Below are 70,024 nucleotides of genomic sequence, written 5' to 3'. Positions count from 1 at the left end.
AGCCACGTAAGCAAGAAGACTATGAAACAATAATTGAAACTATCTCTCCCAATGCATAATTTCATGTGTCGTTTCCTAAGGTCTATATTGCATTTAATTTCAAAACTCATAGAGTGTAGGTATTTGTGTAAAGAGAGTTTTTTCTCTTTTTTCTTAAATTCTATGCCATATCATCATATAATCTTACATGTCATGCTAATTAATGTGCATGAAACTTTTACTCTTTTCGTTCCAAATTATAAGACATCCCAAGAATCTTGGAGAATCAAAATAATCTCAAGTTTGACCAAGATTATAGAGAGAAATATAAAAATTTGTATATCAAATTGATGTCTATGAAAATATAACTAATAAAGAATTTAATGGTACTTAATTTATATAATAAATATTATTATTCTATTATATAAATTTGGTTAAATATAAAAAACTTTAACTCTTCAAAATTATTAAAATGTCTTATAATTTGCAACGGAAGAGTATGAAACTCCACTGGGAATGGCCTAAGAAAATACCTGCAGCCTTTCTGAAAAAGAAAAAGAAAATACCTGCACGCACACAGCAACAACACAACACTCCCGTCACTCCAGCAGGCTAGCACTGTCCCCGCCCACCTCGTTGTCGGCACGCGGCAGTCGGCGGCGAGACGGGGACCGCCTTGACGGCGTCGCCAGCCGCCTCGGAGCGCCACATGCCTCCCGCCCTCGCCGCCACGCTTGCCTCCTGCAACGCCCTCCTCGCGTCGCTCGCGCGCTCCGGCCGCCCCGCGGAGGCGCTCCGCACGCTCCGCGATATGCTCGCTCGGGGCGTCGCGCCGGACCACTTCACCCTGCCCCCGGTCCTCCGCTCCTGCGCGCTCACCGGCGCCGCGGGGTTCGCCGCCTCATCCCACGCGCTCGCCGTGAAGCTCGGCGCGCAGGACAACCTCTTCGTCGCGTCCGCGCTGGTGCTCTGCTACGCGGGCCTGTCGAACCTCGCCGACGCGCGGAGGCTGTTTGACGGAATGCGCGAACGGGACGCCGTGCTGCGGACGTCCATGCTGTCCGCGTACGCCCAGAGAGGGGAGCCAGACGCGGCGCTGCGGTTCTTTGGTGGCATGGTGGCCGCGGGGATGGAGCTGGACGCGGTGGTCATGGTCAGCCTGCTGCTCGCGTGCGGGCAGCTCGGGTGGCGCCGTCATGGGAGGAGTGTGCACGCCTGCTGCGTCCGGAGGTTCCTAGGGATGCCTCTGTCGCTTGGGAACGCGCTTGTGGACATGTATGTCAAGTGCGGGGACTTCACGTTCGCTGAGAGGGTGTTTGCTGGGATGCCTAGGCGGGATGTTATCTCGTGGAGTGCACTGATCCTTGGTCATGGTTTGAATGGGCGTTCTGATGTTGCATTGGGTCTTTTCGATAGAATGGCAACTGAAGGAATCCAACCAAATTCGGTCACCTTTCTTGGGACATTGTCAGCTTGTGCCCATTCAGGCATGGTGGACAGAGCATACTCTATCTTCGAGGGGATGAAACGGTGGGGCATCGAGCCTGAACTGAAGCATTACTCTTGTATGGCCGACACGCTTGGTAGAGCAGGGCGTGTCATTGAGGCCGTGAAGTTGATAGAGGAGATGCCTTTTGAGCCTGACGAGGCAATGCTTGGAGGTGTACTAGCAGCCTGTCGTGTGCATGGAGAAATGGAGGCTGCTGAACGGGTTGCAAAGAGATTGATGGACATGTCTCCTGGGAAGAGTGGCTACTATATGAGCTTGGCAAACATATATTCAGATGTAGGAAGGTATAGTGATGCAGAGAGAATAAGAGGCTTCATGAAAGAAGTTAAAGTCAACAAGCTTCCTGGATATAGTTCAGTTGAATTGGATGTTGATAGATTTCATGTAACAAGCAATGGAGTTAGAAGCACTTAAAGCAGATTCTACTCTCTGGTGCCCTGCCCACAAATGGATAGAGGTGCTTAGCGGATAGAAAGAGTGAATGAGATGTACTGGCAACACAGCATGAGCACATGATAGTTATAGGCTTCATAATGTTGTCAGTTACTGTGTTGTGCTGTCAAAATGTAAAAAAGCCACTTCTTGAGCTGATATGGACAACTTGATAAAAATAAAGCATGATGATCATAAATTGAAATCATGCAATTCTCCCAAAGTCGTTAAGGACGAAAAAGACAGTCCACTATGTGTGGCTGGGGGTTAAAACAGCTTTTGAAACTGACACATGATGATACCCAAGTTTGTTGACACATGAGCAGAAATATTTGGTTAAGGTTGGTCCGGTATTCACAAGAAGTGGATTGGCAATATGGTGGTGGGTTCATTTGCTAATAATTTATTCTCCGTTACTAGTGTTCCTTGTTCTATAGAACAGGAGATGGGAAAATGATAGGCTAATGTGGGCTGTACTGACGATTTCAGTCTTGATGCAGTGCTAATGGATATTGTACTGGGTTTCAACTTTGTCGGTGTATAAAGTTGTTGCAGTGATTCTTGAAAACTGTACATGGACCCCACCACAGGGGAGCGGACCCAGGAGCTGATCGACGCCATCAAGAGCTTCGTCGCCCGCAACTGAGTGTTTCTGCTTGTGAATGTGCGCAATTGAGGTCAACGTATACGCGTCATGGTCACGTCTCCCCTGTGCCAGCAACATTTGGCTTGAGATTCAGCCTTCTCATGCATTTTTATGGATGTCAAAAGTTCAAATAAGCACCCATTGGTTCTATGATCTCTTGTTCTTTAAGAGCCAGCTAATTTTCGGCCGCCCGTACGGGGAAGCACCAGAGATCAATCTTCTGCCATCATTTTTTCAAAATCTTTAACAGCGCAATTTCCTTTTTGGCTTCAGCGTCTCTCCCGTGCCCAATTCCCAATGCCACCCCCCCCCCCCCCCCCAAAAATCACATGCCTTTTTTATGTACTGCTAATACCAAACGTATATAAACAATAAAAATATGTGGCAAATTTATATAAAAGTGATGTAATAAAAATATATATCAATTATACAAACACATATATAATAGTTTTATGTGATGAATATTTTATAAACAAACGCTTACACAAAACTGCAAAAAAAATTGAAGTTAACAAGTTTTAATACAGGTAATTCTGAAAACTCAAGGAGAAATTGGAAGAGAAACTTAGCGATAAATGTTGGAAACAAAAAAAAAATTGCAGTGATTCAGTACTTTGAAAAGAAAAGTGGACAAGAAAACATTCTGTAACAAAGAATCTAGAGATAGATTTTGGGATTAAATTTTAGGGAAAAACAAGGAAACAAGAAATCGAACAAAGTAAATTAGAGAAGATATTTAAGAACATATGTGTTCAAGGCAGAACGTACGTATAACAGAAACGTAAGAAAATAGTTTTTTTAGATTCTACGCAAAAAAAAGTGAATGAAAAATTTATGAACATCACTTTTGTAAAAAAATTCAAATAAAAATAAAAATAAGTAAAAATTGAAAAACATGGACAGTCGCACTGCTGCCCGACCTTGCGCGCCATTGAGGTTGATGGAGCCGCACACTGGCGCGCTACCATGCGGGGAGCCAAGCCGAAGAGGCTGTCGTGGCGTGCTGAGGGGGTGGTAATGGGTCATGGTCCTAGTGGTATTTTCACAGCTCAACATATTTGTTAAATTTTTTAGCTCAAAATTATATAAGATTATAGTCCAACTTTTTTAGGGTCCAGCCCTTAGATTTTCTAAGCTAAAATCTAAGGTCCTTTACCACCTTGAGCCCCACTCATGCATGCCCCCAGCTACCTACCGGCATGGCTGCTAGACGTAGAGAGAAGAGGAAGGGGAAACGGAAGGTGTTGGGGATAAGGATTATGGGTACCTCCAAGAGTAGTCCATTAAGGTTAATCAGGTTAAATAATAATAAGGCCGAACAAAGTGACCAAGGCCCAACATGACAAATTGACGGACTGGAAGGCCCAGTACGAAAGGGACGGCCCACTTCCCTTAGAAGGGCGCTACCTCACCCGATAGCTGACCCCCAGAGGAAGGGGCCCAACACGGCCGACCTCTGCGGAAGAGTTCCGCCTCGCCCGACCATCACGTGAGGTTCCGCCTCGCCCGACCCCAACCAGAGGGCCCGCGCGACCTGAGGACGTGGGCCTCCTGGAAACCAGGAGGTTTGTCGGGTAGAAGCTGGTCACCGGAGTGGTCCCGGGAAGTCAGGAACGTGACCGTCCTCCACTCCTATACGGAGACAGAGTGGGTGACATATCTGCCCGCGTGGATTCAGGCGGAGGCGCGGCCTTGCCACCCGATCAGAGACCATCAACAATGGCCAGGAGGCGTGCGCCACGTCAGGACAAGACAGAGAGCCATGCCCCGCAAATGGAGGACGCGGCAGCCAGGAGGGGGCCCGGCTGGCAGGCGAAAATCCCTCCTCCCACGACGATATGGTAGATTTTGTGTCAGAGCGTACGGACAGGACATCTCCAACAATTCAAGTCAAGATAAGTCAACAGGATCCACCGTTGAGTCAACAAGCAAGGGTCGGAGTCGCCCGATCCCCACACATTCTCTCTCTCTATGTGTGTGTATGTCCTCACCCCTTGGTCTATAAAAGGGGGAGGGCACGCCCTTTGCAGGGCATCCGAACAGACCCACTCGCACCCGCACTCGAACACACACCTTCGACCAGAGACTTGGGACCCTTGTCCTCTCTCTCGCCCTTTTGTAACCCCTACTGCAAATATTTGAGTACAAAAGCACGAGAGCTCAAACTGGATGTAGGGACGTTCCGCCCAAACCAGTATAAAACCTTGTGTCTTTACTTGTACTACCATCCGATCATGTGACGCGCACACAAATTTACAGTCGGTGATCCGAAACACCGACAGAAGGGGAAAGGAATGATAAAATTGGAGCCGGATGAGAAGCTAGAAATGTATTATACATAGAAAGGACTCGACATTGTGTGGGCAGCTGTCATGGGGTCCGCTCATGTGCACCGAAGCGTGTAGGTGTAGACCGCTTGAGCGCTATGCAAATTCAACCATAAAATCAGTTTCACGTGGCAGGGAGAAGATTGATTGGATGATTATATATCATCATCTCCGAGTAGAGAATTTTATGGCAAACATCTGTATATGTGAAAAAAATCTTATGGTTTAGTTTGTACGAAAAATTTCTTCATATGTCAAGCTTGCTTACCAAATTTACCACGTCAAAAATACGTACCATTTAACAAGTTGAACTAGGTTGATATAATTTTGGTGTTCAAAATATTATTAAGCGGTGACTCCATACAAAGACCAGACAGCACACTTAATAGCCTAGTTCATACTTTCAGTTTTCCAAGCAATGATGTGACTGGCACTAACAAAATGTTGACCTAATAAACAAGCATCTTTAGGTCGTATTCGAGTCTACACCATTATTCAGGGGTATATTCTAAAATATCTCTTAAAAATCGAAAAGTTAAATCAAAAGAATAAGCGAGTATGTTTCAGTTGCAAATAAATAACTACAATACTCCATCCTTTTCTTTCGATGTAGAGCGCATTAGGATTACAAAGAAAAATCAAATCCCGCAGGTTGTGAGCCACAATTCGTAAAATAGTATGCATGCTTAACGCGCAGAAGTCATGCAAAACATATATGTATTTTACGTATTTTTTTTTCATACATGGATTTTATTGTAATTGATGATATATTGCCAAACTTTTTTGAAATCCTAATAACTCCTGTAAAAAAGAAACGGATGAAATCTACACCATGCAGTTCACCCATTCCCGTACTTGATTTTAGCTCATTGTGTGATGTGCTTGCTGATGTCTGCGCTCTGCTCATTTTTTTAGATAAAGGAAACCTGCCTCACACACCCAGGGTGGATGGTTACAACCAAAGTTACATAAAAGAGTAGCACTTAGACTACAACCTCCAAATCAGAGACACAAAGTTCAGGACTACTGAGACACATAGATCAGGATTATTGAGACACACTGACGACTTCAGTGACGACCGCAACACTGAACAAAACAGAGCAGCGAGATCAGCTAAACATGGCTACATCTGAATTCTTCTTCTAAGATTCCATCCCGCCATGTGAAAAAAACTCCAAAGCCAATCCCTCCAAGCGTTGACTACTCTTGATCAGTGCAGTCTTCTCTTCCTCTTTAGAAAGTGATGCCCATTCCCTTGTCCAGTAGGTTCCTCTAAAGATGACCTGCAAATAGGAGTTAGGAACTTTTCCATTGAACACGGCATCATTCCTACGGAGCCAAACAGCCCAAAGAGCAGCAGCGCCAACAAGAGCAGTCTGCGCTCTGCGCATGACCGACTCAAGTCAACATGTTCCGGTAGCCAGATGACACGCTCAGTTTATTTGCCAATCTTTATTTCCCAGGAAATAGCTTATTCCTTGACCCCGACTGACCCGAGCCGAGACTAGCTAGCTAGCAACCAAAGTTGCCCCGGTTCATACTCCGAAGGCAATTGCGTCCCCATGTGCTCCGAAGTTGCCGCAGGAGGACGGACCGGATTCCCGGCGGCGAGAGTCAGAGAGCTCCGCGTCACCGAGAGCAGGTCCCGGTCTGGTTCCCTCCCTTCACACAGGTCCACACGCGCGGCACCCGATTTTCCTAGCCTTTTTAGGCTACCTGCCCCCGTCGTCTCGCGGCTCGGCCGCTCCGCCGTCGCGACTAGACCTAGGCATCCTTCGGGCCGGATCGGATTTGGGTCGGGCAAAAAAAACCCGGTGTTTTTTCTAGCGGCCCGTGCCCGACCCGACCCGGTGGCCGGGCCGTAAAATTGAGCCCGCACCCGACCCGACAGCCAGTCGGGTCGGGTCGGGCCGGGCCTATGTAAAATGTCGGGTTTTTTCGGGTTTCGGGTCAAAATTTTTAGCCCGTGCCCGGCCCGTCAGTCATACCGGGTCAAAAATTTTGATCCGAGCCCGCCCATCAAACTCTTCGGGTCGGATCGGGCTATTTTCGGGCGGGTTGGGTCGGGTCTGTCGGGTCGGGCAGCCCATGCCCAGGTCTAGTCGCGACCGGGAGATCTGCTCGGAATCGACCCGCCAAGCGCTGTGAAACTTCCGTTCGATCAGGTCGGTCTCGGGCCACACAAGTCGCACGCAACCGCCAGTCTCCCGAGAGCTCGCGCGCTGCCTATAAAGCCCCGGCTCCCGGCGTCGTTCTGTGCAACTGCAAACCAACCCAACCATCTCGTTCTCACACAATTCCCCGGCGCACTCGGCCTGCCCCCTCAGTGCACGCCGCACCACCTGCAGCAGCGATGGCCCCTGCCAATGTCGAGCAGCAGCAGCGGCAGGTGCGGGCGGCGGCGGGCGGCGGGCGCAAGGTGGTGGACGAGGTGTCCGGGTGGCTGCGCGTGCTGGACGACGGCAGCGTCGACCGCACGTGGACCGGCCCGCCGGAGGCGCTCCCGCTGATGCAGCCCGTGGCGCCGTACGCCGAGCCCCGCGACGGGCACACGCTGCACGACCTCCCCGGGGAGCCCAACCTGCGCGTGTACATCCCCGAGGTGGCGGAGGGCGGCCGCGCGCGCCTGCCCGTCATCCTGCAGCTCCATGGCGGCGGCTTCTGCATCTCCCACCCGTCCTGGCTCATGTACCACCACTTCTACGCGCGCCTCGCGTGCGCCGTCCCCGCCGTGGTCGTCGCCGTCGAGCTCCCGCTCGCGCCCGAGCGCCGCCTGCCCGCGCACATCGACGCGGGCGTCGCCGCGCTCCGCCGGCTCCGCTCGATCGCGCTGGCGTCCGAGGACGGCGGCGGCGCGCTCGACGACCCGGCGGCCGCGCTCCTCCGCGGGGCCGCCGACGTGTCCCGGGTGTTCCTCGTCGGGGACAGCTCGGGCGGCAACCTCGTCCACCTCGTGGCCGCCGAGGCGGGGCGGGGCGGCGCGAGCGAGTGGGCGCCCCTCCGCGTGGCCGGCGGCATCCCGATCCACCCGGGGTTCGTGCGCGCCGCGCGGAGCCGGTCGGAGCTGGAGACGAAGGCGGCCTCGGTGTTCTTCACGCTGGACATGCTGGACAAGTTCCTGGCGCTGGCGCTGCCGGAGGGCGCGACCAAGGACCACCCGTTCACGTGCCCCATGGGCCCGCTGGCGCCGCCGCTGGCGTCCGTGCCGCTGCCGCCGATGCTGGTGGCCGTGGCTGAGGACGACCTCATCCGCGACACCAACCTCGAGTACTGCGACGCGCTGCGCGCCGCGGGCAAGGAGGTGGAGGTGCTGCTCAGCCGCCGCATGAGCCACTCCTTCTACCTCAACAAGTACGCCGTCGACATGGACCCCGCCACCGGGGAGCGGGCGCGGGAGCTCATCGACGCCATCAGGAGCTTCATCGCCCGCCACTGAAAAGCGCAAGGACAGGGATGCGCCCCGCACGTGCCCCGCAGGGCTCTTGCTCTGCTGGTCAAGTTCGACGTTCCATTCCGCATCTCAGCCAGGGCGACCAAGCAAGTCTTGCACGTGCTAGCGTTACGCCCAGGCGGACGTAGTGTCGCTTTCATTGTGCTTGAATTTGTCTGTACTATAAATGTTCCTATCAGTCAATAAGTCTACTTCAACAGCGATATACAGTACCCACTTCATTTCAAATTATAAGTCGTTTTCGTATTTCTATGTGCATCTTATATGCATGTATAGATATACATTGATACACCGTTTGCTCATTATACATTGATACACTGTCAATAATTGTGTGCGGTGTCCAGAGTTAGCCAGTTACCCGATTTCTCTCTACGCAACTTGATTGCCGTTATGCAAGAAAAACTAAAAGGGAACATATCAGCTGCAAATCAATTTTTTTGTGCAAACTATGTAAACTTTAGTCTGGGCCATCAGAACATTCAAGGGGAGGGGCGCAGGGAGTGGAAGAGGAGATTTGCAAAAGTATAATTACCCAATCCAAAGGCGGGTGGTTAAATATAAAATTACTCAATCTCCCATCTGGCCATACCCTTTGAATGTTGATCTGATAGTCCAGATTGAAGTTTGCACGATTTGTATGAAGAGGTTGGTTTACACCTAATCACACCGTTCGGCAGGCTGGAGCTGGAGGCTGTAGCTGGAGTTGTGTGAGAGAAAAACACTGTTGTCTGGCTGGTGGCTGGAGGCTGGAGCTAGAGTTATGTGAGAGGGAAATACTGTAGAAGCTGGAGGCTGTCCACCAGCCAAACGGGGTGAATATATTCTCAAACTAAAAATGAGGCATATCCACCCTTCGACTGCAGCAAGACTCAGTTCGCTGAAGATGCTAAAAAAAATAAAAAAAATCCATGCGAATACTCGGCCAATTCACACCTGCTCGGCGCGCGGACCGCACGGCCGAAAACTTCCCCACGGTGCTAGTTCTGGCCCGCTCTGGAGGAGGCGAGGAGCACGGACCGCGAGCCCACAGCCCACGGCACCCGTGGGCGCGGCGAATCCGCGTGCCCTGCAGACTGCAGTCGCCCAAGAAGCGAACAATTGAGCCCAGAGCCCAGCCTTGTGCTGCATCAGTCAATGTCCTCCTCGTACTGCGATGATTAGCATCTTCTTTGGGTGCTGTTTGTTTTCGGTGATTTTTTTAAGTTCCTATCAAATAAAAAAAACTATTTAGAAGTATTAAATAAAATTTATTTATAACTTTTTTTGACAGATGGGTGTTAATTGGCGAGACGGGTCTAATAAGCCTAATTAATCCATGACTAGGAAATATGCCCGTGCATTGCTACGGGTAAGATTTGATATATTATACAGTCATCCATCAGCAACTTAACATATACACTTAATTAGTAGGATTTTTCATTAGTTAGAATGGCATAGTAAGAAGATATGTAGCATACTTGATAATCCCTTAAAAAGGGCACAAAACACATAGCAGCATAACACATTACCTTATATTGTTGTAAACATATATATATATATATATATATATATATATATATATATATATATATATATATATATATATATATATATTGGAAACTCCAAATAACGTTCACTTCAACTCAAGGTTTAAGTTGACAACATGTAGTTTGTGAAGGACGGGGGCGGAGGCAGCGGAGGGGATAGTGGGGGCGGAGGCGGTGGCTTTTGAGACGGAGGAAGATGGGGCACCGGCATTTGCGAGTGGATCAATTCCACTCGCATGTGCGGTAAATAGAAGCGGCTGTTCCCTTCGCAAGCTCCCCGACTGCCTTACACCACACCAAACGTAGGTGACCTCCAGCGACTCTTAGAGCAAAGCTAATAGAGGCGCTCGCTTGCCGGCGACTCGTGCTCCAGCTCATCGGAGCTGCTGAGCAGTGGTCGGAGGCCCCACGTCTCATTAATCTGACGCTCAGACTTGCGCAAGGAAGGCAACCAATAGGAGCATGGGAGCGACGCCGGCAACTCAAAAAGCAGCGCATACGCCCGCTCTGTGCTTGCTAGCGAGTCGCGAAACGTCCGCTTGGTTCTCTCTCTACCTTTCTCGCTTCTCCACCTCAGATTTGGCTTACGTGGTGCTGCGTTTCGCCGGCTGACTGTGTCCCATTATACCTGCTCTTATCCGTAGATGCAGCCACCAGGTAGCCATCCGCCATTCTCCTAATAAGTAGTAATAACCATTTCCCACACCCCCACCGAACGTTGGGTCACTGGCGCAGGCAGGCAGCCGCGAGGCCGCGGAGGTGCGCAGCGACGCAAGTAGCAGGCCATGGTGGATCGCATCGGCGCACGTGAGCAGCCGGCCGAGGAGACCGGTGGTGGCAGAGCGATCGAATGAGCGGGTTGCTGATGATTTGGTTGCGGCGACGCGAGCTATGTGCCTGCGTGGAATTCAATCACAGCTTAGTCCGTGTTCGTGTGCAGATAGGAAAAGGAGAAATTGACGGGCTGTCTGTTTTTTCCCTATTGTTGAATCACACTTGGATTCAGATAAGCCACGGAGGAACAGACAAATTTGGGAGACGACCCCATCTGTCAACGACACAAGACGGACCAAACCAAAAATTTAGGTGGAAACCTTACTCGCTTTAGTAATAGGTATAGATTTGCTACACTAATACTACAGTAATCATTCGCTAATTATGGATTAGTATATCTCATTAGTTTTGTCTCGTAGTTTAGGCAAAAGGTTCTGCAATTAGTTTTGTAATTAGATTTTATTTAATATTTATAAATACTAAGATTTTTTTTAATGTGACATGGTCTAAAATTTAGCTCTCAAACCAAACAAGCCCTTGATCTTTTTCCGTTCCGTCGTCCTGACAGCGTCAGTAATATCGGCACGCGTGGAGCTCCAAGCGCTGCCCTTTCCTTCTAGGCCCTTTGGCCGGGCTCTCTCCGGCTTCGGCTCCGGCCCCGGCCCCAGCCCCAGCCCTGTAGCGCGGAGCCGGAAGAGCCAACGAAATGCATCTCCGGCTGCTACTTCCGTTGCCCAGGCAAATGTAGCAAGGAGTCGGAGCTCTTTTTTCATTGCTACAGTGAGGCACAGTAGCAATTCTTGTAGCACGAAGCCGGAGCTCTTCCGGACGGAGCCGTCCCAAAGAGGCCCCTAATCACTGTGTGGTGTGCCTGCTGCTTTTACCAGATTGAACACGGGCAACTAAATCTACCATTCTTTCCTTTTCGCAGAGTCAGGCCGAGTCCAGGTCGACAGAACGGCAGATCTTTCCACAGCAAAGTCAGCAACGCTAAAGATTGCTGTATTGGCTGGCATCAGGCTGCTGAACGGCGATGAAGAAGCTATGAGGTGTTTAGTTCATTTTGCAAAATTGTGTAAAGATGTAAAGAGAACATTTGAAGTACTAAATGAATTCTATTTGAAAAACTTTTGCATAGATAGGTTGTAAATCGCGAGACGAATCTAATGATGCTAATTAATCCATATTTAATCAATAATTAACGGATGGTTACTGTAGCATCACTGTTGCAAATCATGGATTAAGTAGGCTCATTAAATTCGTCTCGCGATTTACAGCCCAACCATGTAAAAAGTTTTATAAATAGACTTCATTTAATACTTCAAATTAGTAAGATTCTATTTCACTTTAATGCATTTACGGCTTTTTTGCAAAAACCTCCAAAGATCTAAACACGGCCTATATCTTCCCGTTCTGTACGAAATCGACAAAAGGACCTGTCGGTGCGATGATGAGGCCGCGGCAGCCTTGACGCGCCCTGCAGAGCCATCGGTCACTGAAGCTGCCCGCACGGAACTTATGCCCCGTTTGGTTTGGGGAGCACAAGTAGCACAAAAATTTTAATTAATAATTAGGGATACTAAATAAAGGTAATTTACAAACTAATTCCACAACCCTGTGCTACTTCGCGAGACGAACCAAATGAGGCCTTTAACCGCATGTTCGGAGGATGGTTACTGTAGCATCACTGTAGTCAATCATCGATTAATTACTGTCATTAGATTCGTCGTGAAAAATTACACTCATCCGTGAAAATTTTTTACAAATAAACTTCATTTAGTACTCTATATGTGAGATTTTTTTTTCGAAAATTGTGTACGATAGTTGTGATAGAGAAACCAAACAGACCTTAATCAGCGTGCTCGTCCTTCCCGGTGCGTGGTACATACTCTACGTTTGAGCGCTCCCCCTGTCAGTTCACTGGTGTGCGCTGTTAAGTTCAGAACAGTGATCGCGCCTGTGGTGGGTCTTTTTCATGAATTTCCTGTAGCACTTTTGACCAAAAATTTAGACTAGCAAACGAAGTCTAATTATAAAACCACCTCCACAATTCCGTGTAAATCCTGAGATGAATCTAATGAGGCCTTTGACTGCGCGATTAGAGAATGGTTACTGTAGCATCACTGTAGCAAATCATCAATTAATTACCGCCATTAGATTCATCTCGAAAAGTTACACCCGTCCCTGAAAAGATTTTGCAAATAGACTACATTTAGTACTCCATGCGTACGAGATTCTCTTCTCGAAAAACATGCGCAAAAAATTTTACATGTAACCAAACACGGCCAAAGCCTTTTCCGCGTCGGGTCTAGATCTGGTACCCCTTGGGCTTCAGTTTCGGATGGAATGGAATGGCAAGGTTAGGCTTGCTCTAACGGTGCCCTCTATATGGCCCCCCACCCCCACGTAGGGGAAGTTTTGGGTGGAAATCCGATCCAACGGTTCTCCCCAAAGCTCCCCCTATATAGGGGGAGTTGAAACTCCCTTCATATACAGAATGAGTTTTAACTCCCCCTATATCTCTAATCACACCGTTTCTTCATGATATTAATCTCGTTTGAGCCCCGTAACATGATGATAATGCGTATTATGACAGTACAAATACTTTATGATTTTTTTAAAATTAAAAAATGATAAATAAATAGTTAGTTAATGAGTGATAGTATATAGAGAGAATAGATATGGAGGGAATAGTTGGAGAGAAGGAGTTATAGAGGGAGGAATCTTTTAAAAGAAGGTAGTAAAATATAATAAATAGTACGTTTGGTGGGAGTTGGATGGGGGGAATGGTTGGAGATAGCCTTACATCCGGCGGCTTGAGCTCTGCGGACCCCAAAAGTTGCCGAATGCCGATCCATCGCATCCTGCACTTGGAAGTGTTCAGCCGTGCGTAGGGATGGTACCACAGCCCAGCCTGCGCTGTTGTGCTGTACTGCGTCTGGCGGTGCTGAAGGCGAACAGGAACAGCACCGGCGGCCGGAGCCCTGTTTGTTTTGAAGTATAAGTTGTACAAAAGTTTTGATCAATCATTAAGAGTACTGAATAAAGACAATTTACAAAACTAATTCTACAATCCTGCACTACTTCGCGAGCCGAATTTAATGAGGCATTTGACCGCACAATTAGAGGATAGTTACTGTAGCATTACTGTAGCCAATCATCGATTAATTACTGTCATTAGATTCATTGTGAAAAATTACACTCATTCGTGAAAAAGTTTTGTATATAAATTTCGTTTAGTACTCCATGCATATGAGATTTTTTTTTCGGAAATCATGTGCGATACGTGTGATAGGAAACCAAACAGGCCCCGGAGGTCCTGCACCACCAGCCTGCCAGCAGCCAGCCAGCCTTCCCGGCGAGTCCGTGGCCATGTTTGGTTAAACATCCCATCACAATTTCACAAAAAGACGAATACCCGCATGCAGTACTAAATGAAGTCTATTTACAAAATCTTTTTAGGAATGAGTATAAATTTTCGAGACGAATCTAATGAGCCAAGTTTCATCATGATTAGCTACAGTGATGCTACAGTAACCGCATTCAAATATCCTCTAATCGTGCGGTCAAAGGCCTCATTAGATAGAACAACTGCTACAGTACCATAGTTGTGGAGGTAATTTTGTAATTAGACTTTATTTAATACTCCTAATTAGTGATCAAAGCATCGTTTCTCTCTCATCAAAACATTTTCATATCTAAACCGAACATGGCCCGTGACACGGCGCCCCACTCCGCGCGGAGGCAGACGGCAGCTAGCGGCCGCGGGTCCCCATCGGCGGCGTATATTTTGCTCGGTTTTCCGGACACGGTTGAAAACCTTGATGGCGCCGTCGCGTTACCGTCCGGCGCCGCCGGCCGGTTTTACCCTCTTCCTCTGGCATTCACTGCCCCGACAGACAGCCGGGTCGCTGCCCGCTGCTCGGTGCTCCCGCTCCTCCCGGGTGGTGGGACCCGGTGGTGCCACGGCTGTAAAGACAGTGTTTAGATCCACGAAAAAGAGGGAGAGAAGGTCACATTTTACACTATAGCACTTTTTGTTTGTTTGTGCTAAATATTATCCTATCATGATCTAACTAGGTTCAAAAAAATTCGTCTCGTAACATACATCAAAACTATGCAATTATTTTTTTATTTACCTACATTTAGTACTCTATGCATAAATCATTTGCTATATTTAATATTTCGATGTGATAGAGATGTGATGAAAAATTTGGAAAGTTGGGAGGAGTTTGGGAATCTAAACACACCCAAAGTTCCACATCTCCACGACTCTACTAATATATAGCAGTACAGGATAGCAGGCTGGTGTGTCCATGAACATGTGGTTCTATACTTCCTAGTTCATTCTTATATGCATAGTAGAATGAATAGTATTCAATTAGTAAAATAAATAGTATTCGGCTGGTAGAATAAATAGTGTTGTGTGAAAGAAAATAAGCCAAGACAAGACAAGTCGAGAGAAGCCGATGACAGACCAGTCGAACAGCCCGTAGCCAGCCCATTGTCGCAAGGCCCGCTCTGCTTAGGGCAGTCCCAATGCAGACTCCACTCATAAAGTCTAAGCCTCAAAGACTCCATCACAAGAAACTATACTTCCCAATGCAAAGTGTGTTACTTTAGTTTATATGGCCCACTTGTCTCTCTCACATTCATTCTTGATTTGCGTGAAGACTTGGAGTCTAAATAAGACTTGGAGTCTTGATTTCTCTCCCTCTCTCTTCCATAAATATACTGCCACATCAGCAAAACACAATAAATAGGAGGCTTAGACTCCATGATAGAGTCTGGGTTGGGACTGCCCTTAGCACCACACACCCGGCACCTCACGTAGTGTAGTGAGCATGGCAAGCAGCGAGCTCCCTGCAGGCACGGCCATGGCGTCCGCGGCGGCGGTGGGTGGGAACGGAGGAGATGGAGAGCAGCAGAAGAGGAGGAAGAAGGGAGGCTTTAGGACCATGCCATTCATACTCGGTGAGTAGGCCAGCACCATTCATACTCGGTGAGTAGGTCAGCATGCAACATCTGCCGCCTGCCTGAGGATTTTGAGCAACGATTCTGCGGTTACGTTCTTGGCGCCTCGTCGCCGAGGGTCGATCTAATGTCTTCTCCCCGCCGTTGCAGGGAACGACGTCTGCGACCGGTTCGCCACGGCCGGCTTCGGCGCCAACCTGATCACGTACCTCACGCAGCAGCTGCACCTGCCGCTCGTGGACGCCTCCAACCTGCTCAACAACTTCGGCGGCACCTCCAGCCTCACGCCCATCCTCGGCGCGCTCGCCGCCGACTCCTTCGCCGGCCGCTTCTGGACCATCATCGCTGGCTCCGTCTTCTACCAGCTCGGCATGCTCGGCCTCGTCGTGTCCGCGCTCCTCCCTTCGCTGCGCCCGCCGCCGTGCCCCGCCGCGCCCGGCGGCCCCGCGTGCCGCCGCGCCGCCGGGTGGCAGCTCGGCGTGCTCTACCTCTCCCTGCTCTGCACATCCCTCGGCTCCGGCGGGCTCCGGCCCTGCGTCGTCGCGTTCGGCACCGACCAGTTCGACCAGCCGCCGGAGCAGCAGCAGAAGAAGACGAGCAGCGGCGCCGCCGAGGCGGTGGCGGAGCGGAAGCGGCGCTACTTCAACCTCTACTTCTTCACCATGGGGGTCGCCGCGCTGCTGGCGGTCACGGTGGTGGTGTACATCCAGGACAACGTGGGGTGGGGGTGGGGGTTCGGGATCCCGGCCGTCGCCATGTTCGTCTCCATCGTGGTGTTCCTGGTCGGGTACCCGCTCTACGTCCGGCTCAAGCCCGGGGGCAGCCCGTTCACGCGGCTCGCGCAGGTCGCCGCCGCCGCGTTCAGGAAGCGGAACGTCGCCGCGCCGGAGGACGCCGGCAAGCTGTACCAGGACAGGGAGCTCGACGCGCTCATCTCCACCAACGGCAGGCTGCTGCACACCGACCAGCTCGCGTGAGTCCGTTTCTTTCTTACTTTCTCTGATGGATTTGTCGTGCTCCGTATCTTGCGACGTATTCTCTGCATTCCTTCGGCATAGCGGCCATGTGATGGGTTCCGCATTGACACCTGCTTGCCTGCATGGTACTAGACATGTCGGAAACTTTTTGGGTGGTTACACTATCACTGTACAAAAAGGACAATGCAATAGCAAATTTAAAGTTTTTCTTTGCATTTTTTGCGTACTCTAACTTTTTTTTTGGAAGCTGTCAAGCACTCATCGATCATTAACTGTTCCTATGCGTGAAATCTGCAGGTTCTTGGACAGGGCAGCGATAGTGACGCCGGGCGACATCTCCGCCTCCGGGCAGCCGGACCTGTGGCGGCTGTCGACGGTGCACCGCGTGGAGGAGCTCAAGTCCATCGTCCGCATGCTGCCCATCTGGTCGGCCGGCATCCTGCTCGCTACCGCCGGCTCGCACAACGGCACCTTCACCATCATGCAGGCGCGCAGCATGGACCGCCGCGTCGCCGGGCGCTTCGAGATCCCGGCGGCGAGCATGTCCATCTTCGGGACCGCGGCCACGCTCGTGAGCCTGGCGCTCTACGACCGCGCGCTCGTGCCCCTGGCGCGCCGCGCCACGGGCCTGCCGTCCGGGATCACCTACTTCCAGCGCATGGGCGTCGGGCTGGCCATCTCCATCCTCGGCGTCGCCGCGGCCGCGCTCGTCGAGGCCAAGCGCCGCACCGCCGCGGCCGCCCACGGGCTCTTGGACGACCCGGACGCCACCGTGCCGCTCAGCGTCTTCTGGCTGGTGCCACAGTTCGCCGTCCACGGCGTCGCCGGCGCCTTCTCGTCGGTGGGGCACATGGAGTTCCTGTACGACCAGGCGCCCGAGAGCATGCGCAGCACCGCCGCGGCGCTCTTCTGGCTCGCCGGCTCCATCGGGCACTACCTGGGCACGGCGCTCGTCACGGCGGTGCAGCGCGCCACGCGGGGCCGCGGGGAATGGCTCCAGGACAACATCAACCGGGGCAGGATCGACAGCTACTACTGGCTCGTCACCTGCCTCATGGTGCTCAACCTCGGCTACTACATCGTCTGCTTCCATTTCTACACCATGAAGCCACTGGAAATGGAGGAGGAACAAGATGATCGTGACAAGGAGTGTGAGCTCTCCTCTATCAATAAAAATAGCGCCAGTGCCGGAGGTCTGGTGTGACGTTGATATGCAGTCAATGCAACTAATTGGGGTGGACATATAGTAGTTAATTCTGATTAGACAGCTGTTTGGCTTTGGCTAAAGGATTATACAAGTTGTAAAGAAAATGGTGTTGATGATCCAAGTGGTAGTGAGCGAAAAGCAGCCGTATTAATCAAGTAATTGTTGTGGCTATGTGTAAGGTGACATCCAATGCAAATATCATCATCATGTCTAGAGCCCACGCGAGTAAGTGACGAAGTCCTTTGGTCCAACCAAAATAAGCCCACAGAAGAGCTAGGCCTACTATCTCTTGCCCAACCGAATGGCAGCAAGCAGAGGTAAATGACAGCAAGCCTGGACCATAGTCATGAGAGAATATCCCTATTCACCTACAGGGTCGTGGACCATAGTCATGAGAGCAGGTAACCCTAATCACTTTGATGGCTGGCTTCACCTCTGAATATGCCACAGTGAACATTAGACTGTTTGATGTGTACCAAGATATCATGCACCATGATGGGAGATTCTACACGGTTAGAAAGCATGGAATGGTCCAATCTTGAGATCTGTCTAGGAAAACATAGAGCCAAGAAAGGAAGTGATTAGAGCATTTGGTTATGCCAGCGATGATGCATGTTGTGCTTTCCAGGCACCTGGTATCAACTCCTTGGGAGATCTGCTGCAAGTCCGGGCATTGTGTAGGGTGTGGCTAATTTACGGTCAACCGCACGGAGGGGCTCCGTGCGGTCGATTTTCCGACCGTTTGTTTTTTTTTATTTTAGTAAGTTTTTTGTCGTTTTCTGATTTCAAGAAATTTTTTCTAGAAAAAAATTTTGAGAAAAAAAAGACAGAAAATTTTGACGAGAAAAATTTTAGAGAGAAAAAATTTGAGAAAAAAATTTAAGATGGAAAATCAAAGAAAAAAATTGGAGAGCAGAAATTTTTTTGAAAAAAAAGGAAACAGAGAACCTTCAAGAGAAAAAAAATTTGCAGTGGAAAAATTTTACAAAAATATTTTGCGAGAAAAAAAAACTCAAAACCTGGGAGCTCCGCCTCCCCGCCGCCGCTGGCCCGCCCCGCCACCTCCCCGCCGCCGGAGCCGCCGCGCCGCGCCTCCCCGCCGCATCCAGGGAGGCGGATCCGGTAGCGGCGGGGCCGGAGGAGCCCGCGGCGGCGCCGCAACCGCCGTGTGCTTGCCTCCTCCACCGGATCCGGTTGCAGGATGGTTGGGGAAGACGGCCGCCAGCCGGATTGGGCCGGGAGGAGCGCCCGCGCCGTCAAGGAGGGTGCAGCCCCGCCGGCCGCTGCGAAGAGCTGTTGGACGTCGTGCCTCGCCGCCGCGGAGGCTGCTCCCTGCCGGCCGCCGCTCCCGCGCCTTGCCGCGTGCTGCAGCGGAGGATGCGCCCCGCCGCGCCCTGCCGTGGAGGAAGCACAGCGCCGCTGCGCCACGAGCGACAGGCTCAGCAGCCCAGGCCCCAAGGTGCGCCTCACCCCACGAGCCTCACAGCCCAGATCCAAGCTGCGCCTCACCAAGGATCCCATGGAGATAGATGAGAGAGAGTAGGAGAGAGATGGGGGGAGAAGGAGAGAGATGAGAGGCTGAGACGACGAGAGCCGCATATAAATAATAAGATTTGAGCCCCGTGATGACGCGCGGATCAACCGTAAGTTGCTGAGTCTACGGTCAACCGTAAACTCAGCATCGCGCATTGTGTACACACTGATGATTTCCCTAGGCTAAAACCAGATTGTGTCTACTTCGCAACTCATTTTGTGCAAGATGAATGCCCTTGGTGTTATGGCTGTGTTGACGACCAAAATTGGCATTAGACAATACAGACCGGTCTGACCGGTACGCCCTAGCGGTCTGACCGGTCAGACGCTGTAGTCGGTCCGGCAGCAGCCGACCGGTCTGACCGGTCCAAGTGGAATCCGAGTACAACTAGGGATTTTAATAGATTTAGATCTTGTAATAGGATTTCTTGCGGGATAAGTCCACCCCACCCTATAAATATAAAGGGTCACGGCCGATTAGGGAATCCAATCGATCAAATCAATACAACTTTTATCTTTTCACTTTCTTTTTGCCCTAACTTTTTCCCATCTACTATCTGTTGTTCCTCCTTCGTCTCTACGTCGATTGAGGACGTTCTATGTGCCCTGCCGACCCTAGAACAACCCTGCGTGCGCCTGCCCCGACGGGTCCTTCCCGGGCGACATTCGTTGATTTCGCCGCCGGCCTGCCCGGCGACAACCGGTCTGACCGGTATACCCAACCAGTCTGACCAGTCTGAGCATCGGCGCTACGTCGTGCCGTCGCTCGCTGCGCGTTCAAGCGTTTTCGTGTGTTGGCCCTAGTTCTGCGCCAACATATTTTGGCGACTCCGCTGGGGAAAAGAAGAAATAAATCGGTTGCCATGGCCGGTATTCCTAAACCTGGTGAAGTTGATTCTGCCAATATCCGGAGGCCGAATGTTCAACAACTTTCGGTCGAGCATCAGAAGATTCTTGATGGCGTCCAGAAGAAGATCAGAGAAGATAAAGAGAAGGAGATCCAGAAAATTAGAGAAGAGAAGGAGAAAGAGATCCAGAAGCTGGAAGAAGAAGCCATGAACCAGTACATCTCGCACTTCTCCATCGACCGGCAAGGGAAGGTCACGACGAATGACGCATTCAACGCTTCACATTTTGAGGTAAAATTCGATGAGAACGAACAGCCTATCCTTAATTCCGAAATAGCTAATGCTATAGATGATGCTGTTTCTTCTCATGTGAATAATAAGTTGGAATTTATTGGCCAAAATATGCATAATATGTTTGATGACCGCTTTAGCCGAATTGAAATACATCTTGGTATGAAATCTGTCGGTAATAATGCATCTACATATAATACTGATAAGACAATGTATGGTTCGGCAATTCCAACTAATAATGCTATTGTGACTAATTCGGCTAATCAGCGAAGCCGAATTAATTATTATGCATCACCTAACATCAATGTGCCATATGGGGCATCAAGTTCGTTGCGACATTCTACACCGCTAAACTTTGCTCAACCTATTAATACACCGATTACTAATCGGCTTAACGCCGATGATGTTGGATCAGGTAGTATTAAAGATGAGGTGATTAAGATATTTCGGCAAACTTTTGGTATAGAGCCTAAAGACAAATGCCGATTTTATCAAAGACCATGCCCTGAGAATTACGATTATGTTGCATATCCTCAAGGGTTTAAAATTTCTGAATTTGTTAAATTCACTGGTGATGATAGTAGAACTACATTGGAGCATATTGGTCAATTTATTATACAATGTGGTGAAGCTAGCACTAATGACATTTACAAATTGAGATTGTTTCCTTTATCTCTATCGGGTGCTGCATTTACTTGGTTTATTTCATTGCCACCCAATTCAGTTTTTACTTTTGCGATCTAGAGCAGAAATTCCTTGATTATTTCTTTACTGGTGAAACTGAATTGAGATCATCACATCTTTCATCGGTTAAACAAAAAATACATGAAGATGTTTCTGAGTATATTAGAAGATTTAAAGATACTAGAAACCGATGCTATAGTTTGACAATTTCTGATAGAGATTTGGCTGATCTAGCTTTTCCTGGTTTACTTGATTTTCATAAAGTAAAGCTAGAGGGACAAGAATTTCTAGATGTTAGTCAAGTACTACAAAAAGCTCTGGCCAATGAAAGCCGAGCTAAAGAAGCTAGAGATTCTCAAAAGTCCAACAAAAAACCTAATCGTCCTGTTTATGTGCTTGGGTGTGATTCCAATTGTTCGGTCGATGAAGGTAAAGATGTTTATACCGCTGAATTTGTTTGGCCCTCCAATGATAAACCTTGCGTGTGCAGTTCTCTTAAGCCGATTCACAAAGATCGGCAGGAAAGATTTACTTTTGATGTATCCAAATGCGAGAGAATATTTGATGAATTGTATAAGAACGGATACATCAAGATGTCGCATGTCATACCGCCGCTTGAAGAATTAAAGCGGCGAGCTTATTGCAAATTTCATAATACTTTCTCTCATGCGACTAATGATTGTAATGTGCTTCGGAGATAGATTCAATCGACTGTTAATGAAGGCCGAATAATTGTTCCACAAATAAAAATGGATCAGAATCCTTTTCCTGCACATACATATGTGCTTGAGTTGAGTAATCCCAAAGTGTTAATTCGGCCGAATCAAGCCGAGTCAACAAGAGGGGAAAATGTTATTATCGGTAAAGAGAGATTTGAGCCCTCGGAATCTCACCAGGAAGCTCCAGCGAAGAAGATCCCTGAAGATTTATTGAAGGATTCAACGATCGAGGGGTAAGAACAGGAAAAGAGCGCCAGGTCTGCTCAGACTGGTCTGACCGGTCAGGAAACCGGTCTGACCGGTCACTCTGGGAGTTCTGGAAAAAATTCCAGAAATAATAAGGAAAAAGAAAGGCCGAGTTTTAAAGAACTCTTGGCCAAATATGAAAAGAAAGGAGTCATCCAAAAGCAGAAGGGACGACCAGATAAGGTTAAGGATACAAAGCCATCATCGTCTCAAGTGCAATTGAGTTTGAGCCAAGGTAATTTATTTAATGGGCCGATTGCTCCTTGGTATTTTTGGTATCCTTATTATATGTCTTTGGATTATAGTAGGATGCACATGCAGTCATATTATATTCATTATCCTCCTATATATCTAAATTTTGCTTCGCAAAGACCGATTAGCGATAATCTGGTCAAAAGGGACACTGATTGCAGCAAGGAGTGTGAGAAGAACATAAAACAAGATTCAAAAAAATCTACAGCCGAGGTGGTGTACCTCAGGTTTGTCTCACACTCAAAAGAGGAGGTTGCAAAGGATGCACAAGAAAGAGTCCATGGAACAGCAAGCGGAGGTTGTACCAGCAAAGTCGGCGACCATGAAGCCGGTATGGAGGCCCAAGCAAGTTATTTCGTCGTCAGCTTGAAGAAGAAGTAAGATATGGCCGATAAATTATTATCATCCTTAGCACAAAAAATGGCCGATGTATTCATCGCCCTTAGACAATTTTGGTCCAGAAGAGTGCTCTTTGGCACGCAAGCTTTGCCAAAGAATAGGGAGGCATATGTTGACGACCAAAATTGGCATTAGACAATATAGACCGGTCTGACCGGTACGCCCTAGCTGTCTGACCGGTCAGATGCTGTAGTCGGTCCGGCTGCAGCCGACCGGTCTGACCGGTAGGGCCGACCGGTCTGACCGGTCCAAGTGGAATCCGAGTACAACTAGGGATTTTAATAGATTTAGATCTTGTAAAAAGATTCCTTGCGGGATAAGTCCACCCCACCCTATAAATATAAATGGTCACAGTCGATTAGGGAATCCAATCGATCAAATCAATACAACTTTTATCTTTTTACTTTCTTTTTGCCCTAGCTTTTTCCCATCTACTATCTGCTGTTCCTCCTTCGTCTCTACGTCGATTGAGAGCGTTCTAGGTGGTCTGCCGACCCTAGAACAACCCTGTGTGCGCCTGCCCCGACGGGTCCTTCCCGGGCGACGTTCGTTGGTTTCGCCGCCGGCCTGCCCGGCGACAACCGGTCTGACCGGTATACCCAACCGGTCTGACCGGTCTGAGCATCGGCGCTGCGTCGTGCCGTCGCTCGCTACGCGTTCAAGCGTTTTTGTGTGTTGGCCCTAGTTTTGCGCCAACAGGCTGGAGTGGTGTGAAGATCTATAACCTAAGAACAACACGGCTGAGGATGTGTTTCCTTATTTCCATGACAACTTAATTATTGCATCCTCCCCTACCTACAGTATGGATCATCCCCTACCTATAAAAACATAGGGTTTTCTAAACCATTTTGTAATGCCGTAATACCAATTATAATGTGCTGTCTTATTAGCAATCCTCAATTGTTGACGTAAAACCAATTACTACTTGTGGTGCTGACACAGAACAAACAGCATAAAGTGGCTTCCTTGTAACAAAGAAAACAAAGGTGGGATGGTTAAGACTGGAAGAATGGAATACGATCTACCGAGAACTTTACATCATACACATTCTTATATTATACTTGATACAAAGGTCATGCTTTTGTAGATTTGATCCGGACCAAGGTTGATTAATATGCTTCACAACCTTATTGCATCCTCACTTAAGTCCTAACTTGAGAGTTATTTTGTTAAAACTCAACCAAAAAATTGTTCGAAACTTTCTGACTGTTCCCTGAACTCTTGTAGTCATCATCTGTAATTAATTTGCTCTATTATGTCACATTTCTTCAAGATAGTCAAATCTTCAACATAGTCAAACAAGTCATAAAAGGTTCCCTGAAACCTTTTATGACTTGTTTTGGCCATTCAGATTCTGCTTTTGATTTCAGTTGTGCAATATGAGTAGGGAAAATTTTGGTTTAGAATGATCATATGAGGTAACTCCTTTATAGGTTGTATTTTTTGTCGCGTCTTATGTATCACTAGTTATCAACCTCGTGCTCCCGTACGAACTAATTAGAATTAATATAAAAATAAGACTTATAGCTAATAATTATAATTAAGTATTCTAACACATACTCTAAAATGCATATTTACCATTATCTGGTTCCAATAGATTTAATTTTGCATCACACGTCTATATTTGTTTGATATATATTTAATTAAACCATTTGTTTCTGAATTGGTACTCTTATCTCTTCCATCATATATGAATATAAGGTGACACGTATCATGGGTAATATTTTTATATAAATAATAACATAAATAATATTAGTAATAATGATAGAAATAGTAATTTAGAATTATATATTGCTGCACTTTAATATTTTGTTATAATTATATAATTTATATTCAAATTTAGGTGTTACTTTAACTTTTAATAATGATATAATTGGATAGTTTATATGCAAATTTATGGGGTTATTTGCTTTATTTTTATAACAGCATAGATGGATAATTTACACAAAGATTAGGGGGTTTATTTAGATTTTTTTTATAATGGCAAATGTGTGTAGTTTAGATACATGTTTAGATGGTTACTTTAGTCTATTTTCATAATGGCAGATGTGAGTAATTTATTAAGAAAGATAACAGATTCAATGACTATTATAATTAGAGTTGTCGAATTGATGGCCGAATATTGCTATTTTTTATGAGAATTTCTAGATTCCATTATTTTTAAGAGTGTCCACCTATCCTAGGTGACTTCATGTGAAAGCTTAAAAGCAGCCTTCAATTAGTAATAGTAAAATGGGTTAGTGCATGCAGATGGTGGTCACATAATTCTATGCACTACACAGATCATGAACATCCTACATTCGTACCAACTGGTGTAAAGGTGGCTGCGAGCCTGCGAATAGCACAATTTCAAGGGTAAAAGAAAGAGCTTAAGATTTGGTTGTTGTGTTCATCTACACTTACTAAAATATTATGTCAGAGCAGAACCAGAAGATCTCTAGCATATCTTGCCGTTCAACAAGTTACCTATCGTATAAAAAATGACGTGACTGCTACCAAAACGAAGAATAACCCAATAAATTTCTGCTACAGAATGTGGATGTAAAAAAATTCTTTGGATGACATGACCTTTTTTTCGCTTCTTTTATATCAGTGGCTATAAGTTCTTATCTGTGGTAGTGGTTGCTTTTGAACTTTAGTATCAGTGGCTATAAGTTGATTTCTGCTCTTGTCGAATGTCGAAGGCATCTTCATCAACAATGTCAGTCTTGCTGTTAGGAGCCAATCCCGCATGCACTACGTTTCTACTACAATCTTACAATTGATACTTCAAAGTTCCCGGATAAGAATTTCAACATTTAGGGTTGATATTCTTCAGGTTAGAGTTTGGAAAAGTTCACAGTTCTGAATTATATATTTTAGGAAAAACTGGGGGGCAAGAAGTGGTTTTACTGGGATGCGATAGTAGTATCTGTTAGCTGACAAAGCAAGAAATTGATGGACACCTATGATATTTAGGACAGGTAAATTAGTTCAAATGTCATACATCTAAGAACATATATATTGGTGTCGTATAATGACAGATGTAGCATCTTCTTCTAGATGATCCAATCTCACGCACTCTATTACGTGTAAATGATAAAATAATCATTAAAAAATAGCAGACCAGGACACATGCATGGGTTGTCTGTGCGACTGTGCAAAGCTCACCATGGTTCCGACTCCGAGTGATAGTGTCTGCGAGGTGCGAGCTCCACTCATAAAAAGTGAACGGTGATCCAGACACAATACGTGTACTATACTAGTATAATTCAATGGCCTCGATTCTCTTGGCTGCATGATCACGATCATGATCGTCACACTTGCTTGTATCTTCCTGTGACACTACATATATGTTCACGAGTCACAGTTCCAGCTGACAAGCTCGAAGACACTAATTCCTTTATAACTTGAGTAATTGTCCTATAATATCCTCCTTAATTAATTACATTACACCATCCCATTGGCTCCGCCGCCGCCATTTCTCTGGAGAGACGGGAGCTCGCACTCCTTGTCATGGTCGCCGTGTTCTTCCGCCACCTCCAGCGGCTTCATGGTGTAGAAATGGAAGCAGACGAGGAAGTAGCCGAAGTTGAGCAGCATGATGCAGGTGACGAGCCAGTAGTAGTTGTCGAGCCTGCCCCGGTTGATGTTGTCCTGCAGCCACTCGCCGCGGCCGCGCGTGGCGCGCTGCACCACCGTGACGAGCACCGTGCCCATGTAGTTGCCGATGGCGCTGGCGAGCCAGAAGAGCGCGACGGCGCTGCTGCGCATGCTCTCGGGCGCCTGGTCGTACAGGAACTCCATGAGCGCCACCGATGAGAAGGCGTCGCCGATGCCGTGGACGGCGAACTGCGGCACCAGCCAGAAGACGCTGAGCGGGACGACCGCGGTAGGTTCGTCGAGGAGGCCGTGCCGGGCGGCGGCGCCGCGGCGCTTGGTCTCGACGAGCGCGGCGGAGGCGACGCTGAGGATGGAGATGGCCAGCCCGATGCCCATGCGCTGGAAGTAGGTGATCCCGGACGGCAGGCCCGTGACGCGGCGCGCCAGGGGCACGAAGACCCGGTCGTAGAAGGCCAGGGTCAGCAGCATGGCGGCGGTGGAGAAGATGGACAGGGTCGCCGGCGGGAACTGGAAGTGGGGCCCCATGTGGCGCTCCATGGTGCGCGCCTGCGCGATGGTGAAGGTGTAGTTGTGCGAGCCGGCGGTGGCGAGCATGATGCCGGCGGACCAGATGGGCAGCAGGCGGACGATGGACTTGAGCTCCTCCACGCGGTGCACCGTCGACAGCCGCCACGGCTTCGGCTGCCCGGAGGGGGCCATGTCGCCTGGCGTCACGATCGCTGCCCGGTCGAAGAACCTGAATAATCATACTGAGCAGTGAGCGTAGAGAAGAATCATCTAGAGTACAAATTAAGAAATGTGAAAAGCAGGTAATTTGAAAGCCGTGCACTGCATTCCCTTTTAGAACTGATACTGTAACCACCACAAAAAGATAGTAGCCGACAGGTCGATCACCATTCAGGCACGCCGGCATATCAGCTTAAAACACATCACGTGCCCGCTATCTTATTACAGTACAGCCCAATTATGGGTGACGACGAGTGCACATCAGAAACATACGCGCGGAGCACGGCAGATCAAGGGAGCGGCCTGGAGACACTTACGTGAGCTGGTTGGTGTGCAGCAGCCTGCCGTTGGTGGAGATGGGCGCGTCGAGCTCCTTGTCCTGGTACAGCATGCCGGGGTCCTCCGGCACGGCGGCGCTCCGCTTCCTGAACGCGGCGGCGACGACCTGCGCGAGCCGCGTGAACGGGCTGCCCTCGGGCTTGAGCAGCACGTAGATGGGGTACCCGACGAGGAAGACCAGGATGGAGACGAGCATGCCGATGGCCGGGATCCCGAAGCCCCAGCCCCAGCCCACATTGTCCTGGATGTACACCACCACCGTGAAGGCCAGCAGCATGGCGAGCCCCATGGTGAAGAAGTAGAGGTTGAAGTAGCGGCGCTTCCGCTCCGCCGCCGCCTTGGCGGCCTCGCCGCCGTCCCGCTGCTCCTGGTCGAACTGGTCGGCGCCGAACGCCACGACGCAGGGGCGGATCCCGCCGGAGCCCAGCGAGGTGCAGAGGAGGGAGAGGTACAGCACCGCGAGCTGCCACCCGGAGGCGCGCTGGCACGGGGTGGCCGGCGGGGAGCACGGCGGCGGGCGCAGCGTGGGGAGGAGCGCGGACACGACGAGGCCGACCATGCCGACCTGGTAGATCGCGGAGCCGGCGATGATGGTCCAGAAGCGGCCGATGAAGGCGTCGGCGGCGAGCGCGCCCAGGATGGGCGTCAGCGCCGACGTGCCGCCGAAGTTGGTCAGCGTGTTGGACGCCTCCACCAGCGGCAGGTGCAGCTGCTGCGTCAGGTACGTGATCAGGTTGGCGTTGAAGCCGGCCATGGCGAACCGGTCGCAGACCTCGCTCGCTGCAATGATAGGCAAGCCATGAACAATGAGACCACCAGAAAAAAAAATCACCAAGCCAAGAACTAATTAATAGCCAATGTTTAAGGTGTAAAACAGAATTCGATCAGTGAGGAGAAAATTAAAAACGAACAGAGCGCCCACTCCAGGTTATTACAAGGAAAGTGAAAACGAATCATAACTATAAAAGTTGAAACAATTGAAATTCTTTCTCACCAAGATTAGGCCCACCGTACTTCTCACGGAGGTTCCACTTGTTAGGCCAAAGGTTTGACGAAAAAGGGTGTAGACCCACGAAATTGACAGAAGGAAAATGTTTCCACCAAAATCCTAATACTTTTTACACCAAGCATTCATCCACCCACCTTTTGTACCTGTATATTACTTTTCTTTGTCACACACTCTACTTTCCTTTTCATGTACTCACCCATAATTCGCGTCGTTATTTATTTTGGAAGGATAATAATTGACATCATTTTTTTATGAAAGGAAAAAAATGTGTATTATTTTTGGAATAAAAAAACATTATTGCTCGATGGAAAGAAAATTAAATACGTAGTGATAAAGAAACAAACTAAGACAAACATACTGGCACCGGCGATGCCCATGCCCTGGGTCTAGAATTCCAAGAACAGGGACCGGACGTCGTACGCCTTCGCGCAACGAAATCATATTAAATTGTGAGCCCTGCTACTAAGCAGAGCTAGTATTCTTCGCTAGACATGTACAGCCTTCTTTGGACTGAATCGCCGACCAATGCAAAATGTAAATAAACAGCATCCGTTTATCCTGGTTGATTTCTCAACCAATTGTGCGGAACTCAACTCACCTAGTATGAGCGGCATGGTCCTGAAGCCTCCCTTCTTCCTCCTCCTACCCTGCTCATCTCCATCTGCATTCCTCTCCACTGCTGCTGGCGTTGCGGCCGCCATGGCAGCAGGCAAGCTGCACAGAGCTGGCCGCCAGAGAACAAGCCCGTTACTACTGTGGCGGGTGAGTGAGAGTGGCGAGGCGCCGGTAGTGCTCAAGCGGCGCCGAGGCCTTGCGAATTGCGATGGACTGTGACCTTCACATGCCCCCTACATGGGATGCGAGGATGGTGCCACATATATATAGACACGCCGAGGCAGGAGACAAAGGTCCGAGCGGTGCCCACGGGGCAAGGGAGGCGATGCGTTTTGTACAATTTTTTTTCTTTTTCTAGGAACAGGTGTAACGTCCCGTCTCTCCGAGACCAGACCCGCTTACATCTGTCTGTTTTCTAGGACATAGACTGTCCTCACAGACCAACACTAGTCTTTTCTGCATACTTTGTCCTCACTTGTGCGTATCCGAGAAGAGCTTCATGGTCGGTCACACCCTCACAGACCAACACTAGTCTTTTCTGCACACTTTGTCCTCACTCGTGCGTATCCGAGAAGAGTTTCTCGATCGGTCACCTATCTCCAAATTTCTCCGGGCCAAGCACGCTTAACCTCGGAGTTCTTTGGAGACCGGCTTCCGGAAAAAAAAAATTATAACTTATTGATATGAGTATTCTATTAAGCTTTGGATCGGGTGTCACACCAGCCGCACGATTCGTTGGGTGAGATTTATATTTGAGCCGAGAGGGATCACCCAAGCAGGAAATCAACTGTATGTGTGGCCCGGTCAGTGTTTCCGCACCCAGTGAGGCCTTTTGTTGCCATTTTAAATGGTGATGGGACGATGCTTCCATTGCGAGGGGCTAATCGTCACCATTACTTATTCGAGTAACAAGTAATTGTTATTTCGACTTACGTGCCTAGCACGTTGAGCTTTGCATGTCCGTCTCTCTTTTAACATTTCAAACATATTTTTGAGAATGATACAAAGAATTTGATAATTTTGGTATATGCTGCATATGTAGAACTAACTGGAACCTGGGAAAAAAATAAACTAGAACCTGAATTTTTCACAAACTAAAAAATATAGAGTAAAAAATCTCTGGTTGGAGAAAAAGGAAAAAAAACTAATTAACTGGAACCTAAATTTTTCACAAACTAGGTGAATCTCTGCATATTTGAATAGAATACCTAGCAGCAAAAATATATTCACCCCTGCTAGTCCAAATCCACCTGAATACATCAAGATAGAAATCAGGTTTTGCTTGTGATTCAACCATTACAATGCCATACATACAGTCTACTAAACAAAAATTACATTATAAAAAGTAACTTTTACTCAAAATTTATAGTATAAAAAGTAAAGTATTAGTTTATTCTCCAGCTTGGACCAATGCATATATTCAAAATTTATATAGTATAAATTCATCAAAACATAAAGAAATAAAGGGATACACTACACATGAGTGAATATTGGCACTGAAACATATGGATCCTCTGAAATGTACAGACTAACTTATTTACAATACTGCAAATGCATACAAGTATACTTAATAATGAGGCTAATAAAAAAGCTATTAGAAAACATGTCACTTAAGGAATAACTTGGTTTTCCTAGAACAAAATGCTAGAGCACGATATTTGACTGCAAGTGATGGAAGTAGGAAACTTCCACTGGTGAAGATCTGCATGAAATGAAACATTTTAGGTGATGACAGATACAACAGTAAACTTGAATCAATGACATGAAGGATATGACTCCAAGTGAATTGAGTAAAAGAAATTCCCATAAGTATGTATAAATTCCAATGGAATCAAAGCTTACAAAATTGCATGTTAACTAAAGGAAATAAGACAAACTAATACAAATAAAAAGGTATAGATTTACTATGATGAATGTAATAAAACACCGGTACCAAATAATCAAACACCAAGGTCTTATCCATTTGTCCTATTTGGTTAGATTATCAAAGTAAAAAAAAAATACTCCACTGCAGTGGAACATCGAGTGGGTGGGGGGAGAAGTGAAAAAGGCAGAAGTGGTGACCCCCACAGCTGTCATCGATGCTGAGCCACCGTTCACAGGAAAATAAAAGGGATCCAACAACCAAGGCTGGGGATCCGATAGTGCAAAATGGGCAAAACAAAAAGACTTGGTGCGGGCCCTATAACTGATACTAATACACGTTGCCACCATCGATTGATACAGAACAAGATTTCAATCGATTGACACCGAGTAAATCTCATTATTAAAAGCTAAACTAGAAAACTTTAAATACTTGCTTCTAAATGATCCACCTAAAGCATCGTAACTGTAACGACCCAGGTTTTTAAATAGCCAATTTAGGGTAATTAGAACCAAATCATGCATCATGTGCTTGAATTGATTGAAAAAGGATCTTTTTGTAATTATGAAAGGTTATATGTGTAATTATGATTTTATGCAAGGTCCTTTCTGCTGTTGTGTTGAATAGGTTGTGTAATTATAGTTTTAGTGGAGGGTGTTTGTGCAAAATTTCAGTGCATTTAATGCATGGTAGTCATTTTTGCTTGTAAGTCTACATTTGAAGTGATTTTGCATTGAAAAAGACAAAATTCCTAGAATTTAAAATCCCTCTTGTGTTTTCAAATTTAGCTCTCTATCCTTTGGTCAAATAAATTTTTGCACAACATCAAAGTTGTAGCTCTTGAAAAATTGAACAACTTTCATGTTGGGCACTTTTCCATTTGAGCTTTGGTTTAAAAGTTATCACTGTTTTACAGTGGGGTCCCTGGAACTTTTGGTAATTGCAAAACGACCCTTTTCTTCCACCTCCACCCCCCTGCTTTGCTTCTCGCCGCCGGCCACCGACAGCGCCGCCCGCCGACGCCTTCCCGGCTTTCCCGGCCATTACTCCGCCGTGCGCTGGCGCCCACGCGTCGCGGACGACCACCTCCCCCTCCTGTTGCCTCGCGCTGGCCCTCTCCTTCCCGTGCCACGCGCCCCGCCGCGCCCAGAACCTCCCCGACGGCCGCCACCGCGACGTCGCCGTGGAGCGCCCCCTGCAGAGCCCGCCGCTCTCTTCTAGCGAGCGCCCGAGCAATAGAGGAACCCCAGAGACCCATCCCCCTCGCTCTCTTGCTCTCTCCTCGCTCCCACACCGCAGAACACCGCCGCCGCCCCGCTTGAACCCCGGCGAGCTCCACCCTGCCGCGGAGCCGCCACTGCAAGCCCGCTCCACCCCTACATCGCCCACCATTAGCCGCGCCTCACCCTTGCGCAACTCCCAGACCGTTTCCCCTCGCCCGAACCTCACCGGAGCACCCTCGCCGTCGCTCGCCTCCGCCGCCAACCCGCCCTGCTCCGCCGAGCCGCCGCTTCCGAGCCTCTCCCCGCGACCCTAAGCCACCCAGAGGTGCGCCTTGCACCCGTGAAGCTCGCGCACCCCTCCACTCTCGCCGCCGGTGAGCCCCTCGCCGGGAAACGGCCGGTCAAACCTCGCCTCCCCTCTCTGACCCGACCCAAGGACCGCGTGCTTGAATTTGAGAAAGCCCAGGGGGTTATCTGCGATGTCAGTGACTCATTGCAATAGTGCCTTAGGGACTGGTTTGCAATGTTTTTCAGTGATCTTTGAAATTCAATATCAATTCGTAGAAAATTCGTAAATTAGCAAATCTTGATGTTTTGGAATCCTCTTGAAGATCTCTATGCAGTAGAACCATAATATGTTAGGCTTTAGTTGCAAGTTTTTGCTGTAGATTTTGTTTTGTGTTACTAGGTGTATAACTACTAGTTCTTTAATCTTTTTCTTATGTGATACTTGAAAGCTGATATTGCTCTGAAATTTTGGTGGTAGTTTATTCTTGTTACACTAGCTTTGCTATAAAAATTTCATGATCAGTTCTTTGTTGTAGCTATTTATTTGATTTAATCCTTGTTTAGTATACTTTATTTATGATAAATAATTTCTGTTCTTGTTAAATCCTGAATATATTCCTGAGTGTTCATCTAGAGTATCTTAACTTGTCCAGGAAGTTTGAGCATCAGTTAATGGCTAGAACAGGAGCTAAAATTTAATTTTTCTAAACTGATGTCTGTTTTGTTTATTTTCTCAGAATTATTTCGGTGTAGATAAAATCATGAAAAATTCACAATAGATAGATAATCCCTGTGTAGATCTCCTGTTAAATTTTGAGCTTCTGTTTTGATCTATTTTGATCTGTATAATTCAAGCTTGTACTAGGTGTTGCCTGCATAAATGATTTATTGTGATTAAATGGTTACATGTCTTAATATGATTTTTGTAGGGTAGATTACTTTGTTCATGTTCTGTTTAGTGTAATTTTGGTATATTTTATTACTATTTGTACTCTGAGTTGTTGTTTTATTTACAAACCATGATTTAATCGTATAGGAAATCACCACCACTCATTTTATGAAGTTAGTTAACTTCTTTTGTGCTGTTGATCATGATGCCTTGTGTAGTTAAATTTGTTATTTAACTACTCTATAAACGATTGCCCATGTTTGTTTATAATTTTGTTCTTGCATTACATATAGACACGACTGCCTTATCGGACGGGACGTACGAGCTGATCCCGGAATCTGACGGAGGTGATCTAGAAGCTCAAGTAAACACTGCGGAACTAACTGAAGCCCCGAACCAAAGTTCGGAAGAGCCTAGCGCTGAAATAGTTAGCAATTACCGAGAAGGCAAGCTCCGGACATAACCTATATTTCAAATTATTATCATTTACTGTTATTACTTACTTGTGCATTTACAGTTCTTAGGATTTGAATTGAAACCCTAGATGCATGATCCTAGGAACCTATGTACTGAACACTAGACTTGAGTTCGAATAATTGCTAAGCTTATAGGACCGGTAAAAGTCGAGTGATTGCCTGTCACTCGCGAGCTTTATAGGAATTGCCTGTTTACTTTCTGTTATCAATATAAGGACGACGGACGGGGTTGTGTTCGATATCATGACCTTATGTGAGACCCCGTCTGTGTTGATGAACCTGCTAAGGTCACGGTGTGTGGTAGTGCCGGTTAAGTTTTTGAAAGTACTAGCCACATGCCGTAAATATGGTACGCGGCAAGCCTAGTAGCCGATTGGACCGGGGAGTGGATATACCTTTCACTCTCTCAGTAGGGATAGGTTTTATTTTTATGTTGCGCAACACTACGACTTCAAGGGACAAGGTTCGGCCTTGGAGCCCTGTAGTCGGGGAGAGTGACACTATCCACAAGCCGGAAAGAAAGGTCAACGGTTGTTTGGGAATGACCCGACGGTGTTCCAGACGTGTGTGTTAGGTTGTCCTTGCAAGGTTGAATTTCGATTCAGAATCGTCCGCCTCTCACGATGAAATGAGACTGCTTAATTGATCTGCCACACAGAGTAATAAGAGCAACAATATTCTTATTAATCTTGATGTTTGCTTAGAAGTTCCACCATGATTGGATAGTAGATGCTTACATAGAATGATTAATCAACTAGAATCTTGAAGCTAAAACTTGAAAGTAAGGACCTACTCTTTATTGTTTTTCAGCAAAGGAAAACCAGAGCCTTACAAAGCCTTGCATAGTCTAGCTAAGGTGGGCTACTTATACCCGTTGTCGGTTAAGTCTTGCTGAGTATTAGAATACTCAGCCTTGCTTTTGAAAACCCTTTTTCAGGTATGACTTTTGAGGATCAGATCGCTAGCTTGACCTATCCTTGCACATTGCCCCCTGGCTGGTCCGTAGAATGGGATACGTCTTCGGCCGGCAATGACTGTGACGAGTAATACCATGCTTGGGCTAGCTTGGTATACTTTTGCGACGTGTTGTAGTCATCGTGTCTCATCTTCCGCTGTTTAGACTCTGAACTTATAATCATAACTTGTATAACTGTTTTATTTAAGTTGGCCTTGTAATAATGTTTTTAACTGGTTTGTAATCATTACTATGCCTGTGTTGTAAAAATTGTGGTTGTAACATCTCTGGACTCGCCTTCGTGCGGGGTATGCTTGTTCGATCCGAGAATCGGTGGTTGTATCGGGACGTTACCCGACAGACCAAAAATTGTTCCGTTTGAAGTGCGTTTAAGCTAATGTTGACTTTATGGTGATGGTTTACGCACTTGAGCCGGGATAATTTAGGCGGTTCTGCCACAATAACAAAATCAACTTAAAATGACACCGTCAGGCATTGTTCTACATGATTTTTACTTAAACACTGATTTGATTTCCCAACTCGTTTTTGTGGCATAGAGCGGAGACCAAACTAAAACTAGAAGAATTTTTCCGGGTCATTGGGAGGTACCAATTTGTACTTCTTGATACCCTCCCAAAGACCACGAACTCAGCAACATTGATAGGAAATATATGTCGTGGGTGGCGACATGTATATGACTAATATCATGAACTAGGCGTATAGCCCGCGCATTTGCGCGGCTAGTATTGAAAATTCAAAAATTTGCATGTCATTGTGTCCTTAGTTAAAGGTTATACTATTTTTTTACCATACATCATCCTGTTCATTATCGTTAATTATGTCTTATTGTTGATTAAAACATTTCAACTATGATCTACCTATAATAACAATTTGATTTGTTGAGCTTTAATAATATTATGCAGATAATTATTCTTATTTTCATTTTATTTTGATAGATTGTTATTAGCTTTAGTTTTTATTAATAGCATATATCTGTAACTGATACATAGCTAAATGGTATTTTATATTTAATTTTTCACAATGGCATTGGTGGGTGATTTTTAATTAGGCACTGGGGTATTTTAGCATATTTTTTTATTTTAATGGCAGTGGTGGGTAATTTTTATTTTTATATTTTTTTTTCCGATTAACGTGAGAATTTCTAGGCCTTAAGAGCGAACATGGAGGCTCCGTTTGTTGGCCAAATAATAAGATAATAGATATGAAGAAAAACTAGTAAAAAAAACTTCACAAAAGATTCAGAATCAGTAGAGAAATAATTAAGTAATAAACACATGGTCAATATATGCATATACCAGCCTCATTTAAATCTTAAACAACAGGCCACATTTCAAGAGTTATTTTTTCATGTATTTTATAAAAAAGCACCACAACATATACACGCTGATTCAAACTTGGATGAACAGATTCCACCAGAAAGCAACTTAACAAACTACATTGTGAGAATTTTGGAGTAGTAGTTAACATTAGAAGTTTGGAGTGAGCTATATATAGTAGTGCATAATAATGTCCCATAGGCCATAGGTAAGATAAGGTCACCTTCGTGATACTTTTTGCATGGGTCGAAGAGATCGAGTGTAGCTAGGTGAGAATTTGGCCTAGCTGGACAGAAATTAAAGCGGACTTTTGGGTAGCTAGAGTGTTCCGTTACTATCCTTTTGGCCGGGTTCTATCGTGCTAGTTGATTGCATCGAATTAGAAACAGAGCTTCCAGAACGCTCTCAATATGCTAGAATTAAATGCTTGCCTAACAGTGCCTTTTTTCCAAACCATCTTTGATGGAGTTGGACCATAGTACTAGCTAAGGTTCTGTCATGTACGTCTCAACTAGATATTCGCGTGGTCAATACATCGCAAAGTAAAAACAGGTCAGAAAATCAGCAGCGAGCCAGGAGCCCAGGACAAGCCAATCGAGCTTCGGCCGGCCCTGGCCTGAGCATGTCTTCCACAGGGTTCAATTTACCGACCGCTAACCGGTAACCGCCGGCCTCCGGTTCCGGTATACCGGACCGGTTTGGCCGGTTATCGGTCGGAATCGGACAAATTCAAATTTAAATTCAAACTTCCCCGTTCAACCGGTTCGTACCGGTATACCGGCCGGTTTGACCGGTATACCGGCCGGTTTGACTGGTAACCGGCCGGTTTGACTGGTAACCAGTCAAATTCAATTTTTTTTCTTTTTTGGTTTAAATTCAAATGCCCGCAAAGTATACTAAATAAATGTTTGTATAACATATTTTAGTCTAAATGAACCCTCCAACCCTCTTTTGTACTACTTTTACATTGTATTTGTATACTTTTGTATGCACGTTTTTTTGTTTAACTTTAAATCCCCGCAAACTATACTAAATGAATGAATTTTTGAGAAAATTTGACACCATTAAATTTGTCGCATCTTGAAGTATTTTTAGGAATTTTTTGAGGATTTTTCATTTTTTTGAATTCAAATTTAAATTTTGAATTTGGACCGATTTATACCGGATCAAACCGGAACCGGTCCGGACCGGTTTGACCGGTAACCGGTCAAACCGGACCGGTTACCGACGGTTAGGGGAACCATGGTCTTCCATCACTCATCATGCTGGGTTCCAAGATCCCCAGCTATCTTCCATCATGGAAGTTCAATTCCACCGAATGGAGCTCCCCCGCTAGCGCTAGGTGCTAGCTACGCGTACGTCCTCCTCCAACCCATCCACGTCGGCCGGATAGCCGACGGGCGACGGCGCCTGCCCCGTTCCCATTTCCGGGCGTGGCCGAGCTGCCGAGGCCAAGGCTAGAAGCGGGTTACAGTGACCGGCACCGAACCGGAACGCATCCATCACCCGCACAAGGGTTCACCAAACCGGTACGGCCCGGTTTCGGTTTGGGTCAGTACCAAACCGGCTCAAATTCTGAATTTTGAATTTGGACATTGAATATAAAAAAAATAAAAAATTCTCAAAAAATTCCTAAAAATACTTCAAGGTGCGACGAATTTAATGGTGTCAAAATTTCTCAAAAATTCATTCATTTAGTATAGTTTACGGAGATTTGAAGCTAAACAAAAAAAATGTGCATATAAAAGTAAACAAATACAATATAAAGTAGTACAAAAGAGTGTTGGAGGGTTCATTTAGTCTAAAATATGTTATACAAATATTTATTTAGTATACTTTACGGACATTTAAATTTAAACCAAAAAAGAAAAAATTTGAATTTGAATTTGAATTTGACCGATTTCCGGCCAAATTGGTCCGGTATACCGGTACCGGACCCCACCGATTTGACCGGACCGGTTGGTAAATTAAACTCTGACCCGCACCGGGGAAACGCAGCCAATTGGACGTTCGCCGGTGGGGATGCGCGGCCGCGACGCTGCCATCTGCGTGGAGGCAGTGCCACGGGGAACCGGACACAATAGCTCGTGGGCTAGATCATCCGCACAGCACAGCCACTTTTCGGAGTGTTATCTTTCAAAAAAAACTTTTCGGAGTGTTAAATTTGATCGGGTCTTTATTCTTGAGAAGTTGAGAGGACGAAGGAGATTGGAGCAACACCTGAAAACGCAGTCAGTCCTGACTCGTGAGGACCGAAAAAGTTTTGGTCGTGAAATTAACAGTTTGACTAGATGTCGGGATTTTTCGGACACTAATTAAAAAACTAATTTTAGAACTCACCTGGAAACCGCGAGACGAATCTTTTGAGGCCTTTGACCGCATCATTAGCACAAGTGTGTTACTGTAGCACTTATGGCTAATCATGCATTAATTAGGCTCAAAAGATTCATCTCGCCGTGTACATCCAAACTGTGCAATTAGTTTTGTTGTTTAACTACATTTAGTACTCCATACACGTATCCAAAAGGAGGGGCATAAATTTCGAGGTGAAAATTTTTGGAAACTAAACGCGCCCAAGAGCCCGTTTAGTTACCAAAAATTTTCTCCCCAAAATTTTTGCCTCACCTTTAGACACATGCATCGAGCATTAAATATAGTTAAAAAATAAAACTAATTGCACAGTTTAGATGTACACGACGAGACGAATCTTTTGAGTCTAATTAGTGTATAATTAGCCGTAAGTGCTACAATAATCCATATGTGCTAATGATGCGGTCAAAGACCTCAAAAGATTCGTCTCGCGGTTTCAAAGCAAGTTCTGAAATTAGTTTTTAAATTAGTGCCCGAAAATCTCTCCCAATATATAGTCAAAATTTGATGTGACCTTTGTACCAAAAATTTTCAACGACTAAACACCCCCAAATTAAGGCCGTGTTTAGTTACATAAATCAAAATTTCAAAAAAAAATTCCGGCACCTGCATGGAGACTTAAATCTAGACGAAATAAAAAACGTATTGCGACTGCTGCCTGTAAATCGCGAGACGAATCTAATGAACCTAATTAGGCCGTAATCAGATGCTAAATTGCTACAGTAATGCTACAGTAATCAGTCTCTAATGACGGATTAATTAGGCTCCTTATATTCGTCTCGCGATTTACAGACGAGTTCTGTAATTTATTTTGTAATTAATCTATATTTAGTACTTCAAACATAGAAAGATGACTTTTAAAAAATTTTACGGAGCACAACCAAACACAGACTAAACCCGAAGCATTGCAGGGTGCCGACTATGCCACTGCCATGTATCCTCTCACTGCAATGCCAACTTTCCTGTCAATTTGTAGTACAGTTCCACTGCCGCGTGCCTCTGAAACAAAAACTCGAACATGACGGGCCGTCAGTTCTGAGTTCTGACCAGTCCACGGAATGGAATCTCATGCAGGACCGAAACACTGCTTCGCACACAGTAACCTGAATGATAGATGGCTCTGCACCTCACACAACAGATCACGAACTAGTCACTGAGATCCCAACTTGAGGTTGAGGGGCCAAAAAAGTCGTTCTCAGTTTGATTCAGAAAAGAAGGCATCGCTCTCGCACTTGAATCTGATGCTGAATCACGCTTTCGCCCGCGACGACACACGAAAACCATGACAGAGAACCTAGTCAAGAAAACATCTCTCAACTCCGAACGAGGGCGGCGTGAATATGCCGTCCTCGACTCAATTCGATTCCCATTATTCATGTTTGTCTTCGCCCTGCAAATTTTGTAGATCATGACAAGGAACTAGGGACATTGTAGAAAGACACTCAAAGAATTCTGTGCGACTATTTTCTATAGATTAGGAATTCTTCGTGACTAACAATAGCAAGCTGAAGATTGTTTATTGGCGCCTGCGCCATATGGGTCTGCTGGCAAGCTCTATTGGTCCTTCAAAAAGAAAAGATTGAAAAGTTCGACGGACGGTATCCACACTGCACTCCCACTGATTGAAAGATAAGTGCTTGGATCACATGTGCCGACATCACTGATGCTGTCAGAACGAGAGAGGAGTAGATGCTAATCATCGCAGAGTATGACAAGATTGACCAGCTCGGCATCACGAGCTAGAAAGATAAGGACCAACGGAGACCAGCGGCTCTGAATCTGATAGCAACTCCGAAAATCTAATAGCTCCGAGACCCGTTGCCATGTCGAATCACTAGATGATGTCGGAACCTAGTTCCAATCAGACTTCTGTTTGCTCTGTACTGTGACTGCTTCTGCTTCGTTTCGCCATCATTCCACACTACACTCCCATGATCGATCGACTCGGGTGATGCAATGCAATCACACACCAGTCGGCAAATCAGTCTTTGGCCCCGTTTAGTTCCCAAAAAGTTCCCAAACTTTTCCATCACATCGAATTTTTCAACACATGCATGAAGTATTAAATGTAGTTAAAAAAATAACTAATTACACAGTCTGACTGATTACCACGAGATGAATCTAATGACGTTAATTAATCTATGATTGGACATTAATTACCAAATAAAAACGAAACATGCTACAGTGACTTTTCACCCCTATTTTCGTGAACTAAACGCGGCCTTTGTTGCGCAACCAGCATCGAGTTCATTCTCCCTGCCTACGTTTCATTCACACCAGCCATGCGTGCTAGTGGGGAAGAAGCTTTAAGACTGTACCAGTACCAGCCATCTGTTGGTCTCGAAAAGCTGAAAGGCTGTCCTGTATTGGACGAAAGCAGCGCACGCCTAGCGGGGCTGCGAACAATTTGGGTCGCGATTCTTCTCCAGTTATCCCGTCTCCTGTCTGCCGATCCAGTCAGATGAGCTGAATTTTGTGTGGTGTCCTGTCCAACGAGCTTAACCTGCCAGCAGGCTCTCACTCCCAGTCAGGTTTGGCTTGTTTTACCCATACCGCATTGTGACTGTTGCAAGCCAAGCGGCCATTCTAGGTTAGGCAGTTGGTCGGGCGATGGTGTCATGGTCGTCAGAGAACCGGCCGGACCCTTGTCTTGTCCGGCACTCCCACCAGGCATTCAGGGAGAAAATGATCATGGCCAATTGGCCATGACTCATGCGGCGGCTATCCCATGATTCGGTCCAGATTTAATGGCGCGAGAAATCATATCTTTACTTTGCATGGTATCTTCTTCTGGCAGCGTTGTACGATCTCGACATGAATTTGTGATGATCCGAGCAGCACTAATCTAGCAATCATTCACCGATGATACAGACGCAGGCCCGCCCTGTCTGAGTACGCGCCTGAAATTCCTGTCTGGGGCTGCTAGCAGTCAGTCGGTGCGCGACAGCGACGACGAACGCCGCCGATACCGACCGGCAGCGAGGCCGGCGCGCTGGTCCAGCCCAGTCCAAGGCGTTCGTTTCCTGCAATCCCGATCCGCCCGGCCCGGGTCCCTCCCGTTCACAGGCTCCTCTCAATCACCAACCAAATCAATCACAAGAGCCGGACGCGCGCCCACTTCGCTTTACAAGTGTACGCGCACAGGGCGAGCGTCGCGTCGCATCGGTGCCGGCGTGGTGCGGTTGGGTGGCCTGGTCTCCGGCGGCGTGGCTCGCCCCGTCCCATCCTGCTGATCCGGCACCCGGACCTTCCGGCTCGTTCGGGCCCGGCGCGGCCGCGGGCGTGGCGGGTCCGGCCGCGGCGCACGGGCTCTCGGCTGGCGGCGTCTTGCGGCCGGTCGCGGGCGCGGCTCGCCGCCCCGGCGGCAGAGGAGACGGGTGGCTGTCGCCGGGCTGCGCCCGCGGATCGCGCGCGGTTTGCTGGTGCTCGTGCGCGCCGGCGGGGGAGCGGGACAAAACTGGTGGCATCCCGCGTGACCTCATCGTCGCGCGCGGTCCGTGGCCGCGGGCGGGCCCCGCCACCGGCACCGGCAGCGGCGGGGGCATTTGTTGGCCGGGCTGTGCGGCCCGTGCGCCGCGGGCGCGGATCGCGTCGGCGACTTGGCCGGCCGGGTGCCCGGCCACGCGTTGCTGGTTGCTGCGCCGCCCCGCGGAGATCCCGCTGCTGCTGGTGGTGGTGGTGCCGGGGTGCTGGCCGGCCGGGGAGGTGGGGCATGCCAAATCCTGCGCTACGGCTACGTGGTTGGGGGGACTGGGACGGGATGCCGGAAGGACTTTGCTTTCGAAAGGCACTTTATTTGGAGATCAGAACCGTGCTCCACTTGGGGTCTAGCTGCTGGGCAGCTGCGGCATGCCTTGATGTGCGTGGCGCACGCCTGACGAACACTGTAGCGGTTTTCGGCACGAAGATGATATGTCGTGTCAGTATTGTACAATGTCCTACTGTACATACACGAAACACATAGCTGCCGAGAATGTAGCACGATTTAGTTCTGTTCCTTTCTGTTCTGCTGCAACCAGTCAATAATATTTTTCTCTTACATCAAATCAGCACCAGCTAGCCATCAGTATATTTCTTTCACAATAAATCAGCATCAGCCACCAACTACAGCCATCCGAACAGAGTCATTGTCGGATAAGATGTCGGGTCATGCACTCATGGACCTGTGCGATTCCAAAAGGGGGCTTATGGTTCAAAGGTAGCAATGTACTCCTTTCATTTTAAATTATAGGTCATTTGACTTTTTTTATTCTAATTTTGGCAACTCGTCTTATTCAAAAATTTGTGTAAAATATCACTTCTTTTGTTATGGATTGCTTTATTAATACAAGATCTTAAAAAATAACTTAAATTTGGCAATGTTTGCAAATTTTTTTTTGAATAAAACGAATGGTCAAACTTAAGGTCAAAAAAATCAAATGAACTACAACTTGAAATAGAGATAGTATATATATATATATTTGAAATGGAGGGAGTATATGCAATAATTGGGAATCAATTAAAATTCTATCGAGTGCTGAAAATCAAATGTTATCGAAATCGTCGAGTTTTGTTTACAGAAGACGAATCCGGCCCATTTCTTACCAGCCCAGTCGGGGCTTCACGTGGACCGCGTACGGCCCAGGCCATGTCTCTATCCAACCCCTATGGGCGGCCCGTCGCTGATCGACTAAAAAAACCTGCAATTTTTGTCTCAGCTATTGCTGCTAGCAAATCCAAGACTAAAAAAAATAGAATGCTATTGCTGAACCGATGACGGGCAGCTGTGCGTGCATGCAGCAAGCAGCAGCAGATTCTATACAGTGCGTACTTGCTAGCTCTGGCACCATGTATTGCTAGCCTGGTTTGGACTGAAGAAGAACGTTTGGCTAGCTGAAACTGAAACTAAAATTATTTGCATACTAGGAGTACGATCTGAACTGGTTGCACTGAAAATATTAGAAGTCAAACATGCATGTGACTGGCGGTCATTTTATATTCCTGGAAGAATGTTCTAGTTTAAAAAAATTGTTTCGCATTAAAAAAATGTTTCAAAAAATCATCTAAGTATAATTTTATTTTGAAGATTTTGTCGCAAACGTAGTGGTACAGTCAGATTTTGATCTACGGTTTTGAGAAATGTAACTATATGACCCCTACACGATGGGGTTGCTCTCGTGTCTTCGGCGCGCTCTCTCTTTCCTCACTGTCCCCAACGTGTGTGAGAACAGCCACGCCTGTCGGCTGTCGCCTGGTTCGTTCACTGACTAGCGATGCTTCCGCCGCTGGAGCCTAAATTAGGCTTTCTCCAACCATTCCCCCCAAACGTACTATTTACTATATTTTACTACCTCCCTCCAAAAGATTCCTCCCCCTATAACTCCTTCTCTCCAACCATTCCCCCCATATCTATTTCCCCTATATACTATCACTCATTAACTAACTATTTATTTAACGTTTTTGAATTTAAAAAAAATCATACAATATTTGTACTGTCATAATACGCATTATCATCGTGTTACGGGGTTCAAACGAGATTAATATCGCGAAGAAACGGTGTGATTAGAGATATAGGGGGAGTTTCAACTCCCCCATATGTGGGGGGAGTTTCAACTCTCCCACTACGTAGGGGGAGCCGTTGGACCGCTCGCTCCCCCCAAAGCCCCCCCTACGTAGGGTGGGGGGCGCTGTCCAGGGCGCCGTTGGAGGAAGCCTTATGCTTCCACTTGATAATTTGTCATTGGATTGCTCCTTATTTTATCCCTCCATCTGTGCCCCACTGCTTCCTGTAGCTGATATAAACGTCGTTATAGTTACTGTTGATTGTTCACCATCTGTACTTCTTATTCTTCTTCTTTGCCTTTTTTTTTAAAAAAATCTCTTCTATAAAAGTGATCTAGTTCTCTCTGTCTGAGCATACTGTGGATACATCGGGCACAGAATCACCATTTAGAATCCAACACAAGATGGAAAAAGAAAAAAAGTAACAGTCGTAATCAGGTAGCCACAAATACTGAAAACTAATGCAGGGATGTTTCTTCAATCAATTTTCGTCGTAGTCTCAACGAAAAACTAAAGCAATACGATGGAATGGAAACAGAGAAACGGTTCCATAATATCATGGTCTCGATATGATACCCCTGTTTCTCCCTCTTATCTCCAGGCAGCTCCAATAATTCACTTCAATCTTCGGTACACGACTACTTGCAACCATGACATGCCAAAAGAGAGGGGGAAAAAAGGCGCATCCATGCACTAGCCAAGGACCCAGAAGGCCAGAAGTCCTAGACTATGCGAATTCACATTATCCTATTTTCCAAGTGATTTGTCAGTTGTTACTTGTGACCCTACTCTCCTGAAAACAAACAGTTTCGGTTACGCAACTGTTAGGAAACTTTTTAACGCTACTTGACTAGAAAAACAATTTCCACTACGCCCACATGCTGTTGCCATCATTAGAAAATCTTTGAGCTGGTGCTGGTGCGCTATCAAAGTGAAAGACAGTCTGTGGTAGTATGTTTTTTTTTTATTTTGCGGGTAGTATGTTTACAAAACTCGTAATCCTTGTGGCATGAACAGACGGATAACTACTTACTAAAGCATCCCAATAACCAGATGCAGCACGCGTTCGTTCTAACAACAATCCGAATCGATTTTATGCCATCCCGTCGCCATCCCCGTCGCCATTTTTCTGTGGAGAAGGGAGGTCGCCGGGCTCCTCGTCGCGATGGCCACGTTCCTCAGCCACCTCCAGTGGCTTCAATGTGTAGAAGTAGAAGCAGCAGAGGTAGTGTCCCAGGTTGAGCACCATGAGTCCATGACGAAGGTGACGAGCCACTAGTAGTTGTCGATCCTGCCCCGGTTGATGTTGTCCTGGAGCCAGTCCCCGCGGCCCCGCGTGGCGCGCTGCACCGCCGCGACGAGCGCCGTGCTCAGGTAGCTCCCGAAGGAGCCGCAGAGCCAGAAGAGCGCGACGGCCGTGCTGCGCATGCTCTCCGGCGACTGGTCGTACAGGAACTCCATCTGCCCCACCGACGCGAAGGCGTCGGCGACGCCGTGGATGGCGTACTGCGGCACCAGCCAGAAGACGCTCATCGGGACGACGGCCTTGGGGCTGTCCAGGAGCCCGTGCTCGGCCGCCGCGGCGCGGCGCCTGGCCTCGACGAGCGCGGCGGCGGCGACGGCCAGCCCGATGCCCATGCGCTGGAAGTAGGTGACTCCGGACGGCAGGCCCGTGGCGCGCCGCGCCAGGGGCACGAAGGCGCGGTCGTAGAGGATGATGCTCACGAGCGTGGCCCCCGTCGTGAAGATGGACAGCGTCGCCGGCGGGATCTCCAGGCTCCGGGTGACGTGGCGCTCCATGGTGCGCGCCTGCATGATGGTGAAGGAGCCGTTGTGCGAGCCGGCGGTGGCGAGGACGATGCCGGCCGACCAGATGGGCAGCAGGTTGGCGAGGGACTTGAGCTCCTCCACGCGGTGCACCGTCGACAGACGCCACAGCTTCGGCCGCCCGGAGTCGGAGACGTCGCCCGGCGTCACGATCGCGGCCCGGTCCAAGAATCTTGATGCACATTGCATTATTGTTGTGGATGTCAGAGATCAGAAAACTGTACCTTCGTTCGTGCACATCTAGGAGGAATTAAACTACCTGAGCTTGTCAGTATGCAGGAGCCTGCCTTTGGTGGAGATGAGGGCATCGAGCTCCTTGTCCTGGTACAGCAAGCCGGTGTCCTCCGGCACGGCGGCGTTGCGCTTCCTGAACGCGGCGGCGAGGACCTGCGCGAGCCTCGTGAACGGGCTGCCCGGACGTAGAGCGGGTACGCGACGACGAACACCACGATGGAGACGAGCATGCTGATGGCCGGGATCCCGGAGCCCCACCCCCAGCCGACGTTGTCCTGGATGTACACCACCAGCGTCAGCGCCAGCAGCGACGCCGACCCCATGGTGAAGAAGTAGACGTTGAAGTAGCGGCGCTTCCGGTTGGCCCAGGCCTCCGCGCCCTGCTGCCGGTCGAACTGGTCGGCGCCGAAGGCCACGACGCTGGGCCGGATCCCGCCGGTGCCGAGGCACATGCACAGCATGGAGACGTACACTGTTAGAAATAATCATGACTTGAGTTAGTCTTGAGTCTTGCATGTAGGATAGACATGTTTTAATCACGTCATGTGTTAGACGTGTTTTGCATTAGCTTGTGGCCGGAAGCGTGTCGTGTGCACGTCTATGGCCAGGGAGTCGCATGCACATAGAATTAGCCTGTTAGTTTGGCTAGCATGTGTGTGCATGCAACTGCTAGTGGAGTTAGTCTTCAGGTTGTTAGCTGCATCAGGATAGGGTCCCGCGTCTCATGCGGATCGTGGAGGCACGGCATGCAACGGTTAGTGGCTGGGCGAGAGACTCGGAGTCCAGGACGTTGCTCGACGGGTGCGTCACGTTGTCGCCTGGGTCTATAAGATCCTGTAGTCATTTGCTTGTTCCGTGAGTTGAATAAAGAGGCCAACATACAGGCCGTTCGCCGGCCGGGGCGTTCGTCGCCACAAGTCTGTGTTCGTGTGTGTCCACTTCCAGAGCTAGCTTCTCTCTCGTGTGTGCGTCCACGTGAGTTCTTGTCGGAGTCCGTGAGCTCGTGCTAGCTACTGATCCTGGGCAGCTCCAACATACACCACGGCGAGCTGGCCCCCCGGAGGGGCGCCGGCATGCGTGGGCGGCGGCGCACGGCGGGGGGCGTAGCGAAGGGACGACGGCGGACAGGACGAGGCCGAGCATGCCGAGCTGGTAGAAGACGGAGCCCGCGACGATGCTCCAGAAGCGGCCGATGTAGGAGTCGGCGAAGAAGGCGCCGAGGACCACGGTGAGGCTGGTGGTGCCGCCGAAGTTGGTGAGCGTGTTGGACGCGTCCACCAGCGTCATGTTCACCTGCTGCGTCAGGTAGGAGATGAGGTTCGCGTTGAAGCCGGCCGTGGCGAACCGGTCGCAGATCTCGTTCGCTGCAACGGACAGGCCGGTGATTCATGCGGCCGTCAGCAATTCAGCACCATAAACGTTAATAATCCAGAAGATGGCAGCGATGAAAGAAATATCAACAAATACACTGTGCTCACCCATGATGAATGGCAGGGTGTTGTACCCTCCCTGCTTCCATCTCTTCTGCTGCTCTCCATCTCCCTCCCTATCCACGGTTGCGGTCGCCATGGCTGCAGCCTGCAGAGAACCCATGTCCTCCCTGCTATAGAGCAAACGAGAAGTTGGTGATGCTCAACTGTTTTTTTTTTTTTTTGAGCGGGGTGATGCTCAACTGTTGAAGCAGGAACAAGCCATTCTATTCTGTAATAAACAACACATGCCTTACATGTGCTGTGAGGATGGAGCCATGTATGTTTTGATAAGCACGCTGAATCGCTGATCCAGCAGCAGACAAATCACAGCGGTGCCCAGGGGCTACCTGCTAGCAGTACAGTACAGGCGATCTGAGTGTACCATGACTTCTGAGTGTACGATTTGGCTGCAGTACCAGATTATATCATCGATCTACTCAGCCGCTCTTGACTTAAATAGTGCAGAAACCAGTATCATAATCCGGCCTTTAGCTGTCTCAGGGGTCCCTGATGGTGCCCCTGTACTTTTCAGCAAGTTAACTAGGACCTCGAGAAGGCAATGCCAGTGCTGCCAGCCTGATGCGTCGTGATCTGCATGAGTGAGGGCCTGGAGAAACGGTGTGGGGATGCTGCTGCCATGCTGGACACACAACTGCAAGTTGACTTTGCTGACGAACTCTACTATCTGCCAACGAAGCTGAGTAGACGAGTAGTACTCCCACAAGTTCACAGGAATCCAGAGCGGACAAGGAGGATAGAATGTACCAGGGTTCACCTTTTCATTTTTCTACCGAATCCCGCCAACTGCCGGAAACGAAATTTCGGCCGAAATTTCGCCAAATTTCGCTAATTCCGAACGGAAAGAGAATTCAAATTTAAAAAACGAAATTTCGGTGAATTCCGACCGAAATTTCGGTGATTTCGACCGGAAAATGATGTCCGTTGTGATTTTCGTACTGTTTCGGAGGTCAAATGAAAAACTTTTGAATACCAACTTTGTTCAGTTTTTCGAGATCTACAACTTTTGTTTCAGGAACTTTTTCATTTGAGCAATGGTTTGAAAGTTATTTAATTATTTCAAAAACTACCAATTAAAAGTCTTGTCATTTCATGTGACAACTTCCATTTTCTCTCTTAGGTCTCAACTAGACTTTTATTATTCTTGTTATTGCGGATATGCCTATTAAATTTCAGGGACATTGGTTGATCCAATTGAAAGTTGTTTTAAATCCAGGACAAACATGATTTGAATTGGTTATCAATTCATGTGACAGTGTTTGATTTTTTTTTGATTAAATTTGTAAAGCGAATTCCTAAAATGTAATTTGTATAGAGCGAGGAGGGGTCTGGAGAAATGCCAAGCTACGTCGGATACTAAAAAGCTATAAATTCTACCTCATTAGACTACAAATAACCTTGTTTTTCAACTAAAATGCAATTTTAGCCTAGCAAATGATCTTAGATTTGAGTGTGTTCTAGTCCTATTTGCTCAGAAGAACACCTAATTTTTTATCATATTTTTTTTCGATTTTTTATAAATATTTTTGAATTTTTAAATTTAAAACGAAAAATATCGGAATTTCACTTCCCGGTAACTAGCGAAAACGAAAAAAATACCGAAATTTCGGCGAAATTCGACCAAAAAGTTGAACCCTGGAATGTACCCAGCCCTGTACGAACAACGGGTTCTCCACTGTATTATAGAAGAAAGGGAAAAGTCCGCTTTACGTTCTCAAACTATTACAAAAGTTTAATTTTCAATCTTCATCTACGAAATCGGATAACAAAGGACATCCACCTACTAAAACCGGACAAATTTGGTCCCTTGGTGGTTTCGAAGATGGTTTCCATTTTCTAAGAATTAAAAATAGTTAGTTTTAAACTAAAATAATTTATAAGTAATCCATTTTAAATAAAAATATGAGATGGTATCAAAAGTTTTCGAAAAATATAACCTATCTATTGGCATGATACTTGTTAGTTATTCAGATATAATTATGTTCATAATATTTGGTTGCTTGTAGTTATGTCTATTATTTTGGAATAACTAAAATTTAAATAGAGCAATAGTATATAGTTAAATTTTTAGAAATTTTTTTATACTAGTTTCATATTTTTCTGATTTAAAATGAATTAGTTTTATTTTTTTAGATTTAATTCGTATTTTTATATTTTTTTAGAAAAATATAAAACCACCTTCGAAATCATCTAAGGGCCAAATTTTCCCGATTTTACCAGTTGGATGGCCCATGTTATCTAGTTTTGTAGTTGAAGATTGAAAATCGAATTTTTGTGATAGTTCAAGGGTGAAAATTAGATTTTTTTTCTAAAAGAAAAGGTATCCATCTCGCACACTACAATCCGATGCCGAGGACAAACGAGTCGTGAAATGATCTTTAGGCTTCCAATTTTTTTTACGAGTCGTGAAAGGATCTTTGGACATCTATTTTTTTTTTCTTCGATCTTTTGTATGATCTGCTGCAACATGCGCATTCTTTTATTGCCGCCTGAGTATGACGCAGAGTTGGTAAGTGGGATCGGTCCCAGAGAAAGGTTTGTGGCTCGATTGAGCTGGTCTTCTGCATCTTATCCTATCTGTCACCGATCTCGCCCTGTCCGAACAGTACATGTTTTGAGGTTCGTCGACGTCTATGATCTGGTAATCAGGTGATCAATCCCCAATATTGAGTTTACAATCGCCCCCATCCAACCGAACTGACGGTCGACGACCACATGGAGGGGCCCACGACCACGTGATTCTTGCCCTGTTTGGTCCCCGCGCACTAGAGAGTGTTAGGAAACTTTCACGGCTAATTACGGTGGCAAATATAGTCAGTTTATAAAACCAATTTCAAAACTCATGCGCTAGGAATTTTGAAGAATCTAATGAGGCCTTTGACCGCGTGATTTGAGGATGATTACTGTAGCATCACTGTAGCCAATCATTGATTAATTACCGTCACTAGATTCGTCGCGAAAAGTTACACTCATTTCTGAAAAAGTTTTGCAAATAGACTTTATTTAGTACTCCATGCATGCGAGATTTTTTTTAAAACGTGCGCGCTAGGTCGTGCTAGGATCTTAGCACTCTTTCTTCTTTCCTTCTCTAGATCTCGCTCGACTGCAGGTGACTCCGGAGAGCTCCGCGCCCCAGGGCGAGTTGCGCAGCGACGACCTCCGCCTCTCGGGGGAGCGGCGCGGCTGTCCGACGACGGGGAAGGTCCGGCGGCGGGGACCCTCTCTCTCACCCTGTGTTTCTTTCTCCATCCATCTCTCCCTCCCTCTCTCCAGTGGTGGAGGCGCCGGCGGGGGCCGGCTTCCCCGACCGGTGGCGCGATGGCCTTCAGCGGTGACGGCGTCACCCCCCTCAGAGCCCCTGCTCTCCCAGTGCCGCCCCTTGCTACCCAGCGCCGCCGCGGATCCGTCAAGCAGCAGCAACGGTCGGCAATTGTTTTTTATTTATCTGATGGAAACATTTTTAACAAAAAATTTTATCCAAGTTTTTTGTTTTCGATTTTTTTCCTTTTGTTTTCTTTTTTGATGGAAAATTTTTTATAACAATTTTTTTGCCCGAGTTTTGTGTTTTTGGATGCAAAAGTTTTCTCTTGCAAATTTTTCAATGCGTTTCTCAAAATTTCTCTTTCAAATTTTTGTCACCAAAATTTTTCCTCTCTCGAAAATTTTTCCTGAAAAATTTTTTCTCCAAAAAACGACAAAAAGTTACTAAAAAGGAAAAAACACACGGTCGGAAAATCGAGACCGCAACTGACGGCGACCGTAAATTAGCCTCCCCTTATCAATCATTCCCAACTTGAACCGTTGGTTTCCTAGATGAGTCGGCCAGATCAAGTGCTACAAATATGAACACTACCCGGTGTATAGGACTGCTATAGTACCGCACAGTGATGAACAATGATTCCTTGTTTGGTTGTAACCGTAAATATTTTGCGAAAAGAGAATTTTGTATGTATGGAATACTAAATATAGTCTATTTATAAAACTTTTTTAGAGATGGATGCAACTTTGCGACCTGAATCTAATGAGCCTAATTAATACATGATTAGATACAATAATACTACAGTGATCATGCTCTAATTATCGTCAAATCATATGGTCATAGGTCTCATTAGGTATAAAATTGCTACAGTACTATGGTTGTGGAGGTGTTTTGTAATTAGATTTAATTTAACATCTCTAATTAGTGGTTAAAGTTGTAAAAAGTTTCCATCAAAACTTTTTCACTCCTAACCAAACACAGCCCTCAATTGAGGACTACTGAGCTGTTGTTGCTACTGCAACTGATGCACAGGAATCGGACTCGGCGTGTGCGTGCAAATTCGAGTGAAAAAGTCACCTGGTGGTAGAATCTCACATGTGTAATTAGTTAAATTTATTTCGGAACAAAATTTTAAAATAATTTTTATTTGTTGCACGAACAATAACAATTGTTCTAGTAATAAAAAGATTATTTTGGAATAGAAAAATAATTATTAGACCTTAGAGCATCTCCAATAATTTGACATTTTCTGTTTCTCAAATCATGCATTTTGCCAACTCCCAAAACAATATAGGGTGGAAAAAAAGAGCTCATCTCCAAGAGTTTGGCATAATTCACTCCCTAAAATTAAAGTTTTAGCTATTTAAATGCAATAAAGAAAAAAATAAAGAAAACCACTTTCTTCTTCTACCAAGAGCACATAGCATACGGGGAGGCCGAACAAGATGACCGCGCTGTGCCGGAGCGGCTCGGCGGTGCTGCTGCACAAGGGGAGGACGCTGGCCAGAGGCGGCGTGGGGCAGCCGGCCGACAGGGGCGGCAAGGACGCCACAGACTTCAACATGCTGCTGCCCGGGGTGCCGCACGACGGCCACACGCCCAGCGCGCCCATGGTGTACGCCGTCGTCGTCGACCCGGGCGCCATCGACAGCACCGACGAGCCCTGCTACCAGACCCACGTCCGCGGCAAAATCGAAATGGGGAACCAGTCACGAGCGCTCATATATGCGCGCGGAGGGAGGAGTTTTTGGAATTGTTAGCAATTGGGAAATGGATTTGAGGAACCATTGGAGATGAGTTTTCTTCATTTTTCTAAAAAAAACTAGATGGGGAATAGATTTAGGGAACTATTGGAGATGCTCTTATGTGATGATTTGACTGCACGCATCTGAACTGCACCGTTCGCTCGCTTGTCTGATTGTCGCTGTCTCTTGTGCCCGCCGCGCTGTTCGCACGCTGGGTTAGTTCGCCGGCCACCGAATCCTGCGCCGTCGCGGACTAGATTACACTGCCCACGTGCCCCAGTCTGCAGGGAGGGCAGCACTCGACCGGCAATAGCAACTCTACTGCCACTTCGGTTTCGTATACAGTGTATCTCAGTATCCGTAGCTAGCTAATCTGGTACGGCAGCAAGGAGCAAGGACGGAGGCCATGGCGGCTGCGGCGCCGGCCGACGAGGATGGGTCGCCGAGGAAGACGAAGCAGGGCGGCTTCAAGACAATGCCCTTCATACTAGGTGCGTGCAGTCACGGCACTCTGATCAGTTTTCCTCGGTAGAATCGCAGTTCGATCAGTGTTTTCCTGCAGCGAACGAGATCTGCGACCGCTTCGCCACGGCCGGCTTCAACGCCAACCTGATCACGTACCTCACGCAGCAGCTGCACCTGCCGCTCGCGGAGGCCTCCAACCTGCTCACCAACTTCAACGGCACGGCGGCCTTCACGCCGGTCCTGGGGGCCATCGTCGCCGACTCCTGCGCCGGCCGCTTCTGGACCATCGCGGGCGGCGGCGCGCTGTACCAGCTCGGCATGCTGGGCCTCGTCGCGGCCGCGCTAGCCCCGGCGCTCCGCCCCGCGCCGTGCGCCGCCGCCGCCTCTGCCACGGCGGCAGCGCCCCCGTCGTGCCAGCGCGCATGCGGCGGGCAGCTCGCCATGCTGTACCTGTCGCTGCTCCTCACCGCGCTCGGCGGCGGCGGCATCCGGCCCTGCGTGGTGGCGTTCGGCGCCGACCAGTTCGGCCGGCGCCCCGGCGGCGAGCAGAAGTGGAGCTACTTCAACCTCTACTTCTTCAGCATGGGGCTCGCCGTGCTGCTGGCGCTCACCATCGTGGTGTACATCCAGGAGAACGTGGGGTGGGGATGGGGGTTCGGGATCCCGGCCATCGCCATGTTCCTCTCCGTGCTGTCGTTCGTGGCCGGGTACCCGCTCTACGTGAAGGTGAAGCCCGAGGGAAGCCCCTTCAAGCGGCTGCTGCAGGTCCTCGTCGCCGCCTTCAGGAAGAGGAAGGTGGACGTGCCGGAGGACGCCGGCTTGCTCTACCACAACAAGGAGCTCGACGCCCCCATCGCCGCCGACGGGAGGCTGCTGCACACCGATCAGCTAAGGCAAGTTGATCTACCACTGTGCTTTATTTCTTAGTTGAGTCTTGTTGGTCCATGTGCATCGACAGATGTGCGTCAATTTGCTCATGTGGTTCGTTGTTTATTTTTGGCTGGGCTCGACGACGTCTCCGAGATCAGAATTACTAATTCCTGCTGGTACTTGCCTGCCCCACGTGAAGGTTATTGGACCGAGCGGCCGTGGTGACGACGGGCGACGTCGCCGACTCCGGCGAGCCGCACCTGTGGCGCGTGTCGACGGTGCACCGCGTGGAGGAGCTCAAATCCATCGTCCGCATGCTGCCCCTGTGGGCGGCCAGCATCACGCTCATCGCCGCGGCGTCGCACAACTTCACCTTCGCCATCCAGCAGGCGCGCACCATGGACCGCCACCTCACCGCGAGCTTCCAGATCCCGCCGGCCACCATGATCATCTTCACCACGCTCTCCATGCTCGCCAGCCTCGCGCTCTACGACCGCGCCCTCGTGCCCCTCGCGCGCCGCTGCACGGGGCGGCGGTCGGGCATCACCTACTTCCAGCGCATGGGCGCCGGCCTCGCCGTCTCCGTCCTGGGCGTCATGGCCGGCGCGCTCGTGGAGGCCAGGCGGCGCGCCGCGGCCGCCGAGCACGGCCTGCTGGACAAGCCCGCCGCCGTCGTGCCCGTCAGCGTGTTCTGGCTGGTGCCGCAGTACGCGCTCCACGGCGTGAGCGACGCGCTCTCGACGGTGGGCCACATGGAGTTCCTATACGACCAGTCGCCGGAGAGCATGCGCAGCTCGGCGGCGGCGCTCTTCTGGGTCGCCGGCTCCCTCGGGAACTACCTGGGCACGGCGCTCGTGGCGGTGGTGCAAAGCGCCAGCGGAGGGGTGTGGCTCCAGGACAACATCAACCGGGGGAGGCTGGACTACTACTACTGGCTCGTCACCTTCCTCCTGGTGCTCAATCTCGCTTATTACATCGCGTGCTTCCATTTCTACACCTTGAAATCGTTCGAGGTCGACGCCAGCGACGGGCCTCATGACGGCCGTGGGGAGGAGGGAGTATTTGTTAGAGCGGACGCGCTCAGGCCCACAGGACCGCAAGTGCTGCCGTGTTTATATTGACCCAATGTTTTTCATCTTCTTTCGAGAGGGCTTGGCCTAATTTTGTTTGATCGTATGGCCATGCAAGCCATCACGGTCACGGGGGAGATAAACACGAGCCTAATTCTGTTGGATCGATCTCCTGCGACCGTGTGTGCAAGATGGATCTGCTACCCGACGACCTGCTCGCCGACGTCTTCCGCCGCCTCGCGCCGTGCGGCCTCGCCGCCTCGCGCTGCGTGCGCAAAGCCTGGTGCGCCATCATCGACACCCGACGCCTGCTCCGCGCCGACCTCCTCCCACTCCGGCTCGACGGCTTCTTCTGCCTCGGGCGGATCCTCCACCCTCCCCCATGTTTCTTCTCGCGCCGCCCCTCGCCAGGCCGCCAGCAGGTCGCCGGCGGCCTCGACTTCCTGGGCACCCGCGACGCCATGGACCTGCACATCATAGACCACTGCAACAGCCTGCTCCTGCTCGACTTCGGGCGGCTGGTTAACCCCACCACGCGGCAGTGGGCGCGCTTGCCTTCCTCCCCGCACCCGTCCACCGGGATGGAGGATTTCTACGACAACTACGGCCTGGTGTACGATCCTATGGTGTTGTTGACTTTTTTTACGGGCCAATACACCATCGCGCTAGGTCGCGCGACACGAGGAGGAGCTCCTTGCAGCACCTCCTGCGTGGAGCGGTCAGACCGGTCGCCGTGCAGAACGGCGACGATCCTACGAACGCTCGCCCGGGAGGGATCCCGTCGGGGCAAGCGCGTGTAGGGTTGCCCTAGGCTCGGCAGGCCAGCTAGGGCGTCCTCAAACGCCATGGAGACGAGAGAAGAACAACATGTCGAGGTTGGAAAAGTATGGTAAAGGTAAAAAGATAAAAGATGTGTTCTTGTTAGATTCGATTGGGTTGTCCATTCAATCGGCCGTGACCCTTTATATTTATAGGGTGGGGAAGACTTACCCCGCAAGAAATCCTGTTTACAGATCTAAATCTATTAAGAACTCTAATTGTACTCGGACTCCTCCTAGACCGGTCAGACCGGTCGGACCTACCGGTCAGACCGGTTGGTCATGCCAGACCGTCTACAGACGTCTAGACCGGTCAGACCGCCTGGACACACCGGTCAGACCGGTCTGTTCAGGTTACTGCCAATTTTGGTCGTCAACATATGTCCCCCTGTTCTTTGGCAAAGCTTGCATGCCAAAGAATACTTCTCTAGACCAAAATTATCTAAGGGCGACGATTAACAATACGTCGGCCATACATTATATTTAAACATGCTAAAATAGCCGAACTAAGAGAACTAGCATGTAACAATTTCTAGCTTACAATCAGCAAACTATTTCGGCTTTATATTCCTTAGCATGTTCAATAACAAAAATTTTGAGACGGCCAATGCGGCCGATTATACAAATCATAGCTCATTGGTAAAGTATAAAACTGGTAATCATAATATGGCAGCCAAGGATTATGACCAAATCATGGATTAAGCAAACCTGAATATGTAGACCATGGTACATGCATCGCCGGGATGAATGACGAAGACCAATACGATGACCGTTGATGCTTTCTTGATCTTGGTGATGAAGAACTCCTTTTTCGTTTGCCTTCCAATTAATTGCTTTGTTTTTGCGCAAATATCTTCTTGTATTTATCCAGAAACTCCTCAAAGTTCGGCTTGATCCTATTTTTTTGCACCACCAGACTTTCCAGGTTCAGACCGGTCAGGCCGGTCTGACGAACCGGTCAGACCAGTCCTGTCAGAACCGATATAGATGCTCTTATCTTGCCCCCCAGCCGAACTTGAACATTGTTTGACTATATTGTTTGAAGTATGGTCTCCATTGGGAACAATCTGAGCAACGGAACTAGCCGATATTTCTTCAACGGTCAGCTTTTCTTTATCTTGTGTCAAATCTGAATTTTTATTCAATCGCCCATCTTTTTTAACACGATAAACTTGCTTGATCACCATGTGTTTTTTTTTCTGCACAGGCTGATTTTTTCGATCAAAACGGCCATTATTTATAGGTGATGGCTTACTAATTGCCGGCTCCCTATAGGTAATATAATTTGGGCACAAATATATAGGAAGAGAAGGCATATATGAATTAAAATATCATGACGGATAAAAACAAGGCATGCTATAATAAGACCCGTATGGTATATGTGTAGACGACCTATGTGATGAAAACGGCACTGAATTAGAAAAATTATTTCGTCTGCTGATTCCGATCATGGAATTGTTGTCTTGGAGTAGATCTTGAGTGTTTTGGATGTTTTAGCCGACTAGCATCATTATTTTGTTTTTTGAATTTAGCCGGAAGATCTCCAAGAAAGGCCTTCGGCTTTTCCTTTTGATGCTTGTGACGACCTTTGGATTCAACAGTTTTCCAAACACCAATCTCGAGTTTTTTGGACTTAACCATCTTAGGCTTTGATTTATTCTGCAAAACTCTAGATGAGCCGGTTACAATGCAACCAGCAGATTTGCCTTTGTTTTATTGCCCCCCGAGCGTTGAAGTACTAGATTTAGTCTATGTGCTCTTGCAAGGGGAATTTGGTTCTACAATTTCAGCTTGAGACGGCTGAACTGTCCCTTCACCAACAACATCACAAATAGGCAAATCTTTGCAAGGATTATTAGTCGGCTTTTCAATAACCGACTTTTGAACAATAAGAGCTTGAATAAAATCTTTAACAATACTAGATACAAAATCAGATAAATTACCTGAAGATTGCATCTTCATCAATATGTCAATGGAGAATGATATTTGCCGCTCCTTTATCACTTTGACTCCTTGTTCACGTGCCGCCGCCATATTGCTAAGGTTCGACAAATCGGCCACGATAACCTGATTTTCTTCCCCAGCGGAGTCGCCAAAATATGTTGACGCCTTTTACGGGCCAACACACGATCGCGCTAGGCCGCGCGACACGAGGAGGAGCTCCTTGCAGCACCTCCTGCGTGGAGCGGTCAGACCGGTCAGAGGGACCGGTCAGACCGGTCGCCGTGCAGAACGGCGATGATCCTACGAACGCTCGCCCGAGAGGGATCCCGTCGGGGCAAGCGCGTGTAGGGTTGCCCTAGGCTCGGCAGGCCAGATAGGGCGTCCTCAAACGCCATGGAGACGAGAGAAGAACATCATGTCGAGGTTGGAAAAGTAGGGTAAAGGTAAAAAGATAAAAGATATGTTTTTGATAGATTCGATTGGGTTGTCCCTTCAATCAGCCGTGACCCTTTATATTTATAGGGTGGGGAAAACTTACCCCGTAAGAAATCCTATTTACAAATCTAAATCTATTAAGAACTCTAATTGTACTCGTACTCCTCCTAAACTGGTCGGTCCTACTGGTCAGACCGGTTGGTCATGCCAGACCGTCTAGAGACGTCTAGACCGGTCAGACCGCCTGGACGCACCGGCCAGACCGGTCTGTTCAGGTTATTGTCAATTTTAATCGTCAACAGGTGTCACCGCACTACGAGGTGTTCCTGATCCCCACAGTTCCTGCGAGGCTCGGTTCCAGCAGCAGGTTCAAGGAGGACTCGGAATGGCCCCCGTCGCCGTACTCGACGCACGGGCACGTCTTCTCGTCGAGGAGTTGGAGGTGGGAAGAGAGGTCCTTCGTCCTTGAAGGGGGCGTAGCTGTGGCGACGATTGCTGACATGATGCTGCCCGATCGGCAAAATTTCGAACGCCACACAGTCTATTTGCGCGGAGCACTCTATGTGCACTGTCAAGATGATTCTGTTATGAGGTATCCATTCTCTACTAGCTCCTCTATTTTAATTTATTTCTCTCTAGCTAGATTGTCCTCCTTTTATTATTATTTACTTATTATTGATTGCATATCTGTTTTATTACATGTTCTTATATTCGTAGAATAAACTTGTTAAATGATAAGTTCCAAATGATCAAATCCCCATTGGAGAGCGAAGTAGTCGGTGAAGATGATGTTCTTAACTTGGGGAAATCGGAGAAAGGCGTATACTGCGCGTTACTCTGGAATGATAGGTGGCCTCATTGTCGAGTGTGGTTGCTTAATGAATCGTGCGATCAGACGGAGTGGGCGTTGAAGAGTAACATCAGCCTTCAAGCGGTGGGTGCAAAACTATCCCTTTTCTGTTCAGAATAGATACAGCAAACCATGGATCGTCATAAACAACAATGTGGACATGAAGGAAGCACGGGCAGAAGAGCAATTTGAATGGAACTTCGAAGATGGTGCAATCCTTGAAACCAAAGATTCGGTTGAAACGTATGACCAAGAAACATTTTTTCTCGGATTTCATCCTTACAAAGTGATTGTGTTCTTTTGTCTATCACGAGCAAGAGCAGTATCTTATCATTTGAACAGCTCCAAGGTTCAAGAGTTGGGCATCTTATATGATTTACCAGACATAATAAAGTCATTTCCATACACACCATGCTGGATTGGGGAGCTACGTGCGTGAAAACAATTAGGTTAATTATATGGAAGCTACATTATTCTTTGGATATTTCACGCGTATAAATATTGTTTGGAACATATTACATATTACATATTTCACTCATGAAAGCAATTAGATCTGTTACTTTAATTCACGCGTATAAATATTGATTCATACCTTTGTGCTACTAATAAGATTATTAGAGTGCATGTCTCCGGTTTGTTTTCATTAATCTTCCGGTTATGTTTTGCTTTCTTTCTTTTGATATGACTATATATAACAAATATGCCCGTGTGTTGCTTGATCAAACTCACTTCACTATGTTTGCAAAGGAAGTTATATAAATATATTGATTAGCATAGTATAATTTTAAAAGTGATTTTATAAAAAGTGTGATATATATACTGTATATATATATATATCTTATAATAGATTTTTATAACTAGAAAAGTAATAACCTAGTATGTGCGATTGAAAGAGTAATAATCTAGCATGTGTCGTCGAGAATTTCAGTATTTTCCTATTTTAGTCATCATGCGTCAATCCATCTATATGGTTTCATATCTTCTGATGACCATAGGGTCTGGTTTCTGGTTTCGATTCGATATTTTTTTCATCCATGGACCCACCATCATGGGGTCCTCTTTAGAAATAGGTAAAGATAAATATATATACCACAATTGGTGTTAGGCTACTGTTGGCATGTTTCAGTCCTCCAGAGCCGAAAAGTAGAAAGAATCCAAATTATTCCGGCCGACCAGCTTAGGTCCAAACATGGTGATACACCCATTATGCTTGCACTATGTCTCTGCCCAATTCAGCAACCATACTGTATGCGTCTGATTTGCAAAGCAATGCACCATACTCAAAGCAAACTAGCAGTACAACAACTATACAAGGTAACTTTGGAAGGAAGATGGATTCCTTTGGAATTAACAAGAGTAGTTCCTTTGGAATTAGCAAAGGGGGGAATGGTCACTTGAAACAGTACGTGGTCTGCACACAGCCACAAACTGACAGAAAATAGAAGTCATTATTTGAAGGAAAATTTTGATTTTAAGTAAACTGAGGCTCCTTTATCATTGTAATTTCTTATTAACATTATTCCAATGCAGCCCAGGAATTTTAGTACCAATATCCTGGCCTTGTCCCCTCACAATTGGCCCCAGAATAGTAGATGCACTTCTTTGGGAACAGTGGCGTAGCTAGGATTTGGAGCTATGGTGGTCCATTGTCTAATTTTTTTTAACCGCTATAAATTTAACATGTCGGTAAATTACAAAATGAAAATCAGAAAAAAAAGAGTGTAGAGAGTTTATGAAATAGATGAGTATAGCTTTATTAACATAAAATTGAAATATTACATACCCATGGTTGAAGAACAATATATTACTTCTTCTTATTCTTGTGAGGCCTGCGCCTTCTAATAGCCATGAAAGTGTTGATGATCTCTTCTTCACTCAACTGTAAGAAGATATCCCGCTCAATAAAAGTCACTAAACAGTCATCTAGAAGGTTATCACCCATCTTATTTCTCAATTTATTCTTGATAAAGGTCATTGCAGAAAATATTCTTTCAACACTTGCGGTAGCCACAGGTAGAAGCAATACCAATTTGATAAGTAAATAGACCCAATGATAAACTTTATCCCTCTTTGATGAATATTTTTGAAAAAGAGAGGCAATATCACTACTCCACTTCATGTTTCAATGTATGCAAGAGAATAAAAGTATTAAGATGAAGGTCTATTTGACTACGCTAAGCACCAAGAAATTCCAATAATATATTATTTTCTAGTGACATAGAATAAAATAAGATTTTGTTGCTGATCGAAGCCACTGGTCACTAGCAAATAGATGACGCATTGCTGATCACAGCCACTAGCAAAGAGCAGATGCGAACATGGCGGCTAAACAAATAGGGTAATCGAAAGAAGATTTTGAGGCATACTGCAGAACACTCACATGTGCTGCTCGCCTGCTTGTCAACTCGACCGGCGCCCGCCACCGGCCCGTCGCTGCTGCTATGTGTCGTAGTAAAAAGAGAGATCGGAAGGGTGCCGCCGGCAGCAGGATACGAAGAGTTGCACCCTCTGCGGAACTGGAAAGTATAGATTGCATAAACACGGAAGCTACGAAGTACAGCACATGGGCTGCTAAATCCAAATTTCCTATCTGTATGGACCTTGGATGGGCCGAGCGTATGGCTGGGCATATTACCCGAAGCCCGAAACCCGTACCCGAAAAACCCGTACCCGTATCCGAAAAACCCGAACTCGAAAAGTCCGACCACTATTTCGGGTAGCAAACTCCGGTACCCGAAATTATTACGAGTAATTCAGGTATTAAATTCCGGTACCCGAAATACCCGAAAACCCGAAGTGCCCCGTACCAAAATCTGTCTCAGAAGCAAATTTGGCCCACCACAGCCCAATCCCTGTATGGCTACCCACCTCCAACACAACCTTATCCTCTTTACTGTCTTCTTCTCCCAGACCTAGTGCCCAATCCCCATCCCTCTCACCCCCGGCGGCGGCGCCTCCGAGACCTCCGTGTGACCGCGCCCCCACAAATTGCTAGCGGGTGGAGAGCATGCCGAGGAGCCGCGGTGACGGGGCGGCCAGCGGTGTCTGCGTCACGACGACGCGCGGCCGCGGCAGCCGGACCCCGGCGGCGAGCGGCAACATGACCCGCGGCAGCGGCAACAGGAGCACAACGGATGAGCGGCAACACGGATGTGCGGCCGCGGAGCGGCGGTCGGCACCACAACACGACGGGCGGGGCTGAGTACTCAGGTGGCTTGCCGGCTGCTTGCGACGCCGGCTGCTTGCTTGCTATTGCTGCTACGCCTGCAGCCTGCTGCTTGCATCCTTGCTTGCTTGCGCCTGCTGCTTGCATCCTTGCTTACTTGCTACGCCGGCTGCTTGCTCGTGGATCTGCTGCTTCCTCGTTTGCATTTGTGTTGCTACTTGCTGGCTGCCTTCATAGTTGCATCTCGGGTTGTTCGGGTAAACCCGAATCCGAACCCGAAATGTCGGGTACCCGAAATGTCGGGTTTGGTTTATTTTGAACAAATTTCGGGTTGAAGATTTCAAAACCCGAAATTTTAAAAACCCGAAAAATTCGTCCCGAAATTTTCGGGTAGCCCGAACGCCCAGGCCTAGCCGAGCGCATGGTGGTCCGCGGGCCACCCGGACCACCGTGTAGCTCCGCCCCTGTTTGGGAAGCTGGATTGCACTACACAATACACAAGAGGATGCGGTAAGCTTTTTAAATTCCAATTATACGTGTTAGAGCAACTCCAGCAATAGTCTCTATCCAAAGTCTCTACTTTTTTAAGTAGGGACTCCTTCTACTTTTAGGGGTTATTATTTCTATAGTCAACCCCAGCGATACCCCCTAATCTCAGCCCCTACTTTTTTTTTGATATATTGGACCTACTTGTCAGATCTTTTTTTTTATTCCATGTAGCTCCCTAAGCATCTCTAGTTCTCTACCTTGGGTCTCTCTCCCATGGCGCGCTCTCTCTCTCCACTCTCCAGTGGCGTGCTCTCCCTCTTTCACTCCCTCTCTCTCCAGTTGCTCTCCAGCGGCGCCTGAACTCGTGGGCCACGGCCATCGAAGGTCACCTCCACTCCGCGAGGCTCTGCAGGGACTTCTTGGCGTGGATCTCGCCGCCGGAGGCACAACAGGTGGTGGATCTCACCATCGGAGGCACAACAGGTAGCATCACTGTAGCTAATTATCGATTAATTACCGTCATTAGATTCGTCGCGAAAAGTTACACCCATTCCTAAAAAAGTTTTGCAAATAGACTTCATTTAGTGCTTCATGCATGCGAGATTCTTTTTTCGGGATGTGTGCGTGCTAGAATCCTAGCATTGCCGAACAAGGGCAAGGGGCCGGATGGGGAAAAGTAGGTACCTCGACTCTAATAGATGCATGCTGGAGTTGATTTTTTAGCTCTGGGTCCTTATTTTAAAAGTAGAGATCTAAGTAAGAATTCTGCTGGAGTTGTTCTTAACGTACATATGATACGAGTCTTCATACCAACGCATACTCAAATCAGGCATACATACAGAAGTATGTAGAATAATTTGAGGACATAAATAAACATGTGCACTGATTGAAAAAAAAATTCTGCAAACACTATTCGCTATTGCTAAAGAGTTCACAAATGTCGAAGTACACCCTAAGCTACCTGAAGCTTTCCTTTGCACCCTTCTTGGCGGCGGCGCCATTGCCGTCGACATTGACATGGTCGAGCTCCACCTCCTTGTCATCCCTGACCGTCTCCAATGTCTTGAAGGTGTAGTACCTGACGCAGAGGAAGTAGTAAACGAGGTTGAGCACCTGCAATGCCACGACGAGCCAGTAGTAGTTGTCCAGCTTCCCCCGGTTGAGGTTGTCCTGGAGCCACTGCCCGCTCCGCCGTGTCCTGCTGTGCACGATGGTCACCAGCAGCGTGCCGAGGTAGCTCCCCATCGAGTTGGTCAGCCAGTAGAGCGCCGCCGCCGTGCTCCGCAGGCTCTCCGGCGCCTGGTCGTACAGGAACTCCATGCGGCCGACGTCCATGAACGCGTCGGCCACGCCGTGGATGGCGAACTGCGGCACCAGCCAGAGGACGCTCATCGGCACGGTGGCCTCGGGCGCGTCCAGCAGCCCGCTCGCGGCGGCCACGGACCGGCGCCTCCGCTCGACGGCCGCGGCCACCGCGTTGGCCAGCACGGCGAGGGCCATGCCGACGCCCGTGCGCTGGAGGTGGGTGATGCCGGTGGGGTGGCCGGTGCGGCGGCGGAGCGCGCGGACGAGGACGCGGTCGTAGACGGCGAGGGTGAGCAGCATGGCGAGGTTGGCGAAGACGAGCATGGACGCCGGCGGGATCCTGAAGCGCGGCGCCACGTCGCGGTCCATGGTGCGCGCCTGCTGGATCACGAAGCTGCTGTTGTGCGACCCCGAGGTCACCAGGAGGATGGTGGCCGCCCAGATCGGCAGCATGCGTATGATCGACTTGAGCTCCTCGACGCGGTGCACGGTCGACAGCCGCCACAGCTTTGGTTCGCCGGACGGCAGCATGTCGCCGCCCGTCACTATGGCTGCCTTGTCAAGGAACCTGGCGGACACAATGCAAGTGCTTAATCGTCAGGTCGATCATGCAGACAAAACAACCTAGTACAATAATTCACCTGCCTTTAATTGGCCAATAGTTCTAAGAGTTTAAATTTAGCTTACTTTAGTTGATCGGTGTGAAGAAGGCGGCCGGCGGTGGAGATGCCGGCGTCGAGCTTCTTGTCCTGGTACAGGAGGCTCGGGTCCGGCACGGCGGCTTTCCTCTTCTTGAACGCCGCGACGGCGACCTGCTCCAGCCGGACCATGGGGCTGCCCCCGGGCGGCATCCTGACGTAGAGCGAGTACCCGGATATGAAGGCGATCACCGCGGCGAGCATGGCGATGGTGGGCACGCCGAGCCCCCAACCCCACCCGACGTTCTCCTGGATGTACACCACGGCGGTGACTGCCGTGAGTTTGGCGAGCTCGACGGCGAAGAAGTAGAGGTTGAAGAAGCTCCACTTGGGCCTGGTGCCCCGGCGCCCGTGCGCCGCGCTCAGCTCGAGCTGGTCGGCGCCGAACGCCACGGTGCAGGGGCGCGTGCCCCCGTGCCGATCGACGTGCAGAGCAGCGATAGGTAGAGCACGGCGATCTGGTAGGAGGACGCGCGGCGGCAGTCGGCGGCGTGCTTGGCGCAGGGTGGCGGGTGCAGCGAGGGGAGCGTGGCGGAGAGGGTGAGACAGACCATGCCGATCTGGTAGACGGCGGAGCCGACGGCGATGGTCCAGAAGCGGCCGGCGAAGGAGTCAGCGATGAGGCCGCCGACGAGCGGCGTGAGGTTGGCGGTGCCATTGTAGTTGGTGATGATGTTGGAGGCGTGGACGAGCGGCAGGTGCAGCTGCAGGGTGAGGTACGTGATGAGGTTCGAGGTGAACCCCACCGAGGCGAGCCGGTCGCAGAAGTCGTTGGCTGCCGTACGTCGGGCACAGCCATGGCGGGAAACGGACAGTTTAAATTCAAGTGTTTGGCAAAGAAATTAGTTTATTTTCCGCCCTAATTCATGTGTATTGAGAGCGAATGGATTTATCCAAACAAGTGGTGAGAGCAATTAACACTGGGGTTTAGTCACACCGGGACACGAGGGCAGCACCATCAGTCACCAGTGGGCACTGGGCAGTGCTGGGATAGTGAGGCCTGTTTGGATGTTCTAGATCCCAGAATGCACTTTCCCCGAGAAAAGAATATTGCATACATGGAGTACTAAATGAAATCTATTTGCAAACCTCTATAAAAATGGGTTTAACTCTTCGTGCTACAGTAACCATCCTCTAATCGTGCGGTCAAATGTCTCATTAGATTCCTCTCATGAAGTAGTACAGGGTTGTGGAGTTAGTTTTACAAACTGACTTCATATAACTAGGAAGGCCATCCGCGCATTTGCGCGGCTAGATGTGACCATCTCTAATATTATATTTTAAATTATTTAATTATTTATATTTATTATTTGTGTGGCTAGGTGTAAGTATATTTAAGGTTATATTTTTTAATCGGCTTTCATAAAGCTTTTTTTTAACGAAAATCAAGATCTATTAAAGCTATTTTGAGGATCAATAATTTGATTTTATTTTCATACTCCTTCTAGGTTTGAATTGGATACCATTTTCAGATAGTTCTAAGTTTGTTGTTGAATACGTTGATTAAAAAATATTTAGTTTCATTAAAGTGTAAATTTTTTTAATAGTACTCAAAGTTGTGTTTTGAGGATCGCGTCAATGAAAAATAGATAATATTCATTTGGAGGTAGTATTATTTTTGACATAAGAAATTTTTTAAGTATTTTTTTAGATTTACGTGTTACAATTAATGTTGTAGCATAATTTATTTATTTATTTAATTTGGATTCTAAGTCAATGATTTCGGCAGCTTCTTGACGTCTTCCTGGTACTCACTTGCTGGTGTTGCTGCTTCTTGTTTGCTGTTATCTTGGTTGCTCAAGGGGAGAGACAAAAAGGATAGGTTTACTCTCTCATTCCCAGCTTAATTCGTAGAATCGATAGAGTGTGTGAATCCTATTCACCTCGACCATTCATTTCTTCGTTGTTGCCCCTAATCCAATAATAGTTCCTCCACACTCCACACTCCACTCTTCCGCATCGTCCACTCCGTATCCGTGCAACCTTATGGCCTTTCTTTTTCTCATTTTCTTTTTTCCTTTTCCCTATTTTTTATCATCCTCCTTATCGTTTCCAATAGAATATGAATTTAGTGCACTTATTTTGTTCCTCTCTTAGCTTGGGTACTCATTTAATCAATTCAAATATGCTGCAACTGATTTGCCTAAGACAGTGAGATAAACAATAGTTGACATAAGGTTGTTTCTGGTTTTTTTAGCGCCATTTATTAGTTTCAACATGACTTTTGACTGAAATGTTAGTAAATAGAACACATATTAACTTTGTCCGTACATGTTTCGATTGTATGCTAAAAATAATATTACAATTATTCAACTAAAATGATAGTATTTCTCAGTAAACTGTGAGGTTATAACTTTTCTACTTTTTTCAGCGTGGTGCTGTGGTGTGCAAATATTTTTCTGAAGCTTGTCCAGAATTTTTTTATCAATGTTTATGCCTGCAGAAATTAAAAATTATGATAGTAATTTTTAAGAATATCCTAACTTACCCAACGCTAGTTGTTTGGAGTCTCATTACTATGTTACATATTGGATTAGTTTCTTTATAATGACATGGTGGGCTATACTTAATCAAACATAGTGGTATTTTGGGCCGATTTTATCGTAATGACAGTGGTGATTAATTTCAATTTCTCTTATTTTCTCTGATTAACGTGAGAATTTTTAGGCCTTGAGATCAAATGCGGAGGCTTCGTTTGTTGACCTAATAATAAGATATCTCAGTACAATGTGAGGCTACAACTTTTCTATTTTTTCCAGCGTGGTGCTATGGTGTGCAAATATTTTTGAAGCTTGTTTGAAATTTTTTTATCAATGTTTATGCCTGTAGAAATTAAAAATTATAATAGTAATTTTTAAGAATCTCTTAGCCTATCCAATGCTAGTTGTTTAGAGTCTCATTACTATGTTAAATATTGGATTAATTTCTTTATAATAGCGTGGTGGACTATATTTAGTTAGACATAGGGGTATTTTGAGTCGATTTTTATCATAATAACATAGGTTGGATTAATTTCTTTATAATGACGTGGTGGGCTATATTTAGTCAGACATAGAGGTATTTTGGGTCGATTTTTATCATAATGGCAGTGGTGGGTAATTTTAATTTTTCTTATTTTCTCCGATTAAAGTGGAAATTTTTAGGTTTTGAAAGCGAACATGAAGGCTCCGTTTGTTGGCCAAATAATAAGATAATAGATACTAGTAATTAATGGTCAAAGTTCCTAGCACAACAACTTGTGCTAGGGAACCAAACAGGACCACTGTCTGGTTTGAAGCAGCTGAGGGCAGTGGTGGGCTCAATCAAATCAGATGGCCGGGACGCCCTTGGAGGCGGCCGGCAAAGAGGGACAGGGGCTTATCTTGCTGTCGAGGAAGAGAGCGTGTTCGCACGTTTTTCATCCGAGACGGAGATCGGAGGAACCAGAAAGGTGCAGTGGTCAGTGGAGCGGAGCCAGAGGAACCTTCATCCCTGATCCCTCCTCCTACCGTAGGCTCAATGGTGAATTCCTAATAAACTCTGAGCTTCCATTGTAGACAGATTTTTATCCCCATAAAAGCCAGCCAAAACCCGAGTACAAACAGATAGCACTATGTGCTTGGTTGCTACCACTGACAGCTACACTTTGGCAGTTTAGAATTTCAAGCAGAACCTTGGTACTGTTCTTGGTTGAATTGTCTGATGCAAATCCGAAGACGTCATTTTGTATAGCTGCCTACACCTGTCGAGCACAAAGACTGCTGCGAAAGAGAGAGCGCCCCTACACGCGTGGACGGGCGTGCTCGATCGGTGCGAGCAACGTGTTCAGAGTTCAGACTTGCAGCTCCCGTTGGCGTTGCAGCACCGAAAGGTGGCGCGCATGCAGGGACAATTAGAAATTCAAAAGAAAAAAGTTGTCTGCAACGAGAGATTCTAGTAATAATTGTCTGTATTTATGGGTGCAGCTGCCGTACTATTTCCTGATATGAGCAGTTACTAATTTTTTTTCCTGAACAACTGGTTATGAATTTGACGGTGTAAAATACAGACTATTGTAGAGCCTCCCAGCTCAGCTCAAGAAACAGAGGAAGAATCTGAAGGACAATCCAGTAAGGTAGAAACAGGAATCAACTACTAAGCAAGAACAGACCAAATCATATGGAGTAGCAGCAACTGAAGGAGCGAACAAGAATCACTCACCCAGGATGAAGGGCATGGTCCGGAACCCGCCCTGGCGCTTCGCCTTCCTCGCGGCGGCCGCGTCCGCGCCCTCCTTCTCCCCTCTCCCGTCCTCAGCCGCCATTGCTCTCCCCCTCCCGCTCCTTCAGAGCAGAACAAGCTAGCTGCCTCAGAGCGCCCGCCCAGTGGGGAGCTAGCTATGAGCCGGCCGGTTAGGCAGGCACTGCCGCCGCACACTTGGGCCGCCGGCGCCCAACACTTTGCGATGCGTGTGGGAAATGGAAACGGGGGTGCGTTGCACGCACGCTTTTAAAGAGGAATCGGGGGGGGCTAAGATGAGAGGTTAAGATTGGGTTGGAATTGGATTGGATACGTGTACGCGGAAAAGCGGCACGGGAACGGGATGCGTCCACTCCACACCCCCGCTGGAACCCATCCAGTACAGTCACATCAGGTGGCAGGAGCACGCAGGATGCTGATTGCTGGTGTGTGGCAATCGCCGTTTGACGCTCTAAGATTTTACGGACCGTATCAGCTGCAGCCAAGGAAACTATGTCGGAACCGGACTCTCCTTTGAATTTGTAACTTTTTTTAAGGTTGATGACGAAACCACAAGAATCTCTTTATTGACCGAAGCGAAGCCAGCAAAAACGGGAAGGATATTCATCGCGCGCACGAGCTGCCAGCAACGCGTCGCAGAGGCGGGTGCAGCAGCTCACTGTGTCTTGATTCCTGTGTATTTTAAACTAAAAAAATATTCTATCTTACAAACGGGTTATTCAAATTACGTTTTGATTGCCCCTATGTGTTTTTTACAATAAGATCTTCAAAATAAGACCATACTTAATTATATTTCGATGACATTTTTTAAAATATTTTTATTTGTTCCGAAAAAATCCATCTTGAGAATAATTTTTATCTTGTTTCGAAACATTTTATTTAGTTTCGGAATAATTTCTATTTTTGGGATATTATTATTTTGTTTCAGAATATTTTATTTTGTTCTGAAATAATTTGCATCTCTGGAACATTTCAATTCTGACGGACTTGTGCGATGGTATGACTACTAGTCGCACGTGCTATGAATAGACGCCCCCGCAAAGAACGCCACGATCAACAACACTGCAAGCTAGGATCATCACCATTGTAGGTAGGTCAGTTCTTAACAATGTTTTACCACTGATTTTGAAA

The 70,024-nt window shown here is 47.5% G+C and overlaps 6 protein-coding genes and 2 pseudogenes across 7 annotated transcripts; 5 read left to right on the top strand and 3 right to left on the bottom strand.

The window, feature by feature from the left end:
- The first annotated feature begins 484 nt into the window (after nt 1–484).
- On the top strand, nt 485–2,481 carry LOC120698710 (pentatricopeptide repeat-containing protein At4g14170-like). The gene has a single exon (XM_039982420.1). It carries the CDS (start codon nt 689–691, stop codon nt 1,901–1,903), a length of 1,215 nt encoding a protein of 404 aa, XP_039838354.1. The 5' UTR covers nt 485–688; the 3' UTR covers nt 1,904–2,481.
- Nucleotides 2,482–7,143: 4,662 nt separating this feature from the next.
- Nucleotides 7,144–8,654, top strand: LOC120698709 (probable carboxylesterase 15). Its single transcript, XM_039982419.1, has one exon. It carries the CDS (start codon nt 7,248–7,250, stop codon nt 8,328–8,330), a length of 1,083 nt encoding a protein of 360 aa, XP_039838353.1. The 5' UTR covers nt 7,144–7,247; the 3' UTR covers nt 8,331–8,654.
- A 6,423-nt stretch (nt 8,655–15,077) lies between these two features.
- On the top strand, nt 15,078–18,023 carry LOC120698707 (protein NRT1/ PTR FAMILY 3.1-like). Of its 2 annotated transcripts, XM_039982418.1 has the most exons (4): nt 15,078–15,174; nt 15,454–15,647; nt 15,770–16,592; nt 16,894–18,023. In XM_039982418.1, the coding sequence occupies exons 2-4, from the start codon at nt 15,560–15,562 to the stop codon at nt 17,798–17,800; spliced, it is 1,818 nt and encodes a 605-aa protein (XP_039838352.1). In that variant the 5' UTR covers nt 15,078–15,174; nt 15,454–15,559; the 3' UTR covers nt 17,801–18,023. The 2 variants fall into 2 exon arrangements, with proteins under 2 accessions (XP_039838352.1, XP_039838351.1); XM_039982417.1 differs by lacking the exon at nt 15,078–15,174 and having other exon boundaries at nt 15,463–15,619.
- Nucleotides 18,024–25,946: 7,923 nt separating this feature from the next.
- Nucleotides 25,947–29,288, bottom strand: LOC120698706 (protein NRT1/ PTR FAMILY 3.1-like). The gene is made up of 3 exons (XM_039982416.1): nt 29,051–29,288; nt 27,422–28,223; nt 25,947–27,114 (listed from the first exon to the last, which is right to left on the bottom strand). The coding sequence occupies exons 1-3, from the start codon at nt 29,151–29,153 to the stop codon at nt 26,205–26,207; spliced, it is 1,815 nt and encodes a 604-aa protein (XP_039838350.1). The 5' UTR covers nt 29,154–29,288; the 3' UTR covers nt 25,947–26,204.
- Nucleotides 29,289–45,103: 15,815 nt separating this feature from the next.
- LOC120700781 lies at nt 45,104–47,659 on the bottom strand (annotated as a pseudogene).
- A 5,205-nt stretch (nt 47,660–52,864) lies between these two features.
- On the top strand, nt 52,865–55,021 carry LOC120700780 (protein NRT1/ PTR FAMILY 3.1-like). Its single transcript, XM_039985007.1, has 3 exons — nt 52,865–53,056; nt 53,128–53,923; nt 54,100–55,021. Exons 1-3 carry the CDS (start codon nt 52,972–52,974, stop codon nt 55,019–55,021), a joined length of 1,803 nt encoding a protein of 600 aa, XP_039840941.1. The 5' UTR covers nt 52,865–52,971.
- Nucleotides 55,022–55,161: 140 nt separating this feature from the next.
- LOC120700779 lies at nt 55,162–59,307 on the top strand. The gene is made up of 3 exons (XM_039985006.1): nt 55,162–55,596; nt 58,470–58,684; nt 59,184–59,307. Exons 1-3 carry the CDS (start codon nt 55,162–55,164, stop codon nt 59,305–59,307), a joined length of 774 nt encoding a protein of 257 aa, XP_039840940.1.
- Nucleotides 59,308–63,419: 4,112 nt separating this feature from the next.
- On the bottom strand, nt 63,420–69,140 carry LOC120698705 (annotated as a pseudogene).
- Nucleotides 69,141–70,024: the final 884 nt, after the last annotated feature.

Source organism: Panicum virgatum, chromosome 3K (genome assembly GCF_016808335.1).
Source record: "Panicum virgatum strain AP13 chromosome 3K, P.virgatum_v5, whole genome shotgun sequence".
NCBI lineage: Eukaryota > Viridiplantae > Streptophyta > Magnoliopsida > Poales > Poaceae > Panicum > Panicum virgatum.
The sequence above is the reverse complement of the archived record's forward strand: the minus strand, read 5'-3'. Positions and strand labels throughout refer to the sequence as shown.

Excerpts from the sequence above, each read along its gene's own strand:
- LOC120698710 (XM_039982420.1), top strand. The coding sequence starts at position 689 with ATGCCTCCCGCCCTCGCCGCCACGCTTGCCTCCTGCAACGCCCTCCTC.
- LOC120698709 (XM_039982419.1), top strand. The coding sequence starts at position 7,248 with ATGGCCCCTGCCAATGTCGAGCAGCAGCAGCGGCAGGTGCGGGCGGCG.
- LOC120698707 (XM_039982417.1), top strand. The coding sequence starts at position 15,490 with ATGGCAAGCAGCGAGCTCCCTGCAGGCACGGCCATGGCGTCCGCGGCG. Across the intron at positions 15,620-15,769 it reads GACCATGCCATTCATACTCG|GGAACGACGTCTGCGACCGG; the intron begins GTGAGTAGGCCA and ends CCGCCGTTGCAG. Across the intron at positions 16,593-16,893 it reads CTGCACACCGACCAGCTCGC|GTTCTTGGACAGGGCAGCGA; the intron begins GTGAGTCCGTTT and ends TGAAATCTGCAG.
- LOC120698706 (XM_039982416.1), bottom strand. The coding sequence starts at position 29,153 with ATGGCGGCCGCAACGCCAGCAGCAGTGGAGAGGAATGCAGATGGAGAT. Across the intron at positions 28,224-29,050 it reads GACCATGCCGCTCATACTAG|CGAGCGAGGTCTGCGACCGG; the intron begins GTGAGTTGAGTT and ends CTATCATTGCAG. Across the intron at positions 27,115-27,421 it reads CTGCACACCAACCAGCTCAC|GTTCTTCGACCGGGCAGCGA; the intron begins GTAAGTGTCTCC and ends ATGATTATTCAG.
- LOC120700780 (XM_039985007.1), top strand. The coding sequence starts at position 52,972 with ATGGCGGCTGCGGCGCCGGCCGACGAGGATGGGTCGCCGAGGAAGACG. Across the intron at positions 53,057-53,127 it reads GACAATGCCCTTCATACTAG|CGAACGAGATCTGCGACCGC; the intron begins GTGCGTGCAGTC and ends GTTTTCCTGCAG. Across the intron at positions 53,924-54,099 it reads CTGCACACCGATCAGCTAAG|GTTATTGGACCGAGCGGCCG; the intron begins GCAAGTTGATCT and ends CCCCACGTGAAG.
- LOC120700779 (XM_039985006.1), top strand. The coding sequence starts at position 55,162 with ATGGATCTGCTACCCGACGACCTGCTCGCCGACGTCTTCCGCCGCCTC. Across the intron at positions 55,597-58,469 it reads GCCTGGTGTACGATCCTATG|GTGTCACCGCACTACGAGGT; the intron begins GTGTTGTTGACT and ends AATCGTCAACAG. Across the intron at positions 58,685-59,183 it reads GACATGATGCTGCCCGATCG|GAAGCACGGGCAGAAGAGCA; the intron begins GCAAAATTTCGA and ends GTGGACATGAAG.